General features: G+C 42.8%; 2 protein-coding genes across 3 annotated transcripts; one reads left to right on the top strand and one right to left on the bottom strand.

Moving 5' to 3' along the window:
• The first annotated feature begins 7,539 nt into the window (after nucleotides 1–7,539).
• On the top strand, nucleotides 7,540–28,501 carry LOC135528990 (CD209 antigen-like protein E). Its single transcript, XM_064957954.1, has 7 exons — nucleotides 7,540–7,583; nucleotides 8,036–8,143; nucleotides 8,771–8,866; nucleotides 24,438–24,560; nucleotides 24,666–24,808; nucleotides 24,939–25,039; nucleotides 27,924–28,501. Exons 2-7 carry the CDS (start codon nucleotides 8,041–8,043, stop codon nucleotides 28,081–28,083), a joined length of 726 nt encoding a protein of 241 aa, XP_064814026.1. The 5' UTR covers nucleotides 7,540–7,583; nucleotides 8,036–8,040; the 3' UTR covers nucleotides 28,084–28,501.
• A 6,617-nt stretch (nucleotides 28,502–35,118) lies between these two features.
• Nucleotides 35,119–46,762, bottom strand: LOC135528991 (C-type lectin domain family 12 member B-like). Of its 2 annotated transcripts, XM_064957955.1 has the most exons (6): nucleotides 46,334–46,762; nucleotides 43,603–43,698; nucleotides 40,275–40,397; nucleotides 40,012–40,157; nucleotides 39,747–39,851; nucleotides 35,119–37,926 (listed from the first exon to the last, which is right to left on the bottom strand). In XM_064957955.1, the coding sequence occupies exons 1-6, from the start codon at nucleotides 46,434–46,436 to the stop codon at nucleotides 37,903–37,905; spliced, it is 597 nt and encodes a 198-aa protein (XP_064814027.1). In that variant the 5' UTR covers nucleotides 46,437–46,762; the 3' UTR covers nucleotides 35,119–37,902. The 2 variants fall into 2 exon arrangements, with proteins under 2 accessions (XP_064814027.1, XP_064814028.1); XM_064957956.1 differs by lacking the exon at nucleotides 43,603–43,698.
• Between the last annotated feature and the right edge of the window lie 20,385 nt (nucleotides 46,763–67,147).

The raw sequence follows: 67,147 nt of genomic DNA, 5'->3' as shown, positions 1-67,147 counted from the left end.
TGACTAGGCCCAGCCTCTGCTGTCTGCATCTCCTTACCCCCTGCATTTTGACCTCGATTTCCCCACTTGCGTTTGTACCCTCACCTTTTCTATGGCCTTTATGTGGGCACGCAAAGCTCTTGTGCCCCAAATCCCCACATTCAAAACACCGTAGACTATCTGTGCTGGCAAAACCTGCATAGAGCCCCTCCCCATGCCTCACTTTAAAATGCACATTTAGCTGTTGCTCATTATTGTTCAGAAACATAAACACTTGCCTCCTGAACGAAACAACGTGCTTAACGGCATCTGCATGAAAACCTGCTGACAGTACACGGAAACCGCTAGCAAACTTACCAAAACGACTCAACTCTTTCCTAATTTGATCATCAGTAATAAACGGAGGCAAATTTGCCACTACAACTCTTGTTGAAGGGGTAGAGATAGGTGAAATTGACACCAACACATCCCTTACAAATATTCCGCTAGCAATTAGCCTACCGACCAAATTAGCCCTTTTCATGAACACAACCACAGCTTTGTTCATTCTAGAAGCAGAATGTATAAACTCAGCTCCTACCTGTTCACCGACCGCGAGCAGAACCTCCTCCACCTTAACTCCGTTCTCAGGAACACACCTGAATCCATGCCGTATCGACAGCGTCTCCTCCGCGCTAGGCTGAGAAGCCATAGCACACACTACACCTTCCAAACCCCAGGAAAGTTACTCTGTCCTCTTCCACCCTAACTTTGAAAAGAAAACCTTTGGATACCGCTAAAAACAAATATTGCATTAACCCTCCACCATAGAAAATAACATGTAAAGAAAAGAATCAAGAAAGTTAGTTAGGATAGAGCTTCCCACACCAAACACTCAAACTCCAAAAACACCCAGCATGCACCGAGAGAGAGAGAGAGAGAGAGAGAGAGAGAGAGAGAGAGAGAATATAGTGGTGGAGATATTGTATTAACAATGTTGTTTTCTGTCACAATAACAGGCGTTCATCAATGGGCTTAAATCAGTCAGTCATGTCTGGATTGGTCTGACTGACTCTGTTACTGAGGGGACCTGGAAATGGGTGGACGGCACCCCACTGACCACAGCAAGGTAAGAGACTACTGCTCTATAATAACACTGACCACCCCAAGGTAAGAGATTACTGCTCTAATAACACTGACCACCCCAAGGTAAGAGACTACTGCTCTAATAACACTGACCACCCCAAGGTAAGAGATTACTGCTCTAATAACACTGACCACCCCAAGGTAAGAGATTACTGCTCTAATAACACTGACCACCCCAAGGTAAGAGATTACTGCTCTAATAACACTGACCACCCCAAGGTAAGAGATTACTGCTCTAATAACACTGTACACACCAAGGTAAGAGACTACTGCTCTAATAACACTGATCACGCCAAGGTAAGAGAATACTGCTCTATTAACACTGACCACCCCAAGGTAAGAGACTACTGCTCTAATAACACTGATCACGCCAAGGTAAGAGACTACTACTCTAATAACACTGACCACCCCAAGGTAAGAGACTCCTGCTCTAATAACACTGATCACGCCAAGGTAAGAGAATACTGCTCTAATAACACTGATCACGCCAAGGTAAGAGACTACTACTCTAATAACACTGACTACCCCAAGGTAAGAGACTACTGCTCTAATAACACTGATCACGCCAAGGTAAGAGACTACTACTCTAATAACACTGACCACCCCAAGGTAAGAGACTCCTGCTCTAATAACACTGATCACAGTGGAAGAAGTAGGACTGATTCTCTGTGTTGTTCATACTCTAGGTTCCGAGAGAGAGGTCAGTCTAACTCTGTGTTGTTCATACTCTAGGTTCTGAGAGAGTGGTCAGTCTAACTCTGTGTTGTTCATACTCTAGGTTCTGAGAGAGTGGTCAGTCTAACTCTGTGTTGTTCATACTCAAAGTTCTTAGAGAGTGGTCAGTCTAACTCTGTGTTGTTCATACTCTGGGTTCTGAGAGAGTGGCCAGTCTAACTCTGTGTTGTTCATACTCTAGGTTCTGAGAGAGTGGTCAGTCTAACTCTGTGTTGTTCATACTCTGGGTTCTGAGAGAGTGGCCAGTCTAACTCTGTGTTGTTCATACTCTAGGTTCTGAGAGAGTGGTCAGTCTAACTCTGTGTTGTTCATACTCTGGGTTCTGAGAGAGTGGCCAGTCTAACTCTGTGTTGTTCATACTCTGGGTTCTGAGAGAGTGGCCAGTATATTTTTGTTGTTTCTACTGCAGGTATTGGAGGAGTGGAGAGCCTAATGGTGGTGGCGTGGAGAACTGTGTGGTGGTACCTTACTAGTCATCAGGCCAAGGAGAATGGTGGGACTATCAGTGTTCCAATCGAGAGTACTGGATCTGTGAAAAAGGCCTTTTGTAGGTACTGCTGTTTAAGGAACTCTGAAGACTGATTATATATTTTGGGAAAATGGCACTATGAACGAGACGTTGGAGAGAGAGAGGCACGTACACACGTACACACACAGAGAGAAGTATTCACACACAGAAAACAAATGAGGTATTTACACTACCAGTCAAACTTTTGGACACACCTAATCATTCCAGGTTTTTTCTTTCTACATTGTAGAATAATAGTGAAGACATCAAAACTATGAAATAACACATATGGAATCATGTAGCAACCAAATAAGTGTTAAACAAATCGAAATATATTTAATATTTCAGATTTTTCCAAGTAGCCACCTTTCGCCTTGATGACAGCTTTGAACACCCTTGACATTCTCTCAACCAGCTTCATGAGGTAGTCACCTGGAATGCATTTGATAAAAGTGAATTTGTGGAATTTCTTTCCTTCTTAATGCTTTTAGCCAATAGTTTTGTTGTGACAAAGTTGGGGTGGTATAAAGAAGATAGTCTTTTACCAAATAGGGTTAAGTCCATATTATGGCAAGAACAGCTCAAACAAGCAAAGAAAAACGTCAGACCATCATTTCTTTAATACATGAAGGTCAGTCAATCCGGAACATTTCAAGAACTTTGAAAGTTTCTTCAAGTGCAGTCACAAAAACCATCAAGCGCTATGATGAAACTGGCTCTCATGAGGACTGCCACAGGAAAGGAAGACCCAAAGTTACCTCTGCTGCAGTTGAAAAGTTCATTAGAGTTAACTACACCTCAGATTGGAGCCTAAATAAATGCTTCCTAAATAAATGAGTTCAAGTAACAGACACATCCCAACATCAACTGTTCAGAGGAGACTGTGTGAATTAGGCCTTCGTGGTCGAATTTCTGCAAAAAAAACACAACTAAATGACACCAATAATAAGAAGAGACTTGCTTGGGCCAAGAAATACGAGCAATTAATATTAGAATGTGGAAATCTGTCCTTTGGTCTGATGAGTCCAAATTTGAGATTTCTGGTTCCAACCGCAGAGTCTTTGTGAGATGCAGAATAGGTGAACGGATGATCTCTACATGTGTGGTTCCCATCGTGAAGCATGGAGGAGGAGGTGTGATGGTGTGGGGGTGCTTTGTTGGTGACACGGTCAGTGATTTATTTAGAATTCAAGGCACACTTAACCAGCATGGCTACCACAGCATTCTGCAGCGATACGCTATCCCATATGGTTTATGCCTATTGGGACGATAATTTATTTTAATTTTTTAATGCATGTTTTTTAAGGGGTGGATCAGCCTAATTGCGGAAAGATTGTTGCTTCCATCAATGTAATTGTCTGCATCATTTCCAATCCCCATATATTTTTGGGGTAATTATATATACCACTGCTCAAAAATATAAAGGGAACACTAAAATAACACATCCTAGAACTGAATGAATGAAAAATTCTTATTAAATACTTTTTCTTTACATAGTTGAATGTTCTGACAACAAAATCACACAAAAATTATCAATGGAAATCAAATTTATCAACCCATGGAGGTCTGGATTTGGAGTCACACTCAAAATCAAAGTGGAAAACCACACTACAGGCTGATCCAACTTTGATGTAATGTCCTTAAAACAAGTCAAAATGAGGCTCAGTACTGTGTGTGGCCTCCACATGCCAGTATGACCTCCCTACAACACCTGGGTATGCTCCTGATGAGGTGGCGGATGGTCTCCTGAGGGATCTCCTCTCAGACCTGGACTAAAGCATCCGTCAACTCCTGGACAGTCTGTGGTGCAACGTGGCATTGGTGGATGGAGCGAGACATGATGTCCCAGATGTGCTCAATTGGATTCAGGTCTGGGGGACGGGCGGGCCAGTCCAAAGCATCAATGCCTTCCTCTTGCAGGAACTGCTGACACACTCCAGCCACATGAGGTCTAGCATTGTCTTGCAGTAGGAGGAACCCTGGGCCAACCACACCAGCATATGGTCTCACAAGGGGTCTGAGGATCTCATCTCGGTACCTAATGGCAGTCAGGCTACCTCTGTCGAGCACATGGAGGGCTGTGCGGCCCCCAAAGAAATGCCACCCCACACCATGACTGACCCACTGCCAAACCGGTCATGCTGGAGGATGTTGCAGGCAGCAGAACGTTCTCCACGCGTCTCCAGACTGTCACGTCCGTCACATGTGCTCAGTGTGAACCAACTTTCATCTGTGAAGAGCACAGGGCGCCAGTGGCGAATTTGCCAATCTTGGTGTTCTCTGGCAAATGCCAAACATCCTGCACGGTGTGGGGCTGTAAGCACAACCCCCACCTGTGGACGTCGGACCCTCATACCACCCTCATGGAGTCTATTTCTGACCGTTTGAGCAGACACATGCACATTTGTGGCCTGCTTGAGGTAATTTTGCAGGGCTCTGGCAGTGCTCCTCCTTGCACAAATGCGGAGGTAGCGGTCCTGCTGCTGGGTTGTTGCCCTCCTACGGCCTCCTCCACGTCTCCTGATGTATTGGCCTGTCTCCTGGTAGTGCCTCCTTGCTCTGGACACTACGCTGACAGACACAGCAAACCTTCTTGCCACATCTCGCATTGATGTGCCATCTTGGATGAGCTGCACTACCTGAGCCACTTGTGTGGGTTATAGACTCCATCTCATGCTACCACTAGAGTGAAAGCACTGCCAGCATTCAAAAGTGACCAAAACATCAGTCAGGAAGCATAGGAACTGAGAAGTGGTCTGTGGTCCCCACCTGCAGAACCACTCCTTTGTTGGGGGTGTCTTGCTAAATGCCTATAATTTCCACCTGCTGTCTATTCCATTTGCACAACAGCATGTGAAATGTATTTTCCATCAGTGTTGCTTCCTCAGTGGACAGTTTGGTTTCACAGAAGTGTGATTGACTTGGAGTTACATTGTGTTGTTTAGGTGTTCCCTTTATTTTTTTGAGCAGTGTATATGTACCTACACATGCCTATATAGATAAACACTTAGGCTTCTACCTTTAGTTTATGCATCTTATACACATTTTACAGACACAGTCTATCTTACCATTGTTATATTTTGTTTGTTTTTAGTCCTTCCTCTATTTCTGATGTCCATCCAGTTTGATTTCTATTTGTAACTGTGCTATTTCACAAAATGTCTGAACCTAAACACATTTTACAGACCCCGTATGTTTTAGTCTGTATGTCAATTAAGGCTACTCTCAGAACGGTGTTCTCCTTTTTAAGTTCATTCACTTTGGTTTCAATCTTATTGACTGTCCCTTTTAACTTGTGTGTTTCCTTCTCCAATGCCGCAGCTTTTTCATCACTCATCTCGAGGCTTGCCTTCAACTCTTTTATATCCTCTCTGACTAATTCAAGTATACCCAGTTTGTCATTTATTGATTTGAACGGATCGGTTTCGACCTTTACCATTCCCGGTGGTGAAAATATTAAATCGTCTGTGTCTGTAGAAGAGTCACCTTTCCGTTTTGGAATCGGTTCCCCTGTCTTACTCTTCATCATGTTTGTTGTTGCTTGTTTTCCTAATATTTGTCGATACATGTCTCTAGTCTTAAGATTTGTATAGTATCATTATCCAGATTGAAGGTTATCACCCACCAGATTGAGTAGTGCTAATATTTAGTCTAACTTGTAATATTCAATATGACGTTTTTATCTTGAGGTGCTCTACATAACTACGTTCAGTCCGTCATTACATTATTATTATTCTCAGTCCCGCCTTCCTATCATTTGTTTAGGACAATGATCCAACACACCTCCGGGCTGTAAGGGCTATTTGATCAAGAAGGAGAGTCATGGAGTGCTGCATCAGATGACCTGGCCTCCACAGTCACTTGACCTCAACCCAGTTGAGATGGTTTTGGATGAGTTGGACCGCAGAGTGAAGGAAAAGCAGTCAACAAGTGCTCAGCCTATGTGGGAACTCATTCAAGTCGGTTGGAAAAGCATTCCAGGTGAATCTGGTTGAGAGAATACCAAGAGTGTGCAAAGCTGTCATCAATGCAATGGTTGGCTGCTTTGAAGAATATAAAATATATTTTGATTTGTTTAACACTTTTTTGGTTACTACATGATTCCATATATGTTATTTCATAGTTTTGATATCTTCACTATTATTCTAAAATGTAGAAAATAGTAAAAATAAAGAAAAATCCTTGAATGAGTAGGTGTGTCCAAACTTTTGACTGGTACTGTATATCACGTAATAGCTGTTGTCAATGTTAAGATTTATAGTTCATTATATAGCGTTGCATGTAGGCTCTACACAAATATCTCTCTCTCTACCTCTAACTCTCCGTTGATGGCTGGATCCATGAATGGTTAAGTGATGATCCCACCTAGTGGTTAAAGTGAGAGATGAACTCACCATGAACAACATAGAGGTGAAACTGTGGTATTACACACTTGTCTATGGGTTTTTTCTCAATTCATCCTTCCTTGGTTTATCCTCACATCCTCTCTCCTCCTTCTCAAAACACATTGGATAATACAATCCTCGGGGAGGGACCTTGGACCTTCTCCTCTAATAGGGTTGAGCAGAAGGAGAGGAGAGGAGATAAGAGAAGAGGAATCAAGGAAAGACTATTGAGATAGAGCCTTGTCAGAGAGAGCCTTAGAGGAAGAAGAACATGTTAATTAGTGATGGACAGAGAAAAACAATGTTATGTTGAGATTTAGATGAGTGTGTAGACATACTGTGCTCCATAATGCTTGTATTCTGCTAAATGTATTCATCATTTTTCTAGATTTATTTTCATTATCAATTATTACCATCAATCACTTTTATAATAAGAAGAACAAATGCACCGATGAATAAATAAAGGAACAGTGTCCTCTGAGGTCAACCAGCTTCCTGATTGAATGTGATTGGATTGTTAAAAAGTGTGACCTGCAATTGGACACAGACAGAAGGCAGCACAGACCTTAGGACACACACACATTCACAAAGACACACACGTCTGTGAAGTTCCCCTTTAAAACCGCTGAAAAAGACGAAGACAGAGATATCCTACACACACTTCTGAATATTTCCTCGCACTGATGTCACACACAGACGGCATAGACAGGAAAGAAGGCCCCTATATGGCCATCGATGGCCAGTCACGGAGGCCTTGCGAAAAGACTTCCTGCTTGAATCTGATTGGATTCTATCAACTGCAGTTACCACAGACAGACTTCAGAGAGGTACCAGTGGAGACGCATATCAGAGTAACTACTCAACTACTAGTAATCATACAGTAGATATTACCATTAGGAGTCAGTTAGAAAGGTAATCATACAGTAGATATTACCATTGGGAGTCAGTTAGAAAGGTAATCATACAGTAGATATTACCATTAGAAGTCAGATAGAAAGGTAATCATACAGTAGATATTACCATTAGGAGTCAGTTAGAAAGGTAATCATACAGTAGATATTACCATTAGGAGTCAGTTAGAAAGGTAATCATACAGTAGATATTACCATTAGGAGTCAGTTAGAAAGGTAATCATACAGTATATATTACCATTAGGAGACAGTTAGAAAGGTAATCATACAGTAAGTTAATACTGTAAGTACAAGTAAGTTAGAATCATAGATATTACAATATCAGGTCAGTCAGACTGAATTAGTTCATTCATTGATTGATTGGGGTAATCATTGATATTTGGTACGGTTAGTTAAGATGGCCGACTACGTCAACAAACAGGTGATTGAATTAAAAGAAGTTAATGAAGAAAACCGGAACAGAGCAACGAGGAGCGTGAAGACTGAGACCCATCTCTCAGGTAAGGACAAATAATTAGCTATTTTTCTCCCTCTCATAGATGGTCAGTCCTTGCATACATAGTTCTGTCTATGCATTTTAGAGTGGTTACATTTCTCCAGTCAGAGTGTATTTTGGGTCCTGATGGTGTTACATAGTTACTAAGCTCATCAGGCATTTATAAGTTACATTCATGAAGAATGAATAGGTAAATATTATACATTTCAAAGTCCCCAAAAAAATATGCAGCAATCAAAGATAGCCCTTTTAAATCATTATTCAGCTATATTGTGCAATTTTGGCAATTTCTTCATTCAATAGCTTCCTGTTTTTCTGATGTGAGGTGACCGCAAGTTTGAGTAAAGTGTTGCTGCCAACCCTAAATCAGAGGAAAACAAATGACGCAATGGAAATGTTTGGTTCTCAGAATTCTGATCATAATCATTAGTGATGTAGGATGATGGTGTTTCTGTGTGTGTTTCTTTGTGTGTGTGTGTGTGTGTGTGTGTGTGTGTGTGTGTGTGTGTGTGTGTGTGTGTGTGTGTGTGTGTGTGTGTGTGTGTGTGTGTGTGTGTGTGTGTGTGTGTGTGTGTGTGTGTGTGTGTGTGTGCGTGCTTGTGTGAGTGCGTGTGTGTGTGTTTCTCTGCAGATGGAAGACTAAGACTCTACAGGCTGGCTGCTGTGTGTTTTGGAGTGCTGTGTCTTCTACAAGTCACCCTCAACATCTCCCTGAGGCTGGCTTTCTGTGAGTGAGGTTGTGTCTCAAATGACACCCTAGTAGCTCTGTTCTTTTGATAGTGCACTATGTAGGGAATAGAGTGCCATTTTGGGACCTTTTTCCAGTTGGGTCTCTTTTCCATTTTATTAACGGACTACATTTGAACAGGGTCGATGGGGCAGATACGTATTTTATCATCACACTAGTTCTGTACTTAAAATCAACGATCACAATTCTTCACAATTCTAATGATGCAGTACAACGAAATGTGTGCTCTATTTACAGTAGTCTGTTCCTAGACTCCGCATGAGTTTCAAGTTTGAGAAAGTTTACAATTTATCATTCCATTTCTACCGATCCGCGTGTCAGTTATGATTTTCATAAACACGTTTTAGTGGAACATTTTCATTTAGTCTCATTTTTGTTTTTCAAAATAATTGTGACATGGTTAATAATACAAACCGGAATTACATCATTCATTAGACGTTCTTATCCAGAACGACTTACAGGAACAACTAGGAGTAAGTCCCTTAGTCAAGGGCACATTGACAGATTGTTCAGCTAGTATACTGCCCCAATGCTCTAAACCGCTATGCAACCTGCCGCTTCAAACCAGAATTAAAATAATAAACATTTAAATTCATAGAAATTCCATGAATGGGAGAGCACCAGCCTCTGTCATATGGACACATTTATACACTGTGATTCATTGGCGTCTAAAGAAATGAGTGCACGAAGAGACATCCTAAGGCAATGTAGCAGTAGGCCAAGAACTTCCATTGTCAACTAGAACAAATAAAATCTGAAAATATCCTGAAAATATCCTGATGAAAATATAGATTCTTTCAATCTCATTCATCTCTTTGCTTTTTCTAAGGAGGACTGGTGATTATCGAGGGGGAGAGTTTTGTAAAGATTTTTAAAATACTGTGAGGAACTAACATTCACAATGGATGTAAAGGTGAAGAAAAACTGACTTAGAAGCTCAGCTAATTAGTGGTGTTGAGTGAACACGATCAGAAATCAGACATCCCCAAATGGTTACTTCCCTACATTTACGCAGCAGGCCAATGAGACTACTTCTATATGCGTGCTGTGGCTCCGTCAACATTAAGAGGACAGAGAAACCAGATACATGCTGGACAAACTCGGCCATCAGGCTCTCCTCCAACAGCGTCATGTTGGCAGTGAACTCATCAGGGAGGAACAGAAACATACTGACATCACCCTGCATCTGAAAATCAGAGGGAAGGAGAAAGAGGCAAGGAAATGTACAATGGGGAAGAAGAGAGATCAGATCAATTGGAAAATAAGTTTATGAACAATAAAAAGTATTTGAAACATTTTATGCAAATTAATTAACTGTGTCATTACTTGGGGTGGCAGGTAGCCTAGAGGTTAGAGTGTTGGGTCCAATAACCGAAAGGTTGCTCGGTCGAATCCCTGAGCTGACAAGGTAAAGGTCTGTCATTCTGCCCCTGAACAAAGCATTTAACCCACTGTTCCTAGGCTGTCATTGTTTCTCCACTTATCGCGCCGACAGAAACAAACATCTTTCTGGTAAGAAGAGGGGCGGGGCGTATGCCTTATGGCTAACGAGACGTGGTGTGAACACAAAAACATACAGGAACGAAAATGCTTCTGTTCACCTGATTTAGAATTCCTCACAATCAAATGTCGACCGCGTTATCTACCAAGGAATTCTCTTCGATTATAATCACAGCCGTATATATTCCCCCAAGCAGACACATCGATGGCTCTGAACAAACTTTATTTGACTCTTTGCAAACTGGAATCCATACATCCTGAGGCTGCATTCATTGTACCTGGGGATTTTAACAAGGCTAATCTGAAAACAAGACTCCCTAAATTGTATCAGCATATCGATTGCGCAACCAGGGCTGGCAAACCCTTGGATCATTGCTATTCTAACTTCCGGGACGCATATAAGGCCCAGCCCCACCCTCCTTTTGTAAAAGCTGACCACGACTCCATTTTGGTGCTCCCTGCCTACAGACAGAAGCTAAAACAAGAAGCTCCCACGCTGAGGTCTGTCCAACGCTGGTCCGACCAATCTGATTCCACACTCCAAGACTGCTTCCATCACGTGGACTGGGATATGTTTCGTATTGCGTCAGACAACAACATTGACGAATACGCTGATTTGGTGTGCGAGTTCATCAGAACGTGCGTTGAAGATGTCGTTCCCATAGCAACGATTAAAACATTCCCAAACCAGAAACCATGGATTTATGGCAGCATTCGCGTGAAACTGAAAGCGTGAACCACTACTTTTAATCAGGGCAAGGTGACCGGAAACATGACCGAATACAAACAGTGCAGCTATTCCCTCCGCAAGGCAATCAAACAAGCTAAGCGTCAGTATAGAGACAAAGTAGAATCTCAATTCAACGGCTCAGACACAAGAGGTATGTGGCAGGGTCTACAGTCAATCATGGATTACAAAAAGAAAACCAGCCCCGTCACGGACCAGGATGTCTTAAATAACTAAATAACTTTTTTGCCCGCTTTGAGGACAATACAGTGCCACTGACATGGCCTGCAACGAAAACATGCGGACTCTCCTTCACTGCAGCCGACGTGGGGAAAACATTTAAACGTGTTAACCCTCGCAAGGCTGCAGGCCCAGACGGCATCCCCAGCCGCGCCCTCAGAGCATGCGCAGACCAGCTGGCTGGTGTGTTTACGGACATATTCAATCAATCCCTATCCCAGTCTGCTGTTCCCACATGCTTCAAGAGGGCCACCATTGTTCCTGTTCCCAAGAAAGCTAAGGTAACTGAGCTAAACGACTAGACTAGTCAAGGACCATATCACCTCCACCCTACCTGACACTCTAGACCCACTCCAATTTTGCTTACCGCCCAAATAGGTCCACAGACGATGCAATCTCAACCACACTGCTCACTGCCCTAACCCATCTGGACAAGAGGAATACCTATGTGAGAATGATGTTCATCGACTACTGCTCAGCATTTAACACCATAGTACTGTCGCGATACGAAACCTTCAGCCCCGCCCCTTGGCCGGCAGCGGGGTGCTAGAGGTGGTTAGCGTCCCGTTCCCTGGATTGAACAGGGCACTATAGGTACTTCAGGTTATCTCGGTATAACCAGGACCGCTCGCGTAGCCCTGCCTCTCTTTCTATATCGAAGCGTTGTCTGCGTAGAGAGGTCTTTTGCCTTGTCACTCTCAACGGTCTAGCTCTAGCTGGGATGTGTGAACCCCACCTTTATACTCTAGACTCTTTGTTTCACCACTAATTGGTCCTTGAGTTATTATTAAGCACTAGTCCTACCAGTCTCTATATCATTTCCCTGTGGTTGAGTGTTTCCCCTCTGTGATGTATCTAGTTTAAAGTGTGAAGACCTTTAGTCAACTTAGTCTCACTACTCTGCCTGTCGGCTATGTATCGCTTGGAAAATAAAACTTAGATAGATCGATAAGACAATTAAATGAATCACTACTGGACACACCTTCCTCCTTGTCTTTTAATGGTAACTCATTCTGTCATCGAACACTGATCTCCATTTCCAGTGTCCCGGTAGCGGGGAATGTCAGAGTTGTTATCTCCCGTGCCGTTAACTGTCTTTGAGAGAACCCTTTACTCGAGACAAAATAAGACTACCGTTTATTTTTGAAAGCACTCTGTTTTTTGTCTTTTACAATCAAACACACTCCAAAATACACAATTGTTACTCGGTCACACACACCGTTGAACTACCGCAGTGTCAGTGGCTCGCAACGAGGTCGAGATGCTGAGCTCAATCGAGAGGCAACAGAGAACTCTCTGGATATATTTGCATCAGCACCCACGTACCTGGCGCAAAGCGACAAAACAACTGTTCAATAGTTAAACCCGTTGAACTACCGCAGTGTCAGCGGCTCGCAACGAGGTCGAGATGCTGAGCTCAATCGAGAGGCGAAAGAGAACTCTCTGGATATATTTGCATCAGCACCCACGTACCTGGCGCAAAATCACAGGGTCAATTCAGACATCCATAAGAGAAAGCAAGGGATAACCTTAAGGACTGCAGTGCCTCTCAACCCCGTTGAACTACCGCAGTGTCAGTGGCTCGCAACGAGGTCGAGATGCTGAGCTCAATCGAGAGGCGAAAGAGAACTCTCTGGATATATTTGCATCAGCACCCACGTACCTGGCGCAAAGCGACAAAACAACTGTTCAATAGTTAAACCCGTTGAACTACTGCAGTGTCAGCGGCTCGCAACGAGGTCGAGATGCTGAGCTCAATCGAGAGGCTACAGAGAACTCTCTGGATATATTTGCATCAGCACCCACGTACCTGGCGAAAGCGACAAAACAGCTGATCGATAGTTAAACGGTATATCGGAGAGTCACTGCTCAGATCCAACAAGTTAGAATCTTTTAAGTAATTTGAGTCAGGTGTCAATTTACCCGAAGTCAAATGGTTGCCTAAATGAATTCAGAATTCAAGAAGTCAGCGCCAAAGTAATGGCAAATGTCTCTTTATATACCTTTTGATTCTCTGCACCCGATCTGCTGCTCCTCCCATTCCCTCAGAGCAGAGGGTGATGACGTATCTTACAACAGGAAATACTTTTCTTACAGTGCATATATGGGCCTCTGTTTATAACTGTGCCCTTACATCTCTGTCTCTACCCTTGGTGGGTGAGACAGAGGAAGAGGACCAGGAGGTAGATCCATTTGGCGTTTTACTACAGTACCCTCCAAGCTCGTCATCAAGCTCGAGACCCTGGGTCTCGACTCCGCCCTGTGCAACTGGGTACTGGACTTCCTATCGGGCCGCCCCCAGGTGGTGAGGGTAGGCAACAACATCTCCACCCCGCTGATCCTCAACACTGGGGCCCCACAAGGGTGCGTTCTGAGCCCTCTCCTGTACTCCCTGTTCACCCACGACTGCGTGGCCACACACACCTCCAACTCAATCATCAAGTTTGCGGACGACACAACAGTGGTAGGCTTGATTACCAACAACGACAAGACGGCCTACAGGGAGGAGGTGAGGGCCCTCGGAGTGTGGCGTCAGGAAAATAACCTCACACTCAACGTCAACAAAACTAAGGAGATGATTGTGGACTTCAGGAAACAGCAGAGGGAACACCCCTATCCACATCGATGGAACAGTAGTGGAGAGGGTAGTAAGTTTTAAGTTCCTCAGCATACACATCACAGACAAACTGAAATGGTCCACCCACACAGACAGCATGGTGAAGAAGGCACAGCAGCGCCTCTTAAACCTCAGGAGGCTGAAGAAATTCATCTTGTCACCAAAAACACTCACAAACATTTACAGATGCACAATCAAGAGCATCCTGTCGGGTTGTATCACCGCCTTGTATGGCAACTGCTCTGCCCACAACCGTAAGGCTCTCCAGAGAGTAGTGAGGTCTGCACAACGATTAGTGGAGGCAAACTACCTGCCCTCCAGGTAACCTACACCACCCGATGTCACAGGAAGGCCAAAAATATCATCAAGGACAACAACCACCCAAGCCACTGCCTGTACAACTTGCTATCATCCAGAAAGTGAGGTCAGTACAGGTGCATCAAAGCTGGGACTGAGAGACTGAAAAAATGCTTCAATATCAAGTCCATCAGACTGTTTAAGAGCCATCACTAACATTGAGTGGCTGCTGCCAACATACTGACTCGAATCTCTAGTCTCTTTAATAATAAAACATGTATGTCACTTTATATAATGTTTACATACCCTACATTACTCATCTCATATGTATATACTCTACTCTATACCATCTACTGCATCTTTCCTATGCTGTTCATCCATTGCTCATCAATATGTTAGATATTACTGTATGTTCGGAACTAGAAGCACAAGAATTTTGCCACATTCGCTTTAACATATGCTAACCAAGTATATACAGTGCCTTGCAAAAGTATTCAGCCCCCTTGAACTTTGCGACCTTTTGCCACATTTCTGTCATGTCTTGTTATGTCTGTTCCTGTCCTTTCTCTTCATTCTCTCTCTCTGCTGGTCTTTTTAGGTTACCTTCTCTGTCTCTCATTCTTCAGCTGTTCTACATCTCCCCTAACTAGCTCATTCACTCTTTCACACCTGTTCTCTCTTCCCCCTCTGATTAGGTCTCTATTTCTCTCTGTTCCTGCTACTTTCAGTGTCTGATTCTTGTTTGTGTTTTTGATGCCAGAAGCAAGCTGTCGTCTCGTTTGCTTCCACCTTGTCCTATCCTGTCGGAGTCTGCCTGGCAGGTGCATCCTGCACTATACTACGTTCTTTTTGTTCCATTGTCAACGTTGGAAGAGGATTTATGCCATTCCTGTTTTTTCATTAAAGAACTCTGTTTTCTGTTAAAACCGCTTTGGGTCTTCACTCAAGTACATAACAGAAGAATCAGACCAAGAATGGACCCAGCGGCTCCGGACCCTTTTCACTCCGCCCGTCGAGATCCAGGGAGCGATGCTAGGCAGACACGAGGAGGAATTGTCTGCTGCTCGACATGCCGTTGAGACCCTGGCCGTCCAAGTCTCCGACCTCACAAGACAGGTTCACCAACTCCACCTCGATCCACCGCCCACTTCCAGGGTTTCCGAGTCTCCGGAGCCCAGGATCAACAACCCGCCCTGTTACTCTGGGGAGCCCACTGAGTGCCGCTCATTCCTCACTCAGTGTGATGTGGTGTTCTCTCTCCAGCCCAACACTTACTCCAGGAGCGCAGCCCGCATCGCCTACGTCATTTCTCTCCTTACCGGACGGGCGCGTGAGTGGGGCACGGCAATCTGGGAGGCGAGGGCTGAGTGTATTAACCAGTTTCAGGACTTTAAGGAGGAGATGATACGGGTTTTTGACCGTTCTGTTTTTGGGGAGGAGGCTTCCAGGGCCCTGTCTTCCCTATGTCAGGGGAATCGATCCATAACGGATTATTCTATTGAGTTTCGCACTCTCGCTGCCTCTAGTGACTGGAACGAGCCGGCTTTGCTCGCTCGTTTTCTGGTGGGTCTCCTCGTCGAGGTTAAGGATGAGATCCTCTCCCGGGAGGTTCCTTCCAGTCTGGACTCCTTAATAGCCCTCGCTATTCGCATAGAGCGACGGTTTGATCTTCGTCGCCGAGCTCGTGGAAAGGAGCTCGCGTTCTCCGTTGCTCCCCTCTCCACATCACTGCCACCTGCCGCATCACTGCCACCCTCCTCCGCCGGCTCGGATGCTGAGCCTATGCAGCTGGGGGTATCCGCATCTCGGCCAAGGAGAAGGAACGGAGAATCACCAATCGCCTCTGTCTCTACTGCGGCTCCGCTGGTCATTTTGTCACCTCATGTCCAGTAAAAGCCAGAGCTCATCAGTAAGGGGAGGGCTACTGGTGAGCGCAACTACTCAGGCCTCTCCTTCTGATCACGCACTACCTTTCCGGTCCATCTCCGCTGGCCCGGTTCATCTGCTTCCTGCAGTGCCTTGATAGACTCTGGGGCGGAGGGCTGTTTTATGGACGAGACCTGGGCTCGGGAACATGACATTCCTCTCAGACAGTTAGGGAGCCCACGGCCTTGTTCGCTTTAGATGGTAGTTCTCTCCCCAAGATTCAGCGTGAGACGCTGCCTTTAACCCTCACTGTCTCTGGTAATCATAGCGAAACCATTTCTTTTTTAATTTTTCGTTCACCTTTTACACCTGTTGTTTTGGGTCATCCCTGGCTAGTGCGCCATAACCCTTCTATTAATTGGTCTAGTAATACTATCCTATCCTGGAATGTTTCTTGTCATGTGACCTGTTTAATGTCTGCTATCCCTCCTGTTTCCTCTGTCTCTTCTTCACAGGAGGAGCCTGGCGATTTGACAGGGGTGCCGGAGGAGTATCACGATCTGCGCACGGTGTTCAGTCGTTCCAAGGCCACTTCTCTCCTCCACACCGGTCGTATGACTGTAGTATTGATCTCCTTCCGGGAACTACTCCCCCGGGGTAGATTATACTCTCTGTCGGCTCCCGAACGTAAGGCTCTCGAGGATTATTTGTCGGTTTCGCTCGACGCCGGTACCATAGTCTCCTCCTCCTCTCCCGCCGGAGCGGGGTTTTTTTTTGTTCAGAAGAAGGACGGGTCCCTGCGCCCATGCGTGGATTATCGAGGGCTGAATGACATAACAGTTAAGAATCGTTATCCGCTTCCTCTTATGTCTTCAGCCTTCGAGATCCTGCAGGGAGCCAGGTTTTTCACCAAATTGGACCTTCGTAACGCCTACCATCTCGTGCGCATCAGGGAGGGGGACGAGTGGAAGACGGCGTTTAACACTCCGTTAGGGCACTTTGAATACCGGGTTCTTCCTTTCGGCCTCGTTAACGCTCCAGCTGTCTTTCAGGCACTAGTTAACGACGTCCTGAGAGACATGCTGAACATTTTTGTTTTCGTTTACATGGACGATATCCTGATTTTTTCACCGTCTCTCTCGATTCATGTTCAGCACGTGCGACGCGTCCCTCCAGCGCCTTTTGGAGAACTGTCTTTATGTGAAGGCTGAGAAGTGCACTTTTCATGCCGCCTCTGTCCCTTTTCTCGGTTCCGTTATTTCCGCTGAGGGCATTAAGATGGATCCCGCTAAGGTCCAGGCTGTCATTGATTGGCCCGTTCCTAAGTCACGCGTCGAGCTGCAGCGCTTTCTGGGCTTCGCTAATTTCTATCGTCGTTTCATCCGTAATTTCGGTCAGGTGGCAGCTCCCCTCACAGCCCTTACTTCTGTTAAGACGTGCTTTAAGTGGTCCGTTTCCGCCCAGGGAGCTTTTGATCTTCTTAAGAATCGTTTTACATCCGCACCTATTCTTGTTACACCTGACATCTCTAGTCAGTTTGTTGTTGAGGTTGACGCGTCAGAGGTGGGCGTGGGAGCCATTCTTTCTCAGCGCTCTCTCTCTGACGGCAAGGTCCATCCTTGCGCGTTTTTCTCTCATCGCTTATCGCCGTCTGAACGTAACTATGATGTTGGTAATCGCGAACTGCTCGCCATCCGCTTAGCCCTAGGCGAATGGCGACAGTGGTTGGAGGGGGCGACCGTTCCTTTTGTCGTTTGGACTGACCATAGGAACCTTGAGTACATCCGTTCAGCCAAACGACTTAATGCGCGTCAGGCTCGTTGGGCTCTGTTTTTCGCTCGTTTCGAGTTTGTTATTTCTTATCGTCCGGGCTCAAAAACACCAAGCCTGATGCTTTATCTCGTCTCTTCAGTTCTTCTGAGGTCTCCACCGACCCCGAGGGGATTCTCCTGAAGGGCGTGTTGTCGGGTTGACTGTCTGGGGAATTGAGAGGCAGGTAAAGCAAGCACTCGCTCACACTCCGTCGCCGCGAGCTTGTCCTAGGAACCTTCTGTTCGTTCCCGTTCCTACTCGTCCGGCCGTTCTTCAGTGGGCCCACTCTGCCAAGTTAGCCGGCCACCCGGCGTTCGGGGTACGCGCTTCCATTCGCCAGCGTTTCTGGTGGCCCACTCGGGAACGTGACGCGCGTCGATTTGTCGCGCTTGTTCGGTCTGCGCGCAGACTAAATCTGGGAACTCTCCTCCTGCCGGCCGTCTCAGACCGCTTCCCATTCCCTCTCGACCGTGGTCTCACATCGCTTTAGATTTCATCACCGGACTGCCTTCATCAGCGGGGAAGACAGTTATTCTTACGGTTGTCGATAGATTCTCTAAGGCGGCTCATTTCATTCCTCTCGCTAAGCTCCCTTCTGCTAAGGAGACGGCTCAGATCATTATCGAGAATGTTTTCCGAATTCATGGCCTTCCGTCTGACGTCGTTTCCGACAGAGGCCCGCAGTTCACGTCTCAATTTTGGAGGGAGTTTTGCCGTTTGATTGGGGCTTCCGTCAGTCTCTCGTCCGGCTTTCATCCCCAGTCTAACGGTCAAGCCGAACGGGCCAATCAGACTGTTGGTCGCATTTTACGCAGTCTTTCTTTCGTAACCCTGCGTCTTGGTCAGAACAGCTCCCTGGGCAGAGTACGCCCACAACTCGCTTCCTCGTCTGCTACCGGTCTATCTCCTTTTCAGAGTAGCCTCGGGTACCAGCCTCCGCTGTTCTCATCTCAGCTCGCCGAGTCCTGCGTCCCCTCCGCTCAGGCTTTTGTCCAGCGTTGCGAGCGCACCTGGAAGGGGTCAGGTCGGCACTTTGCCGTAATAGGGCGCAGACTGTGAGGGCCGCTAACAAGCGTAGGACCAAGAGTCCTAGATATTGTTGCGGTCAGAGAGTATGGCTCTCCACTCAGAACCTTCCCCTTAAGACAGCTTCTCGCAAGTTGGCCCCGCGGTTCATTGGTCCGTTCCGTATTTCCCAGGTCATTAATCCTGTCGCAGTGCGACTTCTTCTCCCCGCTATCTTCGTCGCGTTCACCCGGTCTTCCATGTCTCCTGTGTTAAGCCCGTTCTTCGCGCCCCGCTCGTCCCCCCCCCCCCATCCTTGTCGAGGGCGCACCCATCTACAGGGTTCGTAAGATTTTGGACATGCGCCCTCGGGGCCGTGGTCATCAGTACCTAGTGGATTGGGAGGGGTACGGTCCTGAGGAGAGGAGTTGGGTTCCCTCTCGGGACGTGCTGGACCGTTCGCTGATCAATGATTTCCTCCGTTGCCGCCAGGTTTCCTCCTCGAGTGCGCCAGGAGGCGCTCGGTGAGTGGGGGGTACTGTCATGTCTTGTTATGTCTGTTCCTGTCCTTTCTCTTCACTCTGTCTCTCTCTGCTGGTCTTTTTAGGTTACCTTCTCTGTCTCTCATTCTTCAGCTGTTCTACATCTCCCTAACTAGCTCATTCACTCTTTCACACCTGTTCTCTCTTCCCCCTCTGATTAGGTCTCTATTTCTCTCTGTTCCTGCTACTTTCAGTGTCTGATTCTTGTTTGTGTTTTTGATGCCAGAAGCAAGCTGTCGTCTCGTTTGCTTCCACCTTGTCCTATCCTGTCGGAGTCTGCCTGGCAGGTGCATCCTGCACTATACTACGTTCTTTTTGTTCCATTGTCAACGTTGGAAGAGGATTTATGCCATTCCTGTTTTTTCATTAAAGAACTCTGTTTTCTGTTAAAACCGCTTTTGGGTCTTCACTCAAGTACATAACAATTTCAGGCTTCAAACATAAAGATATAAAACTGTATTTTTTTGTGAAGAATCGACAACAAGTGGGACACAATCATGAAGTGGAACAACATTTATTGGATATTTCAAACTTTTTTAACAAATCAAAAACTGAAAAATCGGGTGTGCAAAATTATTCAGCCCCCTTAAGTTAATACTTTGTAGCGCCACCTTTTGCTGCGATTACAGCTGTAAGTCGCTTGCGGTATGTCTCTATCAGTTTTGCACATCGAGAGACTGAATTTTTTCACATTCCTCCTTGCAAAACAGCTCGAGCTCAGTGAGGTTGGATGGGGAGCATTTGTGAACAGCAGTTTTCAGTTCTTTCCACAGATTCTCGATTGGATTCAGGTCTGGACTTTGACTTGGCCATTCTAACACCTGGATATGTTTATTTTTGAACCATTCCATTGTAGATTTTGCTTTATGTTTTGGATCATTGTCTTGTTGGAAGACAAATCTCCGTCCCAGTCTCAGGTCTTTTGAGACTCCATCAGGTTTTCTTCCAGAATGGTCCTGTATTTGGCTCCATCCATCTTCCCATCAATTTTAACCATCTTCCCTGTCCCTGCTGAAGAAAAGCAGGCCCAAACCATGATGCTGCAACCACCATGTTTGACAGTGGGTATGGTGTGTTCAGGGTGATGGGCTGTGTTGCTTTTTTTTTGGTGTGTCTCCCAGGTGGCTTGTGGCAAACTTTAAACGACACTTTTTATGGCTTTCTTCTTGCCACTCTTCCATAAAGGCCAGATTTGTGCAATATACGACTGATTGTTGTCCTATGGACAGAGTCTCCCACCTCAGCTGTAGATCTCTGCAGTTCATCCAGAGTGATCATGGGCCTCTTGGCTGCATCTCTGATCATTCTTCTCCTTGTATGAGCTGAAGGTTTAGAGGGACGGCCAGGTCTTGGTAGATTTGCAGTGGTCTGATACTCCTTCCATTTCAATATTATCACTTGCACAGTGCTCCTTGGGATGTTTAAAGCTTGGGAAATCATTTTGTATCCAAATCCGGCTTTAAACTTCTTCACAACAGTATCTCGGACCTGCCTGGTGTGTTCCTTGTTCTTCATGATGCTCTCTGCGCTTTTAACGGACCTCTGAGACTACCACAGTGCAGGTGCATTTATACGGAGACTTGATTACACACAGGTGGATTGTATTTATCATAATTAGTCATTTAGGTCAACATTGGATCATTCAGAGATCCTCACTGAACTTCTGGAGAGAGTTTGCTCCACTGAAAGTAAAGGGGCTGAATAATTTTGCACGCCCAATTTTTCAGTTTTTGAAATTGTTAAAAAAGTTTGAAATATCCAATAAATGTCGTTCCACTTCATGATTGTGTCCCACTTGTTGTTCATTCTTCACAAAAAAATACAGTTTTATATCTTTATGTTTGAAGCCTGAAATGTGGCAAAAGGTTGCAAAGTTCAAGGGGGCCAAATACTTTCGCAAGGCACTGTATGACAAATAAAATTTGATTTGATTATGGCTATGCACATTTCCACAATTTCTATTCTTAAAACGTGCTTTTAGATCTAAACCCTAAATCTAAGTGTGATGCATTGGTCTACCAAACCTTCCGAGCAATTGGGCGGAAGTGTCTGGGAACGAGATTAGGTGTAATCGAAAATAACGTAACTTTAGAGCTTCATCCTTCAGCACAGCTTGTTACCATTTATACATTTATATCATATTCAACATTGTGGGTCATGTCACATTTGACATGTGTGATTATGTTTTTAGTTAATTTTATTTCACCTTTATTTAACCAGGTAAGCTAGTTGAGAACAAGTTCTCATTTGCAACTGCGACTTGGCCAAGATAAAGCAAAGCAGTGCGACAGAAACAACAACACAGAGTTACATGGAATAAACAAGCGTACAGTCCATAACACAATAGAAAAAAATAAAGTCTATATACAGTGTGTGCAAATGGCATCAGGAGACTGCCAGAGGTCCGGACAACAGGCCCTCCGATTTGACACACTGAACTGCAAAGTAGTATGTGAACCAGGCGATGCAGTCATGTGAGAAACCAAGGCTATTGAGTCTGCCAATAAGAATACGGTGATTGACAGAGTCAAAAGCCTTGGCCAGGTCGATGAGGACATCTGCACAGTACTGTCTTTTATCGATGGCGGTTATGATATCGTTTAGTACCTGAGGTGTGGCTGAGGTGCACCCATGACCAACTCGGAAACCGGATAGCACAGAGGAGAAGGTACGGTGAGATTCGAAATGGTCAGTGATCTGTTTATTATCTTGGCTTTCAAAGACTTTAGAAAGGCAGGGCAGGATGGATATAGGTCTATAACAGTTTGGGTCTAGAGTGTCACCCCTTTGAAGAGGGGGATGACCGTGGCAGCTTTCCAATCTTTAGGGATCTCAGACTAAATGAAAGAGAGGTTGAACAGACTGGTAATAGGGGTTGTAACAATGGCGGTGGATAATTTGGTGGTGGATAACTGGTGTCCCCCAGGGCTCTGTTCTAGGCCCTCTCCTATTCTCGCTATACACCAAGTCACTTGGCTCTGTCATAACCTCACATGGTCTCTCCTATCATTGCTATGCAGACGACACACAATTAATCTTCTCCTTTCCCCCTTCTGATGACCAGGTGGCGAATCGCATCTCTGCATGTCTGGCAGACATATCAGTGTGGATGACGGATCACCACCTCAAGCTGAACCTCGGCAAGACGGAGCTGCTCTTCCTCCCGGGGAAGGACTGCCCGTTCCATGATCTCGCCATCACGGTTGACAACTCCATTGTTTCCTCCTCCCAGAGCGCTAAGAACCTTGGCGTGATCCTGGACAACACCCTGTCGTTCTCAACTAACATCAAGGCGGTGGCCCGTTCCTGTAGGTTCATGCTCTACAACATCCGCAGAGTACGCCCCTGCCTCACACAGGAAGCGGCGCAGGTCCTAATCCAGGCACTTGTCATCTCCCGTCTGGATTACTGCAACTCGCTGTTGGCTGGGCTCCCTGCCTGTGCCATTAAACCCCTACAACTCATCCAGAACGCCGCAGCCCGTCTGGTGTTCAACCTTCCCAAGTTCTCTCACGTCACCCCGCTCCTCCGCTCTCTCCACTGGCTTCCAGTTGAAGCTCGCATCCGCTACAAGACCATGGTGCTTGCCTACGGAGCTGTGAGGGGAACGGCACCGCAGTACCTCCAGGCTCTGATCAGGCCCTACACCCAAACAAGGGCACTGCGTTCATCCACCTCTGGCCTGCTCGCCTCCCTACCACTGAGGAAGTACAGTTCCCGCTCAGCCCAGTCAAAACTGTTCGCTGCTCTGGCCCCCCAATGGTGGAACAAACTCCCTCACGACGCCAGGACAGCGGAGTCAATCACCACCTTCCGGAGACACCTGAAACCCCACCTCTTCAAGGAATACCTAGGATAGGATAAAGCAATCCTTCTCACCCCCCCCCTTAAATGATTTAGATGCACTATTGTAAAGTGGCTGTTCCACTGATGTCAGAAGGTGAATTCACCAATTTGTAAGTCGCTCTGGATAAGAGCGTCTGCTAAATGACTTAAATGTAAATGTAAATAATTTTAGAAAAAGATGGTCTAGATTGTTTAGCCCAGCTGATTTGTACGGGTCCAGGTTTTGCAGCTCTTTCAGAACATCTGCGATCTGGATTTGGGTGAAGGAGAAGCTGGAGAGGCTTGGGCGAGTAGCTGCGAGGGGTGCGGAGCTGTTGGCTGGGGTTGGGGTAGCCAGGAGGAAAGCATGGCCAGCCGTAGAGAAATGCTTATTGAAATGTTCGATTATCATGGATTTATCGTTGGTGACCATGTCGCCTAGCCTCAGTGCAGTGGGCAGCTGGGAGGAGGTGCTCTTGTTCTCCATGGACTTCACAGTTATGACACGTTTATGAACCCTTTATAAAGCATGACATACACTTATAGATGCTTAAAAACACATTCATGTAGAGCTTATGAATGCATTATGAAGGCTTTATGAACCCTTTGATAAGACCATTGACGGTGAAATCACAATCAGTGAAAACATTATTGATCTAGCTAACTATCAGATTTAGATCAATCATCAACATTAATGATCAGCTGATAGTCTGTCCTCTTTCCCCGATGTCTGTCATGTCTTTTGACAGGCACTGTAACCAGTAGTGTAGTGATATTTGTCATCATTTCTCAATCAATGTTTGTACTGACAGATGACACCTTTTGAATACCTTTATAGAATATACATCAAATGCATCCTCAGATTACAACGTCTGACTATATCCACATCGTCTCGGAGAAAATGTTCTATGTCCTTCACCAAGTCAGGAACAGCTTATTTCAAAATAGACTAAACATCCATGTCAATCTTGAATGATAATTCATCACGTTTTACTGGTGAAATGTCCACACTGCATGCCAATCATCTCAGTCATTATCATGAAATATGCATTTAGGTATTATTGAATTACTGTTACGTGAGTGAATTAACCAGGAGCTATATGTATCAATCCTTTCCAGATAACAGAGGCAATGAGACTGCGGAGAGAGACCCGCTACAGACCAGTTACAACACACTGACTGAAGAGAGAGACCAGCTTCAGAAGGAAAGAGATGATCTCATGAGAAAGTTCTCTAATCTGAGTGAGTTATTTAACCTGATAAATGATCATAACATCACATATCTAATATGCAGTTTCAATAATAGGTGCAGAATAACAAAATGGAAATTCATGTTTTGTCATGTAGAACAAACCTGTCCTGATGGCTGGCAGAAGTTCAACTCCAGTTGGTACTTCCTGTCTACTGAGACTAAAACCTGGAATGAGAGCAGAGAGGACTGTCTGGAGAGAGGAGCCGACCTGGTGATCGTAAACAGTGATATGGAACAGGTGTGTGTCTGTGTGTGAGAGAATGGGAGAGAGAGAGAATCAAGCATCTCTTTGTCAGTAATGTGTCTTCCAGTATTTAACACATGTAGTCTATAGTAGTTGACAATATCAGTATCTTTCTCACCAACAGCAGATTCTCTTAGACCTCAATAAGGGAGCCTGGATTGGTCTGACTGACTCTGTTACTGAGGGGACCTGGAGATGGGTGGACGGCACCCCACTGAACATAAGGTGTGATAGAGACTTTTTAACAAATGACATATTGCTTCAAATCATTATCATGAAAAGTTTGTTTTCACTCATAGATGTCATTCCACAAAACTAATATATATATCTATGACACGAAGTACTATTAAATATGAAAATGCAATACAACTAAAGTTATCTTGGACCCCTTTTTAATTTGTATGTTTTATGTCATTTGCACTGGTTCTATGGACACTCACTAGACTCTACCCACACACTCACTAGACTCTACCCCCACACACTCAATAGACTCTACCCACACACTCACTAGACTCTACCCACACACTCACTAGACTCTACCCACACACTCACTAGACTCTACCCAAAAACTCACTAGACTCTACCCACACACTCACTAGACACTACCCACACACTCACTAGACTCTACCCACACACTCACGAGACTCTACCCACACACTCAGTAGACTCTACCCCACACACACTAGACTCTACCCCCACACACTCACTAGACTCTACCCACACACCCACTAGACTCTACCCACACACTCACTAGACTCTACCCACACACTCACTAGACTCTACCCACACACTCACTAGACTCTACCCACACACTCACTAGACTCTACCCACACACTCACTAGACTCCACCCTCGCACTCACTAGACTCTACCCACACACTCACTAGACTCTACCCCCACACACTCACTAGAATCTACCCCCACACACTCACTAGACTCTACCCACACACTCACTAGACTCTACCCCACACACCCACTAGACTCTACCCCCACACACTCACTAGACTCTGCCCACACACTCACTAGACTCTACCCACACACTCACTAGACTACCCACACACTCACTAGACTCTACCCACACATTCACTAGACTATACCCACACACTCACACATATTACACTGATACTCCAACACACACACACAAAATACACATACGCATATTGTCGCCAACACAACACAACAATACAAGTATGTGTGGTCTTGTACAGCTAACCCTGTGGGGACACAATTCAGTCCCATTCAAAATCCTATTTTCCCTAATCCCTACTCTTACCCTAAACAAAACCCTAACCCCAGCTCGTAACCCTTACTTTAATTCTAACCCCAACACTAATTCTATCCTTAACCCTAGACCCCTTAGAAATACACACACACACACACACACACACACACACACACACACACACACACACACACACACACACACACACACACACAGCTGCTATTCTGTTAATTATCTATCCTGATTGCCTACTCACTTTTATCCCTACCTACATCAGAAAGTATTCACACCCCTTGACTTTTTCCAAATTTTATTGTGTTACAGCCTGAATTTAAAACGTTTTAAATACCGACATTGAATATCACTTTGAGCATGTTTAAGTTAATAATTACACTTTGAATGGTGTACCAATACACCCAGTCACTACAAAAATACAAGCATCTTTCCTAACTAAGTTACTGGGGGGAAGGAAACCGCTCAGGGATATAACACGAGGCCAATGGTGACTTTAAAACAGTTACAGAGTTGAATGGCTGTGACAGGAGAAAACTGAGGAATTCTGTTTGCAACAAGGCACTAGAGCAAAGAAATGCTCAAACGGTTTGGACGCAACAGACAGAAGTTGGGAGATCAGGTTTAACGACTTCAGATGAGTCCCATGACAGTTGTGAGGGTTGTAGAGTAAAATAGAGAACCTTCCCATGCAAAAAAAAACCCGGATATCTCTAGCTTAAATTGACTGATTGTTTTGGAGATGTTTTTATTACATTACTTAGATTGACGCACAGGTGTGTCAATGGACTCTTAATGATTTAAGGATGGAATGGAGATAAGCACAGGCAAAATCCTAGAAGAAAACCTGTTTTCCACCAGACATTGGCAAATGAAATCACCTTTCAGCAATAACCTAAAACACAAGGCCAAACCGACACTGGAGTTCCGAACCAAGTGTAACGGTTCTCCTCTTCATCTGAGGAAGAGTCGTCAAGATCGGACCAATGCGCAGCGTGATATGTGTCCATGTTAATATTTAATAAATCAACTGAACACTGAATAACAAAACAACAAAGAGAGTGAACGAAACAGTCCTGTAAGGTGCAACAACACAAAACAGAAAACAACTACTCACAACTCAAATGGGAAAAACAGGCTGCCTAAGTATGGTTCTCAATCTGAGTTAACGATTAACAGCTGCCTCTGATTGAGAACCATACCAGGCCAAACACATAGAAAAACAAAACTAGAACACATAGAATGCCCACCCCAACGCACGCCCTGGCTAACCTAAACAAGAAACATAACAAAGGAACTAAGGTAAGGACATGACACCAAGAAGGCAGTGAATGTTTCGAGTTTTGAAAGTTTTGATTTAAATCTGCTTGAAAATGTATGGCAAGACCTAAAAATGGTTGTCATTTTTTCTAAGAATAATGGATACATGTTGCACAATCCAGGTGTGGAAAGCTCTTTAAAAAAATTACCCAAAAAGACAAAGGGTGATTCTAACATTTACTGGTTGAATACTTACGCAAATGTTCAAGAAATGTTAGTATTTTCTGTAAATTATTGCCAAAAAAATACTATTTAAGTCAATATTGATCCCACTTTGTAACATAACTCTATTTGAAATAGTCAATTTGTGTGAATATTTTCCATATTAACTCAATTACCTCAACTACATACCTTGTACCCCTGCACATTGACTCTGCATTGGTACTCGTATATAGATTCGTTACTTTTTATTTGTTGTGTTACTATTTTTTTTAATTGTTTGCACATTTTTGATTAATTTCTTAATTACTTAATTACTTTAACTCTGCATTGTTGGAAAACGACCCGTAACTAAGCATGTGTTATTATTATCTTCTCTGTCTTTTTTACCCTGTAGTTACTGGCACTCACAGCAACCTGATAATGGCCGTGACGACCCAAAAAATGGGGAGGAGGACTGTGTTGAGCTGAACACAGAAACCTGGCGTCCTGCAAAGGCATGGAATGACCAGTCATGTTTAGACAATCGTCACTGGATTTGTGAGAAAGTGGTTTAACAACACCATGACAACAGAGGAGGCTGGTGGGAGGACGCGTGGTGGGAGGACATACTCGACACACCTTACAGTGCACACAACTTCATTCTCTCTCTCTATAAGACACACACACACCAACACACTGCTGGTACTCTACTGAGTGGCAAACAACCTGATAATGGTTGTGAACCAGGATATACTGTAACAAGGACTGTGCTGATGTTAATATTGGGTATTCTGAGCCTGTATATAAATATTCTGACATATCATTTACCTCTCAACATAACTGGATTTGTGAAGAGTTATACAGTAGCTCATTATATAGTAGTGCTACAGTGCTAATGCATCTCTCTAGTTAAACAGTGTGTAGACATATTGTCATCTGTAAAATGCTTGTATTCATTGTTTTAAATAGAAACATGTTATGTGATTTGCCATAGACTTGTGCTTTTTTCATAATCAATTATTAGTATAAATCTCTTTAGTAAAAGATGAGGCTCAGAAAGGAAAGGCTCAGTAAGAAAGGAACCTAGCAATTTACCAGCTTCCTGATTGAATGTGATTGGATTGTTAAAACATGTGACTTGCAGTTGGACACAGACGGTCGGCAGAACAGTACTGAGAGGATATCTGCTGCACGCAGGCAAACACACACACAGACACACACACAAACAGACACACAGACACACACACAGACAAACACACAGACACACACACACAAACACACGTGTGAAGTTCCCCTTTCTGATAAAGATGCAGACAGAAGACCCACACACACCTCTGAATAACTCTTCACACTGACGTCACACACAGACAGCATAGATACAATTACAGGGCCTCTATATGTCCATCGGTGGCATAGAGAAAGATAGAGTCACAATGTAAACTCCATTTGAAGGCTGGAGCCACAAACAGAACAGTCAAAGTGATAGAATGAAAGGCTGCACTCATCACTACTTGTTGTCATGCAGCTTTCATGTTATATCACTCTGTTTAGAATATCCTGTCATGTTTAACTTCCTGAGTGAAGGTGATTGGATACTTCTATATATCAATGTTAGTGGACAACAGACAAAGATCCGAGAGGAACCTGGTGGAGATGCACATCAGAGCAACTACTCAACTACTAGTCACTGAAGTTAGAATCATACAGTAGATATTACCATTAGGAGTCAGTTAGAAAGGTAATCATACAGTAGATATTACCATTAGGAGTCAGTTAGAAAGGTAATCATACAGTAGATATTACCATTAGGAGTCAGTTAGAAAGGTAATCATACAGTAGATATTACAGTTAGGAGTCAGTTAGAAAGGTAATCATACAGTAGATATTACCATTAGGAGTCAGTTAGAAAGGTAATCATACAGTAGATATTACCATTAGGAGACAGTTAGAAAGGTAATCATACAGTAGATATTACCATTAGGAGACAGTTAGAAAGGTAATCATACAGTAGATATTACCATTAGGAGTCAGTTAGAAAGGTAATCATACAGTAGATATTACCATTAGGAGTCAGTTAGAAAGGTAATCATACAGTAGATATTACCATTAGGAGTCAGTTAGAAAGGTAATCATACAGTAGATATTACCATTAGGAGACAGTTAGAAAGGTAATCATACAGTAGATATTACTATTAGGAGACAGTTAGAAAGGTAATCATACAGTAGATATTACCATTAGTAGTCAGTTAGAAAGGTAATCATACAGTAGATATTACCATTAGGAGTCAGTTAGAAAGGTAATCATACCGTAGATATTACCATTAGGAGTCAGTTAGAAGGTAATCATACAGTAGATATTACCATTAGGAGACAGTTAGAAAGGTAATAATACAGTAGATATTACCATTAGTAGTCAGTTAGAAAGGTAATCATACAGTAGATATTACTATTAGGAGTCAGTTAGAAAGGTAATCATACAGTAGATATTACCATTAGGAGACAGTTAGAAAGGTAACCATACAGTAGATATTACCATTAGGAGACAGTTAGAAAGGTAACCATACAGTAGATATTACCATTAGGAGACAGTTAGAAAGGTAACCATACAGTAGATATTACCATTAGAAGTCAGTTAGAAAGGTATTCATACAGTAGATATTACCATTAGGAGTCAGTTAGAAAGGTAATCATACAATAGATATTACCATTAGAAGTCAGATAGAAAGGTAATCACATAGTTAGTTCAGATGTATGACTACTTTAACAAACAGGTTATTGAAGAACATGAGAGGAGCAACCAGGAGAGTAAATACTGTGACCCGTCGCTCAGGTAAGAACTAAGAAAACTATCTATCACACACATACACGCACATGTGCACACCTTGAATTTCGTGATTTTAGGCGCAAGGCTATTTGTCCTTCAAGAGGTCCCCAATCTGCCAGGGCACCAAGGCCATCTGCTAGGGCACCCTGTCCATGATCCACAATAACCAGTTAAATTGATTTGAAAACACTAGCCATTCTGTTAAGAAAAACATTAGTCTACGTAAAGGTCATACATAATTAGCATATTGGAACAATAGCGCTTTTAGCTTACTGCTGTGTGCATTGCTGTTGTTGTAATGTCAAGAAATAGCCTAATAGTTAATTAACATTTTAAGCTAAATGTTCTGATCTGTTGCATCAGCCTCTTTGCTTTTAAACGTTTTTTTGATGTACAGTGGTTGTATGAACTTGGGATCTAACGTCCCACAACTGTCCCAGAATCTAGAAATATTTATTTCTCACACCGAACGATAAGTGTAGATCCACTTTTGTACTATACTAGATTGAAATAGGCAGGTGATTTTGCTATTCGTTACTCATCTTGGTGCCAGGTTTCCTCCAGACATGATGCTTGGCATTCAGGCCAAAAAGTTAAATAGTGGTTTTATCAGACAAGATAATCTTGTTTCTCATGGTCTGAGTCCTTCAGTTGCCTTTTGGTAAGCTCCAAGCGGTCTGTCAAGTGCCTTTTACTGATGAGTGGCTTCTGTCTGGCCGCTCTGCCATAAAGGACTTATTGGTGGAGTGCTGCAGAGATGATTGTCCTTCTGGAAGCTTCTCTCCGATCTCAACAGAGGAACTATGTTCCAGAGTCACCATTGGGTCCTTGGTCAACTCTCTGAGAAAGGCCCTTTTCCCCCGATTGCTCAGTTTGGCCAGGCGGCCAGCTCTAAGAAGAGTCTTGGTGGTTCAAACTTGTTCTTGGGGACCTTCAATGCTGCAGAAATGTTTCGGTAACCTGTACCTCGACACAATGCTGTCTCAGAGCTCTAATTATTCCTTCCACCTCATGGCTTGGTTTTTGCTCTGACATGCACTGTCAACTGTTGAACCGTATGTAGCCAGGTGTGTGCCTCCCCAAATCATATCCAATCAATTGCATTTCCCAAAAGACTCCAATGAAGTTGTAGAAACATCTCAACAATGAACAATGGAAACAGGATGCACCAGAGCTCAATTTTGAGTCTCATAGCAAAGGGTCTGAATACTTTTGTAAATAAGGTGTCTGTGTTCTAATTTTTAATAAATTTACAAACATTTCTAAAAACTTGTTTCCGCTTTGTCATTATGGGGGTATTGTGTGTAGATTGATGAGGAAAACATTAATTCAATCAATTATAGAATAAGGCTGTAACATAGCAAAATGTGAAAAAGAGGTCTGAATACTTTCCGAATGCACCGTAATGCATTACATTTGACCAGAGCCCATAGCACAGATATGCATTTCATTATCACACAATTGTTCTGTACTCACAAAGCAAGGATGACAATTCAAACTTACAGATGTTATATGGCTTGTGGGATCAGTAGTTTGTCAAGAAAGAATGTCGATGTAACGAAGTTCTTCTGTTGAAGGAGGAGCGGACCAAAATGCAGCGTGGTGGTTACTCATATTTATTGTTGAAAAATGACTAGACATGAAAATACTGAAATGTACAAAAAAAAACAGACGGAAACGTGAAAAAACTATCCAGCCTATCTAGTGAAACTAAACACAGAGACAGGAACAATCACCCACGAAACACTCAAAGAATATGGCTGCCTAAATATGGTTCCCAATCAGAGACAACGATAATCACCTGACTGATTGAGAACCGCCTCAGGCAGCCATAGACTACGCTAGACACCCCACAAAACCCCAAGACAAAAACACACCACAATAACCCATGTCACACCCTGGCCTGACCAAATAAATGAAGATAAACATAATAAATGTTGACCAGGGCGTGACAGTCGACATCCTTCACAGAGAATTGAGATACAACTGTAACTGGTTCACTTGATCTTGTATAAGTCACTGAACATGGCGACAATGTAAACACCACAACCAGGACTGTGCCCCAAATAGCACCGTATCCTCTTTAAAGGGCACTGCTTTTGACCAGGGTACATAGGGCTTTGGTCCTCGGTACTGCACTACAGAAGGAATAGGGTGTCATTTGGGACGCTTCCCATGCAGGAACATCTTTGTTTTTAAGCACCGCTCTAACGAAGAGAGAAACCAGTTCGAGACCTGTTACAACACCACTGAACTGGAGCAAGACAGAGACCAGCCAGATACCAGTAGTGGTATCATTGAACTGTGTACTGTTGCATCCCTCGTTAAAGGAAGCAGGTTCTTTTTAGTTATTGCAAAGAGAATCTCGACAGTATAAAGCATTTACATCATGAAGACTGTTCAAGTCAGTCACTAGGGCTGCATCCCTCTTCTCTACCCTTCATTCTCCTGAAGGGTGAACTTGCAGCCTGACCTCAAAGACTAGACGCAACATAGTAAATGTAAATCTGTGACACTTTGTGATTAGTATGATGTTACGTTTGAAGTGGTTAAATTACACAGAAGTTTACTTAATACCAAAACAAAAGGAGGGAGGAGGGGGGATGAGTGGCCAATCTTTCATAAGGTCACAACATGAAACAAAACGGACCGGGTCGTAGGGGGCTACTCCACCGACCGTTTACACATTCTCCAAGTATGGATATTGTTCAATTCTCAAGTTCTGTGATGTAGAAGTTCCTTTATTAAATGCATGGCCATAAGGAGAGAGTCTCCTCTGGGAATTTACGACCTGAGTTAAAACCTGTTTGGGCTAGGGGGCAGCATTTTCACTTTTGGAGAGCAAACTGCCTGCTACTCAGTCCAACATGCTAATATATACATATTATTCTTAGTATTGGATAGAAAACACTCTGAAGTTTCTAAAACTGTTTGAATTATATCTGTGAGTATAACAGAACTCACATGGCAGGTGAAAACCTGAGAAAAATCCAACCAGGAAGTGGGAAATCTGAGGTTTGGAGTTTTTCAACTCTTTTCCTATCGGATACACAGTGTCTATGGGGTCATCTTGCACTTCCTATGGCGTCCACTAGATGTCAACAGTCTTTAGAACTTTGTTTGAGGCTTCTACTATGAAGGGGGGCTGAATGAGAGTGGATTGAGCCAGGTTTCTGGCAGAGTGCCTTGAGCTTGTGACGCGCGTTCATGTGAAAGATAGCGCACGTACCATTGCTTTTCTACAGACAAAGGAATTCTCCGGTTGGAACATCATTCAAGATTTATGATAAAAAAACATCCTAAAGATTGATTCTATACTTCGTTTGACATGTTTCTACGACCTGTCATTTTCTATTTTACCTTTAAATATAACTTTAATATAACCTTTTGGACTTTTCGTCCGACGTTCAGCTGGACCTGCACGAGCGTTTAGAGATGTTTACCAAGCGCTCTAACAAAAGGAGGTATTTGGACATAAATGGTTAACTTAATCGAACAAATCAAACATTTATTATGGAAATGGGATTCCTGGGAGTGCATTCATATGAAGATCATCAAAGGTGTGTGAATATTTATAATGCTATTTCTGACTTCTGTTGACCACACAAAATGGCGGATATTTGTTTGGCTGTTTTGGTCCCCTGAGCGCTGTACTCAGATTATTGCATGGTATGCTTTTTCCGTAAAGTTTTGAAAAAATTTGACACAGTGTTTGCATTAAGGAGAAGATATATCTATATTTCCATGCATAATGGTTTCATCTTTTATCAATGTTTATTATGAGTATTTCTGAAAATTGATGTGACTCTGCAAAATCACTGCATGTTTTGGAACTACTGAACATAACACGCCAATGTAAAATTAGATTTTTGCATATAAATATGCATTTTATCGAACAAAACATACATATATTGTGTAACACGAAGTTCTATGAGTGACATCTGATGAAGGTCATCACAGGTTAGTGATACATTTTTTATCTATTTCTGATTTTTGTGACCTCTCTTTGGCTGGAAAAATGGCTGTTTTTCTGTTACTTGACCTAATATAATCGTTTGGTGTGCTTTAACTGTAAAGCCTTTTTTGAAATCGGACACTGTGGTTGGATTAAGGAGAATTCTGTCTTTAAAATGGTGCCCAATACTTGTATGTTTGAGAAATTTGAATTATGAGATTTCTGTTGTTTGAATTTGGCACCTTGCAATTTCACAGGCTGTTGGCGAGGGGTACCCCGTTCCCCGACTGGATAACTGAATGTGGGTGTAGGAGGGAGGGAGAGAGAGGGGGGTGGTACTCGCTATACCCAAAGAGGGCCACATCATGACATAAGGCAGGTTCTCAACAGACGTCACTGGCAACAACGTCGCCTATGGGCACAAACCCACCATCGCTTGACCAGATTGTACGTTCCTGAGACACTCCTTTGGTTATCTTTGGTCTCTTTGTTGCCTCTCTGATTAATGCTCTCCTTACCTGGTCCAGAGGGGTGGCCCTCTCTTGGCAGGTCTGTTGTGGTGTCATATTCTTTCCATTGTTTAATAATGGATTTAATGGTGCTCCGTGGGATGTTCAAAGTTTCAGGTACAATTTTTTTGTTGATATGTACTTCTCCACAACTTCCTGAACTGTTTGGAGAGGTCCTTGGTCTTCATGGTGCATCTTGCTTTGTGTTGCCCTTTGCTTAGTGGTGTTGCAGACTCTGGGGCCTTTCAGAACAGATGTGTATATAAATTGAGATCATGTGACAGATCATGTGGCACAAAGATTGCACACAGGGAGACTGCAGTACATAATGCATGCACCACTGTTCTGTTTTTTATTTCTTTGAAACAAGTAATTTTTTACATTTCACTTCACCAATTTGGACTATTTTGTGAATGTCCATTACATGAAATCCAAATAAAAACCATTTAAATTACAGGTTGTAATGCAACAAAACAGGAAAAACACCAAAGGGGATGAATACTTTTGCAAGGCACTGTATAACATGAATTAACTGATATGTGACATGAGGGAGAGGTCAGAATAGAGGAGAGAGAGGGGAGAGAGGGAGGGAGGAGACAGGGAGGGAGACAGGGAGGGAGGGGGGAGAGAGAGAGAGAGAGAGAGAGAGAGAGAGAGAGAGAGAGAGAGAGAGAGAGAGAGAGAGAGAGAGAAAGAGAGAGAGGGAGAAAGCAAGGGAGAGAAGAATTATCTGATATGTGACAAGAATTCATGCTAAAATTAAAGCTCTGCCCCACCTGCCCTGAATGACGGGTCGCCGCTGCCTGTCCTTGAATCCTTCTGAAAACACATTGGAGGAGAACTTCTGAGGGGAGGGACCTTGAATATTCTCTCCAAATGCGTTTTGAGAATGAGGCAAGCGGTGGTTTCCAATACTCAACATTTTCTCCAGAAGTGTGCGCTTGTTCACTTCCCTTTATGGATTTGATAGGAAACCACCAGTATATGTGATTTCCCTCTAGCCCACATGCCTTCACCGACCCAAGGCTTTTAGATTCATGGGAAATAGTAGATGAGCGTACACTTCAGCAGAAAGAAGAGATTATTGGAACGCAACCCAGAATCTGAATATCTGAAAACCAATATGGTGGACGCTGTGTGTGTGTTGTCTCTTGGTACTGAAAGAGTGGCGTTTTGGCGATGCACTGTGCAACCACATGATGCGCTGGATTTGTGAGAAATTACAGAAATATCTACATATAGGTCACATCCACATCTTGTTTAAATGTGTTAATTATATTATCATCTACAGCTGTTTGTTGAACATTAACATCTTCCCTAAAATTGGGTAATTAACTGTGAGTACATGCATTTACATGCTACATGGTATTATCATTTTGTTGTAATTCATTTTTGCCAATAGATTATAAGCAGCCTTTTGGATCGGTCACAAAACTGTATCGGTTTCAGCTTTGTCCAATTCCCTCTAAACAGTCTATTCATGTTAGGGATAGGCCTCCCGCTTGCGGGACAACTTCCGGTTAAACTGGAGGGCGAGTAATTCAAATAAATTCTAAGAGTTAATATTGATTTTAAACGTTTAGGTACATATAAGTGTATTATATTAGCTGAAAGCTTAATTAATGTGGTCAGTGTGAAAACGCTGATTGATATCAGACCTGAAATATTGTTAGTAAGACTAGCTAAGCATTGGCACCGAGTGTAGAGTTTGCACATGTTTTATCAGATTAGGGGTTAAGAGTCTGAAAGCAAAGCTAAAACGTCTACATATTACCTTAATGTTTTCTTCTTTCTGTTAACCTAAGTTTAAATGTTAATGTTTTATAGTCTCTATGGCCACTGCACAGAACACAACACAGAACATAGCATCCTCACAATGTAGATTTTATAGAAGCAATGCCATGTCATAGTTTAGAAACAAACTGTATGATTACCTTTCTAACTGTCTCCTAATGGTAATATCTACTGTATGATTACCTTTCTAACTGACTCCTAATGGTAATATCTACTGTATGATTACCTTTCTAACTGTCTCCTAATGGTAATATCTACTGTATGATTACCTTTCTAACTGACTCCTAATGGTAATATCTACTGTATGATTACCTTTCTAACTGACTCCTAATGGTAATATCTACTGTATGATTCTAACTTCAGTGACTAGTAGTTGAGTAGTTGCTCTGATGTGGATCTCCACCAGATTCCTCTCTGATCTCTGTCTGTTGTCCACTACGGTTGATATCATTTTTTAAGTATCCAATCACCTTCAAGCAGGAAGTTATACATTACAGGATGTTCTAAACACAGTGATATAACATGATAGCTGTCTGCATCTTTATCAGAAAAGGGAACTTCACAGGTGTGTGTGTGTGTGTGTGTGTTTGCCTGCGTGCAGCAGGTATCCTCTCAGTACTGTTCTGCCTTCTGTCTGTGTCCAACTGCAAGTCACATTGTTTTGACAATCCAATCACATTCAATCAGGAAGCTGGTAAACCTGATAGGTTCCTTTCTTACTTCATCTGAGCCTGAGTTCATCTTCTTACTGAAGTGATTTATGCTAATAATTGATTATGAAAAAAATCACATAACATGTTTCTATTTAAAACAATGAATACAATAATTTTACAGATGACAGTATGTCTACACACTGTTTAACTAGAGAGAGATGCATTAGCACTGTAGCACTACTATATAATGAGCTACTGTATAACTCTTCACAAATCCAGTTATGTTGAGAGGTAAATGATATGCCATAATATTTATATACAGGTTCAGAATGCCCAATATTACCATCAGCACAGTCCTTGTTATATCTTGGTACACCACCATTATCAGGTTGTTTTGCCCCTCAGTGCAGTACCAGCAGTGTGTTGGTGTGTCTTAGAGAGAGAGAGAATGAAGTTGTGTGCACTGTAGGGTGCTGTATGTGTGCGCATCCTCCCACCAGCCTCCTCTGTTGTCATGGTGATGTTAAACCACTTTCTCACAAATCCAGTAACGATTGAGTAAACATGACTGGTCATTCCATGCCTTTACAGGACGCCAGGTTTCTGTGTTCAGCTCAACACAGTCCTCCTCCCCATATTTTGGGTCGTCACGACCATTATCAGGTTGCTGTGAGTACCAGTAACTACAGGGTAAACAAGACAGAGAAAATAAAATAATAAAAATGGTATTTTATACATGCGCGAAATACAACAGGTGTACACTTTACCATGAAATGCTTAGTTACGGGTCCTTCCCAAAAAATGCAGAGTTAAGCAGTAAAAAATATATTAATTAAACATTTACTGTATAAAAAAAGGAAAATATTACCACAAAATAAAAAGTGACTTGGCAATCAGGAATAAACAGAGTAGCACAGTGAGTGTGAATAATGTGAAAGAGTGTAAAATACTGTGAAAGTGTGTGTGGAAGTGTTAAATGCTATTTCTATGGAGTTTAGGGTTAAGGTTAGAGTTAGTGGTAGGATTAGAATTACATTAAGGGTTAGGAGCTATGGTTAGTTATATAGTTATGTTTAGTTTTAGGGTTTACGTTAGTTTTAGGGTTATGGTTAGGGTTAGGGTAAGGTGCTAGGGTTAGGTTTAGGAGCTCGGATTAGTTTTAGGGTTATGGTTAGGGTTAGGTAAGGCGCTAGGCTTAGGTTTAGGAGCTCGGGTGAGTTTTAGGGTAAGGGTAAGGAGCTAGGGTTAGGTTTAGGAGCTAGACTTAGTTTTAGGGTTAATGTTAGGGTTAGGTTAAGAGTAAGAGTACGGGTTAGGGTTAGGGAAAATAAGATTTTGAATGGGACTGAATTGTTGCGTCAATATACGTGTGTTGTGTGTACGTGTGTTGTGTGAGTCTAGTGAATGTGTGGGTAGAGTCTAGTGAGTGTGTGGGTAGAGTCTAGTGAGTGTGTGGGTAGAGTCTAGTGAGTGTGTAGGTAGAGTCTAGTGAGTGTGTGGGTAGAGTCTAGTGAGTGTGGGGTAGAGTCTAGTGAGTGTGTGGATAGAGACTAGTGAGTGTGTGGGTAGAGTCTAGTGAGTGTGTGGGTAGAGTCTAGTGAGTGTGTGGGTAGAGTCTAGTGAGTGTGTGGGTAGAGTCTAGTGAGTGTGTGGGTAGAGTCTAGTGAGTGTGTTGGTAGAGTCTAGTGAGTGTGTGGGTAGAGTCTAGTGAGTGTGTGGGTAGAGTCTAGTGAGTGTGTGGGTAGAGTCTAGTGAGTGTGTTGGTAGAGTCTAGTGTGTGTGTGGGTAGAGTCTAGTGAGTGTGTTGGTAGAGTCTAGTGAGTGTGTGGGTAGAGTCTAGTGAGTGTGTGGATAGAGTCTAGTGAGTGTGTGGGTAGAGTCTAGTGAGTGTGTGGGTAGAGTCTAGTGAGTGTGTGGGTAGAGTCTAGTGAGTGTGTGGATAGAGTCTAGTCAGTGTATTTTTTTTTTAAAGGGATCAATGTAAAAACAGAGATGTTTTTTCAGCTTTAAATGGAGCACATACTTTTTTGGACTAAGATCCAACATTTTATTTGTATTTTTAAATGAAATTTTAAGATATATCTTTAGTGCTTGTGGAATGACATCTTTGAACATGATTTGAAGCAACATGTAATTTGTTAAAGGTCTCTATCACACCTGGATGGTCAAATCTCACCTTGTAGTCATTGGATTATGAACAACCCAGAGAATCAGTCCTACTCCTTACACTGAGGTGAGTGTTATTATAGAGCATTAGTCTCTTACCTTGGGGTGGTCAGTGATATTAGAGCAGGAGTCTGTCACCTTTGGGTGGTCAGTGTTATTAGAGCAGTAGTCTCTTACCTTGGGGTGGTCAGTGTTATTATAGAGCGTTAGTCTCTTACCTTGGTGTGTACAGTGTTATTAGAGCAGTAGTCTCTTACCTTGGGGTGGTCAGTGATATTAGAGCAGGAGTCTGTCACCTTTGGGTGGTCAGTGTTATTATAGAGCAGGTGTCTCTTACCTTGGGGTGGTCAGTGGGGTGCCGTCCACCCATTTCCAGGCCCCCCTCAGTAACAGAGTCAGTCAGACCAATCCAGGCTCTCTTATTGAAGCTGAAGAGAAACTCCTGTTGTTGAGAAAGATACTGATATTGTCAACTACTTTAGACAACATGTGTTACATACTGAACGATACATTACTGACCAAGGCATGTTTGATTCACTAACTCACTCACTCACTCACTCACTCACTCACTCACTCACTCACTCACTCACTCACTCACTCACCTGTTCCAACACACTGTTTATGATCACCAGGTCTGCTCCTCTCTTCAGACAGTCCTGTCTGCTCTCCTTCCAGGTTTTAGTCTCAGTAGACAGGAAGTACCAACTGGATTCCAACTTAATCTGCCAGCCTTCAGGACAGGTTTGTTCTACAACACAAAAACATATATTTCCATCTTGTTATTCTGCACCTATTATCGTAGAATACGAACACTGCATATTAGATACTGTATGTGATGTTATGATCATTTATCAGGTAAACTCACTCAGATTTGAGAACTTTGTAATGACATCATCTCTTTCCTTCTGTAGCTGGTCTCTCTCTTTAGTCAGGGTGTTGTAACTGGTCTGTAGCAGGTCTTTCTCTACAGTCACATTGCCTCTGTTATCTGGAAAGCATTGATACATTTCCAGTATATCACAAAAGTGAGTACACCCCTCACATTTTTGTAAATATTTGAGTATATCTTTTCATGTGACAACACTAAAGAAATTACACTTTGCTACAATGTAAAGTTGTGAGTGTACAGCTTGTGCAACAGTGTAAATTTGTTGTCCCCTCAAAATAACTCAACAAACAGCCATTAATGTCTAAACCGCTGGCAACAAAAGTTAGTACACCCCTAAGTGAAAATAGTTCTGCTGCTATTCTTGAGCAAGCTCTGTACTGGTGATGCCCTGATCCCGCAGCTGAATCAAATTTAGGAGACGGTCCCAGCGCTTGCTGGACTTAATTGGGTGTCCTGAAGCCTTCTTCACAACAGTTGAACCGCTCTTCTTGAAGTTATTGGTGATTCGATAAATGGTTGATTTAGGTGCAATCTTACTGGCAGCAATATCCTTGCCTGTGAAGCCCTTTTTTGTGCAAAGCAATGACGACGGCACATGTTTCCTTGCAGGTAACCATAGTTGGCAGAGGAAGAACAATGATTCCAAGCACCACCCTCCTTTTGAAGCGTCCAGTCTGTTATTTGAACTCAATCAGCATGACAGACTGACATGTTGACATGATGTCAGCTGGTCCTTTTGTGGCAGGGATGAAATGCAGTGGAAATGTTTGCGGGGGATTCAGTTCATTTACATGGCAAAGAGGGATTTTTCAAATAATTGCAATTCATCTGATCTCTCTTCATAACATTCTGGAGTATATTCAAATTGCCGTCATACAAACTGAGGCAGCAGACTTTGTTAAAATTAATATTTGCGTCATTCTAATATTTGTGTCATGTGTTATATAGCATCTATAAATGTATGTCATTCTTTAAAAAGGGTTCATAAACGTGTCATAACTGTGTGACAATATCACCCATGTCAAATATGACATAACCGCACTATTTTAAATATGATATAAACACGTGCTTTATAAATAGTGACATGCTGTGCTGAAGTATGAAACACGCTCTAAAGTTAAGTTATTTTCGATTACACCTAATCTCGTTCCCAGACACTTCCGCCCAAATGCTCGGAAGGTTGGGTAGATCAACGCATCACACTTGGCCTTCATTAGTTAGGGTTTGGTTTAAAAGTACATTTTAAGAAGAGAAATTAGGGCTTAGCCATGATTTTGACTTTGTGGCTGTGTTAACTAGTGACGACCAGGGGGAAAGTATTTGCTGGCAAAGGACATGGCCTAATGGCAAATATTTTACTCAGTAAGGTCACTTACATAGAATTCTATGGTCACTCCCACTAAGGCCAACTTTGAATGGTTGATATCCCAGGCTTATACTGTGCATTCGGAAAGTATTCAGACACTTTGACTTTCTTACAGCCTTATCCTAAAATGTATTAAATTATTTTCTTCCCTCATCAACCTACACACAATACCCCATAATAACAAAGCAAAAACAGTTTTTAGAAGTTTTGGAAACTTTATTAAAAATTAAAAACAGAAATATCACATTTACATAAGTATTCAGACCGTTTACTGGTTACTTTGATGAAGCACCTTTGGCAGCGTTGAGACTTCTTGAGTATGATGCTACGAGCTTGGCACACCTGTATTTGGGGAGTTCTCCCATTTTTTCTCTGTAGATCCTCTCAAACTCTGTCAGGTTGGATGGGGAGCATCACTGCACAGCTATTTTCAAGTCTCTCAAGAGGTGTTAGATCGGGTTCAAGTCCGGGCTTTGGCTGGGCCACTGAAGGACATTCGGAGACTTGTCCCGAAGCCATTCCTGCGTTGTCTGTCATGTGCCTTTTACTGAGGAGTTGCTTTCGTCTCGCCATTCCACCATAAAGGCCTGATTGGTGAGTGCTGCCGAGATGGTTGTCCTTCTGGAAGGTTCTCCCATCTCCACAGAGGAAATCTGGAGCTCTGTCAGAGTGACCATCGGTTCTTGGTCACCTCTCTGACCAAGGCCCTTCTCCCCTGATTGCTCAGTTTGGCCAGGCGTCCAGCTCGAGGAAGAGTCTTGGTGTTTCCAAACTCCTTCCATTTAGGAATGATGGAGGCCACTGTGTTCTTGGGGACCTTCAATGCTGCAGAAATGTCCTTGTACCCTTGCGCAGATCTGTGCCTCTACACAATCCTGTCTCAGAGCTCTATGGACAATTCCTTTGACCCCGTGGCTTGGTTTTTGCTCTGACATGCACTGTCTACTGTGGGTGTCATGACTCCCGCCGAAGTTGGCTCCCCTGCCTGTTCGGGCGGTGCTCGGCGGTCGTCATCACCGATCCCTTTTTCCTTTTTCTGTTTGTTTTGTCTTAATAGTTGCACCTGTGTCTAATTGTGTTTTCCTGATGTGCTTCCTTATCTAAGCCTAGTCTACCCGCCCTTGTTTTGTGCAGGATTATTTTTGTGTTATGTGTGGTGTCGTTGGGTGTTAGTGCTCCGGACCGTATACCCTGTGCTTTGGGTTGGTCAGTGTTTTTCGCGCCCTGTGTTTAGGGCATTGCATTTTGGTGCCAAATGAAAGTGCACTTCTTCCCTTGGAACTCTCTGCTCTCTGCGCCTGATTCTTACCTCACACACTCGGTCCCGCGTGAGAGTGGGACCTTATATTGACAGGTGTGTGCCTTTCCAAATCATGTCCAATCAATTGCATTTACCACAAGTGGACTCCAATCAAGTTGTAGAAACATCTCAATGATGATCAATGGAAACAGGTTCCACCTGAGCTCAATTTGGAGTCTCATAGCAAAGATCTGAATAGTGATGTAAATAAGGTATATATGTTTTTATATATATATATATATATATATACAGTATATAGATTTGGAAAAAAAATATTAGCCTGTGTTCCCTTTGTCATTATGCGGTATAATGTGTAGATTGATTCAATATTTTCTTCTCCTCATCAATTTTAGAGAAATGCTGTAACGTAACAAAATGTGGAAAAAGTGTAGTTGTCTGAATACCTCCAGAATGCACTGTCCTTCTATACTTCTAAACTTCCAGAATGCCCTGTAGACATGGTTTGTGTCCTCAAGTAGAGCTGATGCAGTTCTTTTGTTTTTGTTGTCACATTATTGGCAGTGCTTGACTTTGACTGAAATAGGTTTCAGTACGCAGTCCCAAATGGCACCCTGTTCCCTACATAGTGCACTGTCAAAAGTAGAGTGCTAATAAGGTGTCATTTGGGCCTCACTCACAGAAAGCCAGTCTCAGGGAGATGTTGAGAGTGACTTGTAGAACACACAGCACTCCTAAACACCCAGCAGCCAGCCTGTAGAGTCTTAGTCTTCTATCTGCAGAGAAACAGACACACACACACCATCCTACATTATGATTACAAACAGAACAAACATCAACCCCCCCCACGATTTGGGGCTGGCAGCGACCGTTTGCTCAGGAGTGCTGTCATCTCAATTCTGATAAACAGGAAGCAACTTTATGAAGAAAATACCAAAATTACACAATATAGCTAAAGCATGACTTAAAGAGGCTATCTGCGATTGCTGCTTACATTTTTGGGACTTTGAAATGTATAATATTTACCTATTCATTCTTTATGAATGTAACTTTTAAATGCCTCATGAGCTTAGTTTAACTATGTAGCCCCATCAGGAACCAAAATATCAGCTTGTTCTACCATGGAATTGATAACAAACCATGTGTAACCTCAGATGGGTAAAACTATCATTTTGATCTCATGGATGGTCCGTCCTTGCATACATACTGTAGCTATGAATTACATACAGTACCAGACATACATACTGTAGCTATGAATAACATACAGTACCAGACATACATACTGTAGCTATGAATTACATACAGTACCAGACATACATACTGTAGCTATGAATTACATACAGTACCAGACATACATACTGTAGCTATGAATTACAAACAGTACCAGACATACATACTGTAGCTATGAATAACATACAGTACCAGACATACATACTGTAGCTATGAATTACATACAGTACCAGTCATACATACTGTAGCTACGAATTACATACAGTACCAGACATGCATACTGTAGCTATGAATTACATACAGTACCAGACTTACATACTGTAGCTATGAATTACATACAGTACCAGACTTACATACTGTAGCTATGCATTACATACAGTACCAGACATACATACTGTAGCTAAGAATTACATACAGTACCAGACATACATACTGTAGCTATGAATTACATACAGTACCAGACATACATACTGTAGCTATGAATTACATACAGTACCAGACATACATACTGTAGCTATGAATAACATACAGTACCAGACATACATACTGTAGCTATGAATTACATACAGTACCAGACATACATACTGTAGCTATGAATTACATACAGTACCAGACATGCATACTGTAGCTATGAATTACATACAGTACCAGACTTACATACTGTAGCTATGAATTACATACAGTACCAGACTTACATACTGTAGCTATGAATTGCATACAGTACCAGACATACATACTGTAGCTATGAATTACATACAGTACCAGACATACATACTGTAGCTATGAATTACATACAGTACCAGACATACATACTGTAGCTATGAATTACATACAGTACCAGACATACATACTGTAGCTATGAATTATATACAGTACCAGACATACATACTGTAGCTATGAATTACATACAGTACCAGACATACATACTGTAGCTATGAATTACATACAGTACCAGGCATACATACTGTAGCTATGAATTACATACAGTACCAGACATACATACTGTAGCTATGAATTACATACAGTACCAGGCATACATACTGTAGCTATGAATTACATACAGTACCAGACATACATACTGTAGCTATGAATTACATACAGTACCAGACATATATACTGTAGCTATGAATTACATACAGTACCAGTCTTACATACTGTAGCTATGAATTACATACAGTACCAGACATATATACTGTAGCTATGAATTACATACAGTACCAATCATACATACTGTAGCTATGAATTACATACAGTACCAGGCATATATACTGTAGCTATGAATTGCATACAGTAGCAGTCTTACATACTGTAGCTCTGTCTATGAATTACAAACAGTACAAGTCATACATACTGTAGCTCTGTCTATGAATTACAAACAGTACAAGTCATACATACTGTAGCTCTGTCTATGAATTACAAACAGTACAAGTCATACATACTGTAGCTCTGTCTATGAATTACATAGAGTAGCAGTCTTACATACTGTAGCTCTGTCTATGAATTACAAACAGTAGAAGTCATACATACTGTAGCTCTGTCTATGAATTACAAACAGTACAAGTCATACATACTGTAGCTCTGTCTATGAATTACATACAGTAGCAGTCTTACATACTGTAGCTCTGTCTATGAATTACAAACAGTAGAAGTCATACATAGCTCTGTCTATGAATTTGAGAGTGGTTACATTTCTGCAGCGTAATTGTTATAGAGAGTGGTTACGTTTCTTGAGGAACAAATGGGCAAGTCACCAGGTGCACAGAGCCTGTTTCAGGTTACTAGACCCTGAGCTGTTTACCAAAAACAGTGGTGGGGTATCAACTGTGATGTTGTTTATTCATGCATTTTAGTGTATGATACCCCAGCAGGTTGTAAACCTCAGGCTCTGTACCAACTGAACCACACAGAAGACAGAACAATTGAACATGTACAAGCATTTTTCTATGATGTGCTATTAGTGTGTTTGCACATGCCAGAATACGTGTGTGCTTTCGGTTTGTGCGCTCATACCTGTCTGCATCTGTGTGTGTGTGTGTGTGTGTGTGTGTGTGTGTGTGTGTGTGTGTGTGTGTGTGTGTGTGTGTGTGTGTGTGTGTGTGTGTGTGTGTGTGTGTGTGTGTGTGTGTGTGTGTGTGTGTGTGTGTGTGTGTGTGTGAGAGAGATAAAGATCATTCTTTGTACCTGAGAGATGGGTCTCAGTCTTCACGCTCCTCGTTGCTCCGTTCCGGTTTTCTTCATTAACTTCTTTTAATACAATCACCTGTTTGTTGATGTAGTCGGCCATCTTAACTAACCGTACCAAATATCAATGATGACCCCAATCAATCAATTCATCAACTAATTCAGACTGTCTGACCATTTATTGTAGTATATATAATTTCAACTTTTACTTATAGTATTATCTTAATAATGATTACCTTTCTAACTGACTACTAATGGTAATATCTACTGTATGATTACCTTTCTAACTGACACCTAATGGTAATATCTGCTGTATGATTACCTTTCTAACTGACTCCTAATGGTAATATCTACTGTATGATTCTAACTTCAGTGACTAGTAGTTGAGTAGTTGCTCTGATATGCGTCTCCATTGGTGTCTCTGTTGTCTGTCTGTGGTCGACTGCAGTTGAAAGAATGTTTTAAGTATCCAATCACTTTCAAGCAGGACGTCATATGTCACAATAATTATATGTGACATTGTTCGTAAGGATGTGAAATTATGGCTCGTACTCCGTGACTCACATTCAATCAGGAACCTGGTAGACCTCAGAGGACATTGTTCCTTTATTTATTAATCTGTGCCTTTGTTCTTCTTATTATAAAAGTTATTTATAATAATTGATAATGAAAAAAATGTCATGGGAAGTCACATGACATGTTGCTAATTTATTTTGTGTGTGTGCATGATCCTGCGTGTGTGTGTGTGTGTGTGTGTGTGTGTGTGTGTGTGTGTGTGTGTGTGTGTGTGTGTGTGTGTGTGTGTGTGTGTGTACGTGCCTTTCTCTCCAACTTCTCATTCGTACAGCCATTCTACCAACATATATGATCATTCAGATACAGTAAAGAGTTCAACAGCAGTACCTATAAAGAGCCTTTTTCACAGATCCAGAACTGTGGAAATGAACACTGATATTCCCACCATTCTCCTTGGCCTGATGACCAGTAAGGTACCACCACACAGTTCTACACTGCACCACCATTAGGCTCTACACTCCTCCAATACCTGCAGTAGAAACAACAGAGTTATATTGGCCACTCTCTCAGTATGAACAACACAGTTAGACTGACCACTCTCTCAGAACCTAGAGTATGAACAACACAGAGTTAGACTGACCACTCTCTCAGAACCTAGAGTATGAACAACACAGAGTTAGACTGATCACTCTCTCAGAACCTAGAGTATGAACAGCACAGAGTTAGACTGATCACTCTCTCAGAACCTAAAATATGAACAACACAGAGTTAGACTGACCTCTCTCTCAGAACCTAGAATATGAACAACACAGAGTTAGACTGATCACTCTCTCAGAACCTAGAGTATGAACAACACAGTGTTAGACTGACCACTCTCTCAGAACCTAGAATATGAACAACACAGAGTTAGACTGACCACTCTCTCAGAACCTAGAATATGAACAACACAGAGTTAGACTGACCACTCTTTCAGAACCTAGAGTATGAACAACACAGAGTTAGACTGACCACTCTCTCAAAACCTAGAGTATGAACAACACAGAGTTAGACTGACCTCTCTCTCAGAACCTAGAATATGAACAAACTGACAGACTGACCCTGTCACTAAACCGGTCCCATTCTTTAGTCAGGGTAATGTAAAGCTCCTCGAACTGGTCTCTCTCGTTTAGCAGCTGGTCACTCTTTCTCTGTAACTGGTCTCTCTCAGTGTCACACCTTGACCATAGTTTACTTTGTATGTTTCTATGTGTTGGTTGGTCAGGGTGTGATCTGAGTGGGCATTCTATGTTGGATGTCTTGTTTGTCTATTTCTATGTCTGGCCTGATATGGTTCTCAATCAGAGGCAGGTGTTAGTCATTGTCTCTGATTGGGAACCACATTTAGGTAGCCTGGGTTTCACTGTGTGTTTGTGGGTGATTGTTCCTGTCTCTGTGTTTTGCACCAGATAGGACTGTTTTAGGTTTTCGCACGTTTGTTGTTTTGTTAGTTTATTCGTGTACAGTTTCTTTATTAAAGTAAAATTAATAACAACCACGCTGCATTTTGGTCCGCTCCTCCTTCTACAGACAAAAGCCGTGACACTCAGCTCAGTAACTGGTTTCGGTTCGTCCGGGACTGTTATCTGTCTGTACACAGGTCAATGATACCTCTACTGGTATCTGTCTGTACACAGGTCAATGATACCTCTACTGGTATCTGTCTGTACACAGGTCAATGACACCACTACTGGTATCTGTCTGTACACAGGTCAATGATACCTCTACTGGTATCTGTCTGTACACAGGTCAATGATACCTCTACTGGTATCTGTCTGTACACAGGTCAATGATACCTCTACTGGTATCTGTCTGTACACAGGTCAATGATACCTCTACTGGTATCTGTCTGTACACAGGTCAATGACACCTCTACTGGTATCTGTCTGTACACAGGTCAATGATACCTCTACTGGTATCTGTCTGTACACAGGTCAATGATACCTCTACTGGTATCTGTCTGTACACAGGTCAATGACACCTCTACTGGTATCTGTCTGTACACAGGTCAATGATACCTCTACTGGTATCTGTCTGTACACAGGTCAATGATACCTCTACTGGTATCTGTCTGTACACAGGTCAATGATACCACTACTGGTATCTGTCTGTACACAGGTCAATGACACCTCTACTGGTATCTGTCTGTACACAGGTCAATGATACCTCTACTGGTATCTGTCTGTACACAGGTCAATGATACCACTACTGGTATCTGTCTGTACACAGGTCAATGATACCACTACTGGTATCTGTCTGTACACAGGTCAATGATACCTCTACTGGTATCTGTCTGTACACAGGTCAATGATACCTCTACTGGTATCTGTCTGTACACAGGTCAATGATACCACTACTGGTATCTGTCTGTACACAGGTCAATGACACCTCTACTGGTATCTGTCTGTACACAGGTCAATGATACCTCTACTGGTATCTGCCTGAACACAGGTCAATGATACCTCTACTGGTATCTGTCTGTACACAGGTCAATGATACCTCTACTGGTATCTGTCTGTACACAGGTCAATGATACCTCTACTGGTATCTGTCTGTACACAGGTCAATGATACCTCTACTGGTATCTGTCTGTACACAGGTCAATGATACCTCTACTGGTATCTGTCTGTACACAGGTCAATGATACCTCTACTGGTATCTGTCTGTACACAGGTCAATGATACCTCTACTGGTATCAGTCTGTACACAGGTCAATGATACCTCTACTGGTATCTGTCTGTACACAGGTCAATGATACCTCTACTGGTATCTGCCTGTACACAGGTCAATGATACCTCTACTGGTATCTGTCTGTACACAGGTCAATGATACCACTACTGGTATCTGTCTGTACACAGGTCAATGATACCTCTACTGGTATCTGTCTGTACACAGGTCAATGATACCTCTACTGGTATCTGTCTGTACACAGGTCAATGATACCTCTACTGGTATCTGTCTGTACACAGGTCAATGATACCTCTACTGGTATCTGTCTGTACACAGGTCAATGATACCTCTACTGGTATCTGTCTGTACACAGGTCAATGATACCTCTACTGGTATCTGTCTGTACACAGGTCAATGACACCACTACTGGTATCTGTCTGTACACAGGTCAATGATACTTCTACTGGTATCAGTCTGTACACAGGTCAATGATACCTCTACTGGTATCTGTCTGTACACAGGTCAATGACACCACTACTGGTATCTGTCTGTACACAGGTCAATGATACTTCTACTGGTATCAGTCTGTACACAGGTCAATGATACCTCTACTGGTATCTGTCTGTACACAGGTCAATGATACCACTACTTGTATCTGTCTGTACACAGGTCAATGATACCTCTACTGGTATCTGTCTGTACACAGGTCAATGATACCTCTACTGGTATCTGTCTGTACACAGGTCAATGATACCTCTACTGGTATCTGTCTGTACACAGGTCAATGACACCACTACTGGTATCTGTCTGTACACAGGTCAATGACACCACTACTGGTATCTGTCTGTACACAGGTCAATGATACCTCTACTGTTATCTGTCTGTACACAGGTCAATGATACCACTACTGGTATCAGTCTGTACACAGGTCAATGATACCTCTACTGGTATCTGTCTGTACACAGGTCAATGATACCTCTACTGGTATCTGTCTGTTCACAGGTCAATGATACCTCTACTGGTATCTGTCTGTACACAGGTCAATGACACCACTACTGGTATCTGTCTGTACACAGGTCAATGATACCTCTACTGGTATCTGTCTGTACACAGGTCAATGATACCACTACTGGTATCTGTCTGTACACAGGTCAATGATACCTCTACTGGTATCTGTCTGTACACAGGTCAATGATACCTCTACTGGTATCTGTCTGTACACAGGTCAATGATACCTCTACTGGTATCTGTCTGTTCACAGGTCAATGATACCTCTACTGGTATCTGTCTGTACACAGGTCAATGATACCTCTACTGGTATCTGTCTGTACACAGGTCAATGATACCTCTACTGGTATCTGTCTGTACACAGGTCAATGATACCTCTACTGGTATCTGTCTGTACACAGGTCAATGATACCTCTACTGGTATCTGTCTGTACACAGGTCAATGATACCTCTACTGGTATCTGTCTGTACACAGGTCAATGATACCACTACTTGTATCTGTCTGTACACAGGTCAATGATACCTCTACTGGTATCTGTCTGTACACAGGTCAATGATACCTCTACTGGTATCTGTCTGTACACAGGTCAATGATACCTCTACTGGTATCTGTCTGTACACAGGTCAATGACACCACTACTGGTATCTGTCTGTACACAGGTCAATGACACCACTACTGGTATCTGTCTGTACACAGGTCAATGATACCTCTACTGTTATCTGTCTGTACACAGGTCAATGATACCACTACTGGTATCAGTCTGTACACAGGTCAATGATACCTCTACTGGTATCTGTCTGTACACAGGTCAATGATACCTCTACTGGTATCTGTCTGTTCACAGGTCAATGATACCTCTACTGGTATCTGTCTGTACACAGGTCAATGACACCACTACTGGTATCTGTCTGTACACAGGTCAATGATACCTCTACTGGTATCTGTCTGTACACAGGTCAATGATACCACTACTGGTATCTGTCTGTACACAGGTCAATGATACCTCTACTGGTATCTGTCTGTACACAGGTCAATGATACCTCTACTGGTATCTGTCTGTACACAGGTCAATGATACCTCTACTGGTATCTGTCTGTTCACAGGTCAATGATACCTCTACTGGTATCTGTCTGTACACAGGTCAATGATACCTCTACTGGTATCTGTCTGTACACAGGTCAATGATACCTCTACTGGTATCTGTCTGTACACAGGTCAATGATACCTCTACTGGTATCTGTCTGTACACAGGTCAATGATACCTCTACTGGTATCTGTCTGTACACAGGTCAATGATACCTCTACTGGTATCTGTCTGTACACAGGTCAATGATACCTCTACTGGTATCTGTCTGTACACAGGTCAATGATACCTCTACTGGTATCTGTCTGTACACAGGTCAATGATACTTCTACTGGTATCTGTCTGTACACAGGTCAATGATACCACTACTGGTATCTGTCTGTACACAGGTCAATGATACCTCTACTGGTATCTGTCTGTACACAGGTCAATGATACCTCTACTGGTATCTGTCTGTACACAGGTCAATGATACCACTACTGGTATCTGTCTGTACACAGGTCAATGATACCTCTACTGGTATCTGTCTGTACACAGGTCAATGATACCTCTACTGGTATCTGTCTGTACACAGGTCAATGATACCTCTACTGGTATCTGTCTGTACACAGGTCAATGATACCACTACTGGTATCTGTCTGTACACAGGTCAATGATACCTCTACTGGTATCTGTCTGTACACAGGTCAATGATACCTCTACTGGTATCTGTCTGTACACAGGTCAATGATACCTCTACTGGTATCTGTCTGTACACAGGTCAATGATACCTCTACTGGTATCTGTTTGGTCTCTGTCTTGCTCCAGACCAGTGGTGTTGTAACAGGCCTCTAAATGTTTCTCTCTTCATTAGAACGGGACAAAGAAAGAGAAGTTCCTGTGATGTGTTCCAAATGACACTATATTCCTTATACGGTGAGCTGCTTTTGACCAAAGCCTTAAGTGCCCTGGTCAAAAGTAGTGTACTTTAAAGAGGATAGGATGATATTTGGGACACAGAGGTTGTGGTACTTTCATACATTTTTTGTTTCAACAATTTTGAAACACTGCTGGTCCCACAAGCTATGTAACGTCTGTAAGTACGAATTATGATCCTTGCTTTGTGAGAACAGAACTATCGTGCGATAATAAAATACATATCTATCCTATAGGCCAGGTTAAAGTAATGCACTATACATGGAATAGGGTCCCAAATGACACCCTATATTCCCAAATGGCATGCTATCCCCTATATTAGTGCACTATGTTTGACCAGTGCACTAATGGAGTGTCATTTGGGACACAGACTCACACACAGAAAGCCAGTCTCAGGGAGATGTTGAGAGTTACTTGTCGAACACACAGCACTCCTAAACACACAGCAGCCAGCCTGTAGAGACTTAGTCTTCCCTCTGCAGAGGAACAGGCAAACACACACAGTTACAGAAACACACACACCATCATCCTACATCACCAATGATTATGATTAGAATTCTGAAAGCCAAACATTTCCATTGCGTCATTGGTTTTCTTTCGATTGAGGGTAGGCAGCAACAGTTTGCTCAAGCTTGTGGTCATCTCAAGTCTGATAATCAGGAAGCTACTGTATGAAGAAATTTCCAACATTTCACAATAGAGCCGAAGCATGATTTAAAGGGTCTATCTGCGATTGCAACATCACATTTTATTTTCTACTTTTAAATTAAGAATATTTCCCCATTGATTCTTGTATGTAGCTTATTCTGTAAATGCCTCATGAGATAAGTTTAACCTCTTTAAGCTAGCCACCCCCCCTTCTTCTCAATTCAATTTCCGCCTGAAGACATACCCAAATCTAACTGCCTGTAGCTCAGGGCCAGAAGCAAGGATATGCATATTATTGATATCATTTGAAAGAAAACACTGAAGTTTGTGAAAATATGAAAGCAATGTAGGAGAATATAACACAATAGATCTAGTTTAAATAATACAAGGAAAATAATGTAATTTTTTTGTTTTTATTGTTGTTGCATCATCTTTAAAATGAACAAGACAAAACAAACTTTCAGATAGGATGATGGGGACAATTTCAGTGAAAAACATAAGAGGGCAACAGTACTTGTGCAAGTTTCAGAATGATAAATTCTGGAATGAGTGTGCTACATGACATTTAGCATGAAGTCACCCAGGTGTCCCACACAAGTTGCCCAAATGTACCCAAGTGGCCGAATTGGTGGAGTTACATATTTTGAAGCAAATAGCTATATACAAAATACCAAAATGGTATTCTAACACCCCCCCCCCCCAAAAAAAAGACTTAAACAATATTTAAATTTTGAAAATAACAAGGATAACTATTTACACACTCTCAATATTTGGAAGACCGTCAGTCCTCTACACAATATTGTGCTGCTGATGCCATGTGCCATATCAATCTCTTTCTGCTGTAAAGCAGAGTGTCACCAAGCATGTGGTGCAGGTGATGGGGGACTTCATTTTGCAAAGAACACAACGACGCCTCCAATGCTGTACCCTTTTGGCCCTGAGGCACATCCATGCCTGCAGAAATACATTTGGGCAGATGAACATCACTTGTGGCAGGAGCAGAAGGGACAGAGGAAGAGGGGCCAGAAGTGGTGCAGTGGTGCTGCAGCCAGCAAGCTCATTGATGAGCAGCTCTCTGAAGGCCAGCTGTGAGATGGCTGAAAATAGGTCTTGCAGGGTTCAACAATGTTGGGGTAGAGAAGATTGATTTTGCAGAGTCTATCAAACGTTGCTGTGCCTCTCTTCTTGTCATGTTCCTCATCAACTTCTGGGTCACTGATATGAAGCGCCTGTGAGAGAACCAGAAACCTTTTGCAAGACATGACAGTGAGGGGAAAGGCAGTTGGTGGAGAGATGACATTTTCCAGTAGTCCCTCAGGATTTTCAGCTTCAACAGCCCCATGTAGATAACCAGTGAAAGGTAGCAGAAAAGGTCTGACATGGAAATGGACATCAATGCTACTTTTTTGCCTGCTTGCTTCTTCGCCCCATACTTATTCGTGTTAGATATAAGCGAATCAACAACAGATGGGGTGAAAAACAGCTGAAAAGGCTGAAGAGGGCTGCAGTCTAATGCAGTCATGTTCAGCTGAGGTCTGGCTTCCTTTCCGTCCTAAATGTTAGATGAGGGGGCTCCACATCATCTTCTAGGTCAGTGTGCCAAAGCCCGTCTGGCCCTTTGTTTGAGGTTGCACACTTCCCCTCCTCCTCCGCCTCTTTGTCAGTGCCTTCACACCTCTAGATGGCCCGGGAGGTGTGGAGCCGGAGACAGCAGGGTCCGGCTGGATGAACCAGCTTCAGTGGGGATGGACACCTTGGCACTGGGGGCTCCCATTCGGAGTCAGTGTCACATTCACTGTGAAAGAGTTAGAATAGTTTCACGTATGAGCTCTGTATCAACAGGTATAATAAACAGATATATTTAGAGTACAGGGAACATAAGGTTGTAGTGCTGTTCCATTTCACTCTGGCCATTGTTGTGGGCCTGCCCTCCCCTCAACATCCTCAAAAAGGCTATTTCATGTGGGGAGGGGTGGAGCGGCAGACACACGCATCTCGGCCATGCTCCCTCTAATCCACAATATGTTGATTGAGTGGAGGAAGCATGGTCACTGTGTTGAGATGTGTGGGTTTGCTGTTACATTCTACTCCATTTATATATACAGTATATCACAAAAAGTAGGTACACCCCTCACATTTTTGTAAATATTTGAGAGTATCTTTTCATGTGACAACACTGAAGAAATGACACTTTGCTACAATGTAAAGTAGTGAGTGTACAGCTTGTTTAACAGTGCAAATGTGCTGTCCCCTCAAAATAACTCAACACACAGCTCAACACACAGCTCAACACACCACCACAATTGGTGGCTGACTAAATACTTTTTTGTCCCACTGTATATTTCAAATAAAATGTGAAATATAACAAATAATATGTGATATTAATAATCCCAACCTCGGTATTAGCATGAGAAGAAGTTACTGGTCCAAAACGATGTCCTCTCCGTGCAAAAAAATGATTTTCCATCTGGGAATCTATGCTCGCTAACTGAATCTTCGTCCAGGGGATACTCTGCCTCACTTTCCCTATCAATTTCTTCTATAATTTTGTGTATATATGTATATCTAGACTTGGATTTTGCTTTCCCATCGCCATAATGTTTGATATAAAAATAGCTGAAAATGTGCTTAACCGAAATACTGCTGTAAGTAACACGCGTAGCTCCTTCCAGTATGAATCTTCAATGGCGAATGACCGTCTTTACGCCCGAGTTTACTACATGGGCTGGTCTTCCAACAGCTAACCATTACATATTGACGTTTACCTCAGGTCATTCGCTATCTACCAAGCTAGATTTCAAGACGATCAGTGGTCATTGGCTTAAAATACAGTCAATCAACGAAACAGTGGTCATATGATTGGTGCACATGAGGTCATTACTTGTTGTCTTCAAATCGGTTTCTTTCGTCAATATGTCATCTAGTTTGGTTGTGTTACAACCAGTTGAATGCAATGAAATTAAACATGACTGGATAAACGCACATTTAGTGTGTGTATTTACATCTAATGTTTTGTCAAAAGTTGAATGAGACGGAATTTACGACACAAGCGGTTCACAAAATGTTTCGTGTTAGGCTATAAAAATTGATTTTATCAAACAAAATACCATTCATTGTGAAACAATGAGCTTTGGGATTGCAAACAGAGGAAGATCGTCTAAGGTAAATTATTTGTTTTATTGCAATTTGTGATTTTGTTACGCCTGTGCTGGTTGAAATAGTATTTTGGTATGGGGCTCTGTTCTCAGAATATCGCATCGTATGCTTTCGCAGGAAAGCCATTTTGAAATCTGACAACTCAGTTGGATTACCAAGATTCTAGGCTTTTGATCCATGTGAGACATTTGTATTTTCAGGAATGTTTAATATTACTAATTATGTGTAGCGCTCTGCCATTTCACAGGATGATGTCGAATTTAATACCGCTAACGGGATATGTGCGCAGAGAAGTTAATGCAACCGCTGTGTCAGATTTCAGAAAAAGCAAACCATGCAATAATCTGAGTGCCTCGTTCAGACAACAAAGCAGACAAAAATATATCCGCCATATTGGGTAGTCAACATTAGTCAGAAATAGCATTATAAATATTCACTTACCTTTGATGATCTTCATCAGAATGCACTCCCAGGAATCCCAGTTCCACCATAAATGTTTGATTTGTTCGAAAATGTCCATAATTTATGTCCTAATACCTCCTTTTGTTAGAGCGTTTGGTAAACACATCCAAATGCATGTTCAGGTCCAGCCGAACGTCGGACGAAAAGTTCAAAAAGTTATATTATAGGTTGTAGAAACATGCCAAACTAATTATAGAAACAATCTTTAGGATGTTTGTAACATAAATCTTCAATAATGTTCCAACCCGAGAATTCCATTGCCTGTAGAAAGCAATGGAATGAGAGCTAACTCTCTCGTGACCGAGCGTCATGAGCCCAAGGTACTCTGCCAGACCACTGACTCAAACAGCTCCTATGAGCCCCTCCTTTATAGTAGAATCCTCAAACAAGTTTCTAAAGACGGTTGACATCTAGTGGAAGCCTTAGGAAGTGCAACATAACCAATCTCCCACTGTATCTACAATAGGGGCTGAGTAAAAAAAAACTACAAGCCTCAGATTTCCCACTTCCTGATTGGATTTTTCAGAGATTTTCGCCTGCCTTATGAGTTCTGTTATACTCACAGACATCATTCAAACAGTTTTAGAAACTTCAGAGTGTTTACTATCCAATACTACTAATATGCAGTCTACTCTGGGCACATTATTCATCCAAGCTACTCAATACTGCCCCCATGTCACCAAGAAGTCAAACAGTCCAAAATCACATTACACAATTTCACAAACAGTATCATCCTCACTCATTCATCTTATAAAACTATTATATGTAGGCCTCATAATTGAGGCTATTATATAAACAACACTATGGTAATGTGGCTTTATTGTCTCCCTTGAATTTCCCAAAATTGTACCAATAGGACCAGTTGTAGCTGGATTCTTCATCGATCTTTTATATCTTCTCCAGAAAATGAATGTTGTTCGGACCTCAAGTTCTGTGAGGTGGAATACATCCCTTTGTTCTCTCTATGAAAACTCACTCTCTCTCTATACTGTTGCCATGAGGAGATAATCTCCTCCAGGAATTTACGACCTGAGGTCGCAGCAGCCTGAGTGTAGGAGACAGAGAGAGGGGGATGGTGCTCGCTGTACCCAAAGAGGTTAACATCATGACACAGGCCTGGTTGTGGTGTGCACATTGTCGCCATTTTCAGTAACTTACACAAGCCCAAGGACACCAGTTACAGTAGTTACTCAATTCTCTGTGGACGATGTCAACATTCTTTGTTTTGTGTGTCAATAATATTGACAAACTACTGGTCCCATAAGCTATGCAACGTCAAGTCTGAATTGTTATCCTTGCTTTGTGAGAACAGAACTATAGTGTGCTAATGAAATACACATCTGTCCTTTGGGCCCTGGTCAAAAGTAATGCAGTTCAGTACATTCAGAAAGTAATGAGAACCCTTTTCCACAATTTGTAACATTACAGCCTTATTCTAAAATGGATTAAATTAATGTTTTTCCTCATCAATCTACACACAATACACCCATGATGACAAAGCGAAAACACATACCATATTTACATATTCAGACCCTTTGCTATGGGACTCGAAATTGAGCTCAGGTGCATCCTGTTTCTATTGCTCATCATTGAGATGTTTCTACAACTTGATTGGAGTCCACTTGTGGTAAATTCAATTGATTGACATGATTGGTAAAGGCACACACCTGTTTATATAAGGCCCCACAGTTGACAGTGCATGTCAGGGCAAAAACCAAGCCATCAGGTCGAAGGAAAAATTAGAGCTCCGAGACAAGATTTTGTCGGGGAACAGATCTGGGGAAGGGTACCAAAATATTTCTGCAGCATTGAAGGTCCCCAAGACCACAGGGGCCTCCATCATTCTTAAATTGAAGAAGTTTGGAACCACCAAGACTCCTCGTAGAGCTGGCCGCCCGGCAAAACTGAGAGATCGGGGGAGAAGGGCCTTGGTCAGGGAGGTGACCAAGGACCCAATGTTCACTCTGACAGAGCTCCAGATTTCCTCTGTGGAGATCAGAGAAGCTTCCAGAAGGACAATCATCTCTGCAGCACTCCACCAATCAGGCCTTTATGGTAGAGTAGCCAGACAGAAGCCACTCCTCAGTAAAAGGCAAATGACAGACAACACAGGAATGGCTTCAGGACAAGTCTCTGAATGTCCTTCAGTGTCCCAGTCAAAGCCTTTACTTCAACCCAATCAAACACTTCTGGAGAGACTTGAAAATAGCACAGCCCACGTGAAGCTTGCCAAAAGGCAACTGAAGGAGTCTCAGACCATGAGAAACAAGATTATCTGGTCTGATAAAACTAAGGTTGAACTCTTTTGCCTGAATGTCAAGTGTCAAGTCTGGAGGAGACCTGGCACCAAGATGAGTAACGAACAGCAAAAGCATCTGCCTATATCAATCTACAATAGTACAAAAGTTGATCTATTCTTGTCGTTCTGTGTGGGAAATAAACATTCCAGATTCTGGGACGATATATCCCAAAATCATACATTAAACAACTTTTAAAGCAAGAAGGCTACAACATATCAGAACTTTTATCTTAAAATGTTAATGAACTATTAGGATATTTCTTCACATTATAAGCACAGCACTGCACACAGCAGTAGGCTAAAAGCATGATTGTTACAATATGCTAATTATGTAAGACATTTTCATAGAGGTATGTTTTTCTTAACAGAAGGGCTAGTGTTTTTCAAATTGATATAACTGATTATTTTGGTTCATGGACAGGGTGCCCTAGCAGATGGCCTTGGTGTGGGGGCTGTGCTTTGGCAAAGTGGGTGGGGTTATATCCTTCCTGTTTGGCCCTGTCCAGTGGTATCATCGGATGGGGCCAAAGTGTCTCCTGTCTCAGCCTTCAATATTTATGCTGCAGTAGTTTATGTGTCGGGGGACTAGGGTTAGTTTGTTATATCTGGAGTACTTCTCCTGTCTTATCCGGTGTCTGTGTGAATTTAAGTATGCTCTCTCTAATTCTCTCTTTCTCTCTTTCTTTCTCTCTCTCGGAGGACCTGAGCCCTAGGACCATGCCTCAGGACTACCTGGCATGATGACTCCTTGCTGTCCCCAGTCCACCTGGCCGTGCTGCTGCTCCAGTTTCAACTGTTCTGCCTGCGGCTATGGAACCCTGACCTGTTCACCGGACGTGCTACCTGTCCCAGACCTGCTGTTTTCAACTCTCTAGAGAGAGCAGGAGTGGTAGAGATACTCTTAATGATCGGCTATGAAAAGCCAACTGACATTTACTCCTGAGGTGCTGACTTGCTGCACCCTCGACAACTACTGTGATTATTATTATTTGACCATGCTTGTCATTTATGAACATTTGAACATCTTGGCCATGTTCTGTTATAATCTCCACCTGGCACAGCCAGAAGAGGACTGGCCACCCCTCATAGCCTGGTTCCTCTCTAGGTTTCTTCCTCGGTTTTGGCCTTTCTAGGGAGTTTTTCCTAGCCACCGTGCTTCAACACCTGCATTGCTTGCTGTTTGGGGTTTTAGGCTAGTTTTCTGTACAGCACTTTGAGATATCAGCAGATGTACGAAGGGCTATGTAAATACATTTTATTTGATTTAGATTTTTGTTGCCCTGCCAGAATCACAACATTCAAGGTTTGGTGTGCACATGTGTGTGTATGTGTGTTAAAGAGAGATGTATTAGATTTTCCTGAGCGATGGGTCTCAGTCTTCATTTTCCTCATTGCTCTTCTCGTTTTATTCAATAACCTGGTTGTTGGCGTAGTCATCCATCTTAAGTACAGCCCTCCTCCTGCTCTACATTTTACCAGATCCATGTGGCATGGTCAAAAGTAGTGAACTAAATAGTGATCATGGTGCTATTTGGGACACACTTGGCCTCTCGCCAAGCCTGACAATAATCCTCAATTACTCACCCAGTCAATAAAATACATTGTTACCTGTTGGGGTAACTTGTTTGTGTTAATAATTAATTAACCATACTGGTCTATAGACACAGTTATATAAGCAGGAGGACAATGCTGTTGCACTGGCTACAAAATAAGTTGGTAGAGGCAGAGAAATACATATAACAGAACAGAGACGTTACACGTTTCCAGATTGAGGCTGACGACCAGAGATATGCAGATCGATGGTGATTACCAGAGATCAAATCAAATCAAAGTTTATTTGTCACGTGCGCCGAATACAAGGTGTAAACCCTACAGTGAAATGCTTACTTACAGGTTCTAACCAATGGTGCCAAAAAAAAGGTACAGTGGGGAGAACAAGTATTTGATACATGCCGATTTTGCAGGTTTTCCTACTTACAAAGCATGTAGAGGTCTGTAATTTTTATCATATATACACTTCAACTGTGAGAGACGGAATCTAAAACAAAAAAATCCAGAAAATCACATTGTATGATTTTTAAGTAATTAATTTGCATTTTATTGCATGACATAAGTATTTCATACATCAGAGAAGCAGAACTTAATATTTGGTACATAAACCTTTGTTTGCAATTACAGAGATCATACGTTTCCTGTCGTTCTTGACCAGGTTTGCAGACACTGCAGCAGGGATTTTGGCCCACTCCTCCCACAGACCTTCTCCAGATCCTTCAGGTTTTGAGGCTGTCGCTGGGCAACACGGACTTTCAGCTCCCTCCAAAGATTTTCTATTGGGTTCAGGTCTGGAGACTGGCTAGGCCACTCCAGGACCTTGAGATGCTTCTTACAGAGACACACCTTAGTTGGTCTGACTGTGTTTCGGGTCGTTGTCATGCTGGAAGACCCAGCCACGACCCATCTTCAATGCTCTTACTGAGGGAAGGAGGTTGTTGGCCAAGATCTCGCGATACATGGCCCCATCCATCCTCCCCTCAATACAGTGCAGTCGTCCTGTCCCCTTTGCAGACAGGCATCCCCAAAGAATGATGTTTCCACCTCCATGCTTCACAGTTGGGATGGTGTTCTTGGGGTTGTACTCATCCTTCTTCTTCCTCCAAACACGGCGAGTGGAGTTTAGCCCAAAAAGCTCTATTTTTGTCTCATCAGACCACATGACCGTCTTCCATTCCTCATCTAGATCATCCAGATGGTCATTGGCAAACTTCAGACAGGCCTGGACATGTGCTGGCTTGAGCAGGGGCACCTTGTGTGCGCTGCAGGATTTAAATCCATGACGGCATAGTGTGTTACTAATGGTTTTCTTTGAGACTGTGGTCCCAGCTCACTTCAGGTCATTGACCAGGTCCGGGCTGATCCCTCACCTTCCTCATGATCATTGATGCCCCACGAGGTGAGATCTTGCATGGAGCCCCAGACCGTGGGTGACTGATCGTCATCTTGACCTTCTTCCCTTTTCTAATAATTGCGCCAACAGTTGTTGCCTTCTCACCAAGCTGCAAGCCCATCCCAGCCTTGTGCAGTTCTACAATTTTATCCCTGATGTCCTTACACAGCTCCCTGGTCTTGGCCATTGTGAAGAGGTGGGAGTCTGTTTGATTGAGTGTGTGGTCAGGTGTCTTTTATACAGGTAACAAGTTCAAACAGGTGCAGTTAATACAGGTAATGAATGGAGAACAGGAGGGCTTCTTAAAGAAAAACTAACAGGTCTGTGAGAGCCGGAATTCTTACTGGTTGGTAGGTGATCAAATACTTATGACATGCACTTAAAAATCATACAATGTGATTTTCTGGATTTTTGTTTTAGATTCCGTCTCTCACAGTTGAAGTGTACCTATGATACAAATTACAGACCTCTACATGCTGTGTAAGTCGGAAAGCCTGCAAAATCGGCAGTGTATCAAAAACGTGTTCTCCCCACTGTATGTGTGTGCATGTGTGTGTGTGTGGGGGGGGGGGGGTAAGTATAAGAAATAAAACAACAGTAGAAAGACATTTGAAAAAAGAGTAGCAAGGCTATATACAGACACCTGTTAGTCTGGCTTATTGAGGTTGTATGTACATGTAGGTATCGTTAAAGTGACTGTGCATATATGATGAACAGAGAGTAGCAGAAGCATAAAAAGTGGGGTTGGCGGGTGGTGGGACACAATGCAGATAGCCTGGTTAGCCAATGTGCGGGAGCACAGGTTGGTCGGGCCAATTGAGGTAGTATGTACATGAATGTATAGGTAAAGTGACTATACATATATGATAAACAGAGAGTAGCAGCAGCTTAAAATAGGGGTTGGGGGGGCACACAATGCAAATAGTCCGTGTAACCATTGGTTACCTGTTCAGGAGTCTTATGGCTTGGGGGTAAAAACTGTTGAGAAGCAATTTTGCCCTAGACTTGGCACTCCGGTACCGCATGTCTTGGGGTAGTAGAGAGAACAGTCTATGACTGGGGTGGCTGGGGTCTTTGACAATTTTTAGGGCCTTTTATTTCCTTATTCAGCTGACTGAGTGCGGTCTTAGTGCCAGCATTTGTCTGTGGTGGTAAATAAACAGCCATGAAAAGTATAGCTGAGAACTCTCTAGGCATGTGGTGTGGCCTGCAGTTTATCACTATATACTCAACTTCAGGCAAGGAAAATCTAGAGACTTCCTTAGATTTCGTGCACAAGCTGTTGTTTACAAATATGCACAGACCGCCCCCTCGTCTTACCGGATTGTGCTGTTCTATCCTGCCCGTGCAGAGTGTTGCTGAATATCCATGTCGTCATTCAGCCACGATTCCGTGAAGCATAGGATATTACAGTTTTTTATGTCCCGTTGGTAGGATATTTGTGATCTTACCTCGTCTGGTTTACTGTCCAATGATTGCACGTTGGTGAGTAAAAATTGACGGTAACGCAACAAAGAGTTGTCTTTGCGGTTCCGGACGAGGCATCCGGCTCTTCGTCCTCGCTGTCACTTCCTTTTACTAATATTTGGGATGTCTGTCCTGTGGGTTGTTTGGAGAATATTGTGTGAGTCCTGCTTGCTGCTGTTGTTGTTGTTGATGTTGAAGAAATCTTCATCTAATCCGAGGTGAGTGATCGCTGTCCTGATATCCAGAAGCTATTGTCTGCCATAAGATACGGTTGCAGAAACATTATGTACACAATAATTAACAACTATTGCCAGAAAAAACCCCACATAATAGCACAATTGGTTAGGAGACCGTAAAAAGGCGGCCATCTCCTCCGGCGCCATCTGCAGATTGATGGTGATTACCAGAGATACCAGAGAAATGCAGATTCATGGTGATATACAGATATACAGACAGCATAATCAAACACAAACTGTTTGGATGCTACAGACAGAAGTTGGCAGATTGGCTGTACTGACTTCATATACGGGGATCTTAGAGAGAAAAAAAACGCAGAACACCATTGTGTTTGTGAGTCACATATTTATGTGAGATGGCTGATTTTCAGGATGTCTCATGTGCTGACAAAAAAGTAGTAGTTTTGGAATTGTTAGCTAGATTACTTGTTGGTTATTACTGCATTGTCGGAACTAGAAGCACAAGCATTTCGCTACACTCGCATTAACATCTACTAACCATGTTTGATTTGATTTGATTTGACATTATACGATTTCTGGCCAGGCAGAATTAGATACATGAGATACTAAATACATTATTTGGTAACTTCATGACGCTACCCATCCCTGTTGCAGGATCATTTTCATCAGCAACCGCTGAATAGCATAGTGCAACAGTCAAATAATATTACTAAAACATATTCATATTCATGAAATTGCAAAACATAGCTTAGCCTTTTGTTAATCCACCTGTCGTCTTAGATTTTGAAATTATGCTTTACAGCGAAAGCAATCAAGCGTTTGTGTACATTTATCGATAGCCTAGCATAGCATTATGTACACTTAGCATCAGGAAGTTTGGTCGCGAAAATCAGAAAAGCAATCAATTAACCGTTTACCTTTGATGATCTTCAGATGTTTTCACTCACGAAACTCCCAGTTACACAACAAATGTTCCTTTTGTTCCATAAAGATTATTTTTATACCCAAAATACCAACGTTTGCTTGTCGCGTTATATTCAGAAATCCACAGAAAAGAGCGTTCATGACAACACAGACGGAAATTCAAAATAGTCTTCATAATGTCCACAGAAACATGTCAAACGTTTTTTATAATCATTCCTCAGGTAGTTTTTAAAATATATATTCGATAATACACTGCTCAAAAAAATGAAGGAAACACTAAAATAACACATCCTAGATCTGAATGAATGAAATATTCTTTTGAAATACTTTTTTCTTTACATAGTTGAATGTGCTGACAACAAAATCACACAAAAATTATCAATGGAAATCAAATTTATCAACCCATGGAGGTCTGGATTTGGAGTCACACTCAAAATCAAAGTGGAAAACCACACTACAGGCTGATCCAACTTTGATGTAATGTCCTTAAAACAAGTCAAAATGAGGCTCAGTAGTGTGTGTGGCCTCCACGTGCCTGTATGACCTCCCTACAATGCCTGGGCATGCTCCTGATGAGGTGGGGGATGGTCTCCTGAGGGATCTCCTCCCAGACCTGGACTAAAGCATCCGCCAACTCCTGGACAGTCTGTGGTGCAGCGTGGCGTTGGTGGTTGGAGCGAGACATGATGTCCCAGATGTGCTCAATTAGATTCAGGTCTGGGGTAAGGGCGGGCCAGTCCATAGCATCAATGCCTTCCTCTTGCAGGAACTGTTGACACACTCCAGCCACATGAGGTCTAGCATTGTCTTGCATTAGGAGGAACCCAGGGCCAACTGCACCAGCATATGGTCTCACAAGGGGTCTGAGGATCCCATCTCGGTACCTAATGGCAGTCAGGCTACCTCTGGCGAGCACATGGAGGGCTGTGCGGCCCCTCTAAGAAATGCCACCCCACACCATGACTGACCCACCGCTAAACCGGTCATGCTGGAGGATGTTGCAGGCAGCAGAACATTCTCCACGGCGCCTCCAGACTCTGTCACGTCTGTCACATGTCCTCAGTGTGAACCTGCTTTCATCTGTGAAGGGCAGAAGGCGCCAGTGGCGAATTTGCCAATCATGGTGTTCTCTGGCAAATGCCAAACGTCCTGCACAGTGTTGGGCTGTAAGCCCAACCCCCACCTGTGGACGTCGGGCCCTCATACCACCCTCATGGAGTCTGTTTCTGACCATTTGAGCAGACACATGCACATTTGTGGCCTGCTGGAGGTAATTTTGCAGGGCTCTGGCAGTGCTCCTCCTGCTCCTCCTTGCACAAAGGCGGAGGTCGCGGTCCTGCTGCTGGGTTGTTGCCCTCCTACGGCCTCCTCCACATCTCCTGATGTACTGGCCTGTCTCCTGGTAGTGCCTCCATGCTCTGGACACTACGCTGACAGACACAGTAAACCTTGCCACAGCTCGCATTGATGTGCCATCCTGGATGAGCTGCACTACCTGAGCCACTTGTGTGGGTTGTAGACTCCGTCTCATGCTACCACTAGAGTGAAAGCACCGCCAGCATTCAAAAGTGACCAAAACATCAGCCAGGAAGCATAGGAACTGAGAAGTGGTCTGTGGTCACCACCTGTAGAACCACTCCTTTATTGGGGGTGTCTTGCTAATTCCCTATAATTTCCACCTGTTGTCTATTGCATTTGCACAACAGCATGTGACATTTATTGTCAATCAGTGTTGCTTCCTAAGTGGACAGTTTGATTTCACAGAAGTGTGATTGACTTGGAGTTACATTGTGTTGTTTAGGTGTTCCCTTTATTTTTTTGAGCAACGTATATCAACCGATTGTGTAGGTTTTTCAATAACAGTGGGAGGAACAATGGCGGCTTTACTCTGTAGCGCAAAAACTCTCTCTGAGATCCCCCACCTATTCATTTACGCAATGTGATCTTTCACGCTCATTTTCTTTAAAGCCTGAAACTATGTCTAAAGACTGTTGACACCTAAGGGAAGCCAGAAAAAAATGAATCTGGTTGATGTCCCTTAAATGGAGGATAGGCATGCATAGGAACAAAAGGGTTTCAAAATAAGAGGCACTTCCTGATTGGAATTTCCTCAGGGTTTCGCCTGCAATATCAGTTCTGTTATACTCACAGACAATATTTTGACAGTTTTGGAAACTCTAGAGTGGTTTCTATCCTAATATGTCAATTATATGCATATTCTAGCATCTGGTCCTGAGAAATAGGCTGTTTACTTTGGGAATGTTCCGTTTTTTCCAAACATAAAAATAGTGCCCCTAGCTTCAAGAGGTTATTAATATTATTTTATATTTTTTTCTTAACTTCTTAAAGCATCGTTGGTTAAGGTAATGTAGGTAAGCATTTCACTGTACAATTCCGTGCATGTGACAAATAAAATGTGGTCTGGCTGACTCCGTTACTGAGGGTACCTAGAAATGGGTGCATGGCACCCCACTGACCACCCGGAGG

This window comes from Oncorhynchus masou, unplaced genomic scaffold, assembly GCF_036934945.1.
Source record: "Oncorhynchus masou masou isolate Uvic2021 unplaced genomic scaffold, UVic_Omas_1.1 unplaced_scaffold_1069, whole genome shotgun sequence".
Classification (NCBI taxonomy): domain Eukaryota; kingdom Metazoa; phylum Chordata; class Actinopteri; order Salmoniformes; family Salmonidae; genus Oncorhynchus; species Oncorhynchus masou.
Note: the sequence above shows the minus strand (reverse complement) of the source record. Positions and strands in the feature narration are given on the sequence as shown.

Excerpts from the sequence above, each read along its gene's own strand:
- LOC135528990 (XM_064957954.1), top strand. The coding sequence starts at position 8,041 with ATGGCCGACTACGTCAACAAACAGGTGATTGAATTAAAAGAAGTTAAT. Across the intron at positions 24,561-24,665 it reads GAGAAAGTTCTCTAATCTGA|AACAAACCTGTCCTGATGGC; the intron begins GTGAGTTATTTA and ends TTTGTCATGTAG. Across the intron at positions 25,040-27,923 it reads GGCACCCCACTGAACATAAG|TTACTGGCACTCACAGCAAC; the intron begins GTGTGATAGAGA and ends TTTACCCTGTAG.
- LOC135528991 (XM_064957955.1), bottom strand. The coding sequence starts at position 46,436 with ATGGCCGACTACATCAACAAACAGGTGATTGTATTAAAAGAAGTTAAT. Across the intron at positions 40,158-40,274 it reads TACAAAGTTCTCAAATCTGA|AACAAACCTGTCCTGAAGGC; the intron begins GTGAGTTTACCT and ends TTTGTGTTGTAG. Across the intron at positions 39,852-40,011 it reads TAAACAGTGTGTTGGAACAG|GAGTTTCTCTTCAGCTTCAA; the intron begins GTGAGTGAGTGA and ends TCTCAACAACAG.